This window comes from Procambarus clarkii, chromosome 63 (genome assembly GCF_040958095.1).
Source record: "Procambarus clarkii isolate CNS0578487 chromosome 63, FALCON_Pclarkii_2.0, whole genome shotgun sequence".
Lineage (NCBI taxonomy): Eukaryota > Metazoa > Arthropoda > Malacostraca > Decapoda > Cambaridae > Procambarus > Procambarus clarkii.
The window spans coordinates 28,696,289-28,768,377 of record NC_091212.1 but is presented as its reverse complement, the minus strand read 5'-3'; the positions used below and the strand labels follow the sequence as shown (position 1 = coordinate 28,768,377).

Sequence of the window (72,089 nt, the reverse complement as noted above, 5' to 3'; positions counted from 1 at the left end):
TCAACACATATCTCTCAGGCAGCTATCCAAACTCTCTTCTCCTCTCCCCAGTCAGCCCGTCAGATGTTGTGTCCATCATACACTCACTAAAAACCAAAGCTGGGAACATCAGTGAAATCCCATCCATTGTATACAAGAGCGCCTCCCATGCCCTTGCGCCACCTATAGCTCTGCTGTTCAACAAATCCCTTGAGTGTCATACCTTCCCTGATATCCTTAAAAAAACAAGAGTAACGCCAGTTCATAAAGGAGGTAATCCGTCAGACATAAACAACTATAGACCAATATCGAACCTACCCATACTATCAAAAATATTTGAAAAAATTATCTACAAACAGCTCTACTCCTATCTCGTAAAATTCGACATTCTTAGCCCCTGTCAGTTTGGCTTCCGCTCTCAAAAGAGTACCAACGATGCAATTATTAGTCTCCTTGATATAATTTACTCAGCTCTTGACAAAAATGAGTTTCCAATTGGACTCTTCATTGACCTGAGAAAGGCCTTTGATACTGTTAATCACGATTACCTCTTAAGTAAACTCCATCATTATGGAATCCGAGGCCATGCACTGGACTATATCCAATCCTATCTTAGTGATAGACACCAATGTGTAGCCATCAATAATATAATCTCTCCCATTCTACCAATAACTGTTGGAGTGCCACAGGGCAGCATCTTGGGACCTCTTCTTTTTCATATACATTAATGATCTGCCTAATGTCTCTAACATTCTGAAACCTATTTTGTTTGCTGATGATACTACCCTCATCTACTCCAACCCCAACCCACATACACTAAATGGTGTTGTTAATAATGAACTAAAAAAAGTCCACTTATGGATGTCAACCAACAAACTAACACTTAACATAGAAAAGACCTACTACATCCTATTCGGAAGCAAATCTACAAATGCAATTCAACTTCAGATTGACAATGTAAACATTAGCAATAAAAATGATGGAAAGTTTCTTGGCATATTCCTAGACAAGAGACTCAACTTCAGTACCCACATACAACACATAACTAAGAAAGTCTCTAAAACAGTTGGTATACTCTCCAAAATCAGATATTATGTTCCTAACTCTGCTCTCATCTCTCTATATTATGCACTAATCTATCCCTATCTCAACTATGGTATCTGTGCATGGGGTTCAACCACTGCAAACCACCTCAAGTCCATCATCACCCAGCAAAAATCTGCTATCAGAATAATATCAAATTCTGCTTTCAGACAACACACAGCCCCCTTGTTTAACTCCCTAAACATGCTAAACATAATCTCACTCCACAAATTCTCTTGTGTTAACTACATTTACAAAACCCTGTTCTTAAATGCAAATCCTTGTCTGAAACTCTTCTTGGACAGATGTAATAGGACCCATTATCACCACACCAGAAATAAATATCTCTTTGATATCCCTAGAGTTAAACTTAATCTGTGTAAACACTCTATGCAAATAAAGGGACCCAGTTTATGGAACTCACTCCCTACTGAATTGAAAAGCTGTCCAACTTTTACATCATTCAAAATCAATACTAAAAAGTACCTAATTTCATCTTCATAGTTTTTCACTTTTTGCCTTAAAATTGCACTGTATCAATTGCTACCCAATCTCCCAACCTTTATGTTCCCAATTTGAACATCTTTACCATTGTGATCATTGCTGTTTTCTTATATGTGCTGCCAATCTGTTGTATGGTGTTTATAAATCTTGTTTATCTGTATCTTTTGCTACCCAGTCTCCCAATCTTTATGTACCCAATCTGAACATCTTTACCATTGTGATCATTGCTGTCTTATATGTGCTGTCAATCTGCTGTATGGTGTCTATTAACCTTGTTTAAATTACTAATCAAGCTGTCAATGTAATCAGAGCTTTAATATAACAATATGCTTTAGTATACCTACTTATCTCTCTCATCTCATTTTTCTCTTGTAATGTATCTTTATCATTTATCAATTCTGATTGAAATTACCTACTTAAAATTATCTGCTAGATTAAGGACCTGCCCGAAACGCTGTGCGTACTAGTGGCTTTACAAGAATGTAAATACTGTACTATCCAATGTATTCTCACAAACCCAATGTACCTTCTTGTATATATATAAATAAATAAATAAATAATAAATAACACATAAACAAAAATAATCACACAATATGTTTGCCTCCAACCTCTATCTGTCCTCTACATACTGTGAGAGTGGACTCCCCTATTGGGCGGGTCCATGCTCCACCTCGCCCGGCGGGCCTCACTCACTCCGGGAGGGCCTCCGCCGTCGGGAGCTCTCAGTCACCTGCCAGCGTTCAGAGGGGATGGACGTCGCTCCGTGTTCCTTCCTCTCCACTCTCTTATTTTAGGCTTCCTGCCTTACCAAAACATGTCTAACTTATCAATAAACATTGCTACTGTCGCAGGGCACACGACCAACTACCAGCAATCACAAACTGGCTTAAATCGTGCTTGCCACAGATTGTCTCGTCGAGGGCGCTCCTCCCTCTGACGAAGGCTGGTCAGGGCGCCTCCAAGGCCCACATTAATGCCTCTCGGCAGTTTAATAAACACTCCTCGTCGAACAGGACTTGAGACCACACATCCCCAGCTCGTTTGTACGTATCTCCAAGTTGCTTTACTCGTTCATGTTCTTTAACAAATACGGGGTCAAGGACCCACTTGGGTGGTTGTAGGTGTTGCCCACTTCTGCTAGGCTTACGACCTGTTCCCAACACACCCATGTGTCGTAGTAGGTAGTAATCGTATCAACGAGATCTCTGGAGAAGGCTTGTACATTCGTTATTGTGTAATCTTGATACCATTTTGATATACAATTAATAAAGTGGTCATGCAAGCCATATGGAATATTCATTTTCCGTCTCTGATATCTATTAGGTATATCACACTGGACCTCATAGGAAGCAGAAACTGCATAGTGATCACTAAGTGATTTACCAACGAACATTCCATCCTGTCTTGCACAAGGTTTCTACCCATTACATAATCAAGTCTGCCTCCCTCCAAGGCAGAGGACGTGGGTGGAGACACGTATACCACTGCTCCGTCAGCCCTGGGAAGCACATGGCCTCCAGCAGGAGACGCAGGCACCACCCCTACAGCATCCCCCAAGGCCATCGGATGCGGATGCACCTCCGCAGTCATCGAACGATGAAGGTCCGAAACAGGCGCCCCCAGGTCCCCCGAGCTCACCGGCGGGGCAGACATATCCGGTCCAGACGTAGCGACATCCGGAACCGCCGCGGGATCCACACCAGGCACCTGCACAGAGCGAGAATCCGCCGGGGAGTCTACACGCACAGATAAGTTAGTTTAGTTCATTTAATATGCACCCCATACCCATCTTGTGGGCGGTAGTGGAAAGGGTTACAGAGGCACATAATGGGCTCGGACTGAACCCCACAATTCATTTAGCTAAGCAAGTTACAATCTTGATGAGCTAGTTACAAAATTCAATATAAGTCATCACATCAACAATGGGTTCGAGATCGACCTCAAGTACAGGTTCTAAATTAAGCAACTGACATATGTGGAGAGCTAGTGTCAAAATTTATATGTATGTCCTGCACACCGCCCCCCATCCAGTGAGCAGCGGTGGATAGGTTACAATCACTTAGTTACTACCTACAGTTAGCAAACTGGGGATATTTGGCTAAAATTTCTGGTAGCAGATAATTTTGAATGAAATATTGACACATCGCTGGAACATTGGTTATAGAATTGTCTCTAAATTCCCGTATCTTTTTCGCACTCCATCACATAGTGACGGAGGGGTGCGAATAATTTTGTTGACACAGTTTACATTTGGTCAGGTCTACATCAGCAGATAATGAGAATTCCCAGAGATACTTGTAACCGAGTCTAAGCCGAGCAGTAGTAACATCTAGAAGTCTGCTGATTTTGTTGGATGATCCATAGATGTGTGGGTCCTCTTGCATGATAGTATGATGATAGATGGAATTACTGGTGTCAATTTCACTTTGCCTCAGATCTACAAGATCTTGTTGAAGTTCTCGGTGTACTGCTGCTCTCAGATTGCTCATTGACAATCCAAGGTTACACTCAACGGCTCCTTTAAAGGCAGATTCTTTTGGCTAACTTATCAGCTCTATCATGCATTCGGAGGCCAACATGAGATGGAGACCACATGAAATGGACTCTGTTACCATCCTTAATAATTTTGTGTATTTGTGTCTAGCCTCGGACACGAGCATGTTACAGTTATGTCTTAAAGAGTTGAGAGCATTTAAGGATGATAAGGAGTCACTTACAATTAATGTATCAAGTTTTGAGACTTGTACACATTTCAGTGCAAGGATCAAGGCAAATAGTTCAGTCTGAAGGGTAGAGGCCCAGTTGTTTATACGGACTCCCCACTCAAAGTATAGGCCATCGCCCATTGTCAGGACAACTGCACTCCAGCTGCACCCGTGGTGCAGTGTAGGGAACCATCAGTGTATATAATTTGAGAGAGAGAATGCTCTGTGGACAGAGCATCAATATGGCTTAAGGCGTTGAGCTTTGCCTCAAGACGAAGCTTGGGCTGATCTCTAATTTGCTTCTTGGGTGGAAACGGAGGGATTAAAACTGGAAAGGGAGTAACCACGGTGCAGGAAAATGCCGTTGTTGTTTCTCTGGGTACAAATCATGAACCCCATACATTCTGAGTTGAGTTCCAGTTTTGTTATCCATTTGGAACAATGCTGATCTTCAATAAAGAATTCTGGAGGGCTTCTGTGCAAGGATTAGGATGAGTTAGCCTAAGCATTTTTATACTAATTTGACAGTTAATTTCAGTAACACGATCAACAACGCTCAGAATATTAAGTTCCTTTCTCATATTAAGTATCTTTGTGGTACGAGGGCACCCAAGGATTATCCTCAAGGCTTCGTTCTGCAATTTTTTCAAGCCCTCCAAGCTTTCTTTCAGGCATGAAGACAAGCAGAGGTGCAGCATAATCCACTAAAGATCTGATGTACTCAAAGTACATCATTTTGACAATTCTGACATTGGCACCATAGCCTGAGTGATAACCTGCAACAGCCTTGAGAGCTCGGAGCCTCTCTTTAAACTGACGACAGAGTCTGAATGCAACAGGACCATACAGTGGCACCTCAAGGCCAAGGTATTTGAATCTGTTTACATAGTCAAGCTGGGAGCCATCTGTTACAGCCCTCTCGGGTCGCAACCGGGTTCTTTCTCTGATGTAAGTAGAGGTAGGGTATCCGGCCCCAAGCTAGTAGTGGCTTTCAAGGGATGTGATCCGTAACGCAAGTAAATTAAAGGGGAAGGGAAATAAAGCCAAAAACTTAATAATATAATTATTACCGTCACCATAAATAATATATAAAAGGTTACACAGGGGGGGGGGGGGTTAAACACTATTATATACAACGTAGTCTTCCTCTGAAGACTCTGGACGTTCATGGTGCTCAACGGTGCTAAGCTCTTGGTCCTCTGTGGCCTCACGACGAATCCTTCGATTCTCATGAGTCTACCCTGGCCACAGGCCAGCCAAATCACAGTTCCACTGGGGGCACCGTCGTGGAGGCCATCAACCACAAGTCCAGCTGGTAGCTGGCAGGTTCCAATCAGCAGCGCTGGTTAGGCTACTCCACGACCGATACTAGGGTAGCGAGCCCTAGTCAGGAGCCTCGTGTGATCCCACAGACCACTCTCCTTGCCACAACACCCCAGTGGTTAAGCGTCTCCACCAGTCAGTCCCGGGTACGACAATCCCTCAACTGCCACGTCACAGGCAGGCTAACACCACAGTGTTCATCTGGGGGGGCGGCTCACAGCTGCTGCAGCAAATACTTGGAGACAAGACGGCTGCCTTGGGTAGACTGATCCAACTTCCATTACAGCAGTCCCAGGTCGACTCTGTAATCAGACATGTCATCAGTACTAGGGACACTCTAGGGCACGTCACTTACCGGCTCAGACCCAAACGCCCACCTATCCACTCATAGATGGCGTTGCTGTCTGAGCGCCACCTCACCAGAGGTCAGCAGCGGCTGTGTTATGAGCTGATCAGGACGGGAAACTAGCCCTTGTAGCCAGTATATCTCGTCCTCACTAGGTGTCGTCGTCCATTTGGAGGGGGTTTCGGGAGCTGACCCACAGATGGCGCGGTCGTCACTGCTCCGTGCTCGGACGCTGGATTCGGGTCCGTAACACCTCTCCACCAAAAAGAATTTGGTTTGGGTTTCTATAAAGAAAAACACAAACCAAATTAGTACGGCGACACAACTCCAAATGGACTCACTTATACTGAAAACTGGAATGGCGAGGCTGTCTTGTCCACAGAACTGTCCGAACGGGAAACTCTGGCACAGATGAAACTTGAAGATGGTAGGCAATGACCTGCCTGTTGCAACGTCCCACACCTCCACCGAGATGTTAATCCGGGGCATAATCTTACGTGTCCCGAGTAAGGATTGGTGTAAACACGACCTGGGGCGACTCGACACTTCCCTGTGTCGTGGCACCGATGATGGCTGGTCACAGACGGCATTTCTGGTGCCGGTCCGGTAGTCCTTCAGGGAGACGGGAACCTGGAATACAGGGGTCTGATAATTTAGAGTGACAGCGATAGTTAAATCAGTACTCACAGCATACTCTTCTACTAGGCCCACACCTAGTCCCAACAGGGCTGCTCGTACATCGAGGATGGCATTCGCTCTGCCACCGTCAGGTCGACCAACGTTCCGTATAACGCTGCATTTAGGCTCAGCGATCACCCGGGGGGTGTCAACCTGTCGGAAACAGTCACTCATAACAGCATATCTCGTACCTCCTGTATCTACCATCACCTTCCAGGTCCCTCCTTTGACTGCAACTCTCGCAGTGCAAATCTCTAATCCCTGGGATCTCTTCACGATGTTCAAGGGAGCCATCATCTGTCGGGTCATACACTGGTCCTTACTGAGAACACACACGAGAACAAAACAAATACCGCTAAGAAACATTTGGTTAACTTAGGGACAAGTTTCCTGAGCTTGAAATGTCCATAGCCAGCTATATCCATTAGCCTGGTTTGGACCGAAGAGGACACTAAAACCTTCGTACATACCTCACATACCTCCGACGTCTGGGGATTCTCTGGCCGGTTCAATGAACGCTGTACCTTGCCATACTGCAAGTACTCATCCGCCTTCGCTCCAGACTCTGGGGTATCCGTGGGTGCTTGCACACGAGACCTCTCTTCTTACTCAGTTGCTTCTGCTACCTTAACCGCATGTTCCTCGTCGGGAGAAGAATCAGGAGACTCTGCTAGGATGTTGTAGACTCTGTCGTTAATCTGTAGGCGAGAGGAAGGATAAACATGTTATCTAATTCTGGGTCTGTCTGTACCTGGATATTACCACTGCCCGCTGTTACCTCAGACCTTGCTGTTCCGGCTGACTCGTCCACAATCTTGGGATGATTGGTGCTCCAATCTGTCACCAAGTCGTTGGCTAGTATCACGTCAATCCCAGCTATAGGGAGGGTATCGACTACTGCCAATGCACATGTGCCGCTGAAGTAAGGCGAGTCGAGATGTACCGGCACTAAGGGGGCGACGTACTGCGTCCTAGGAAACCCAACCAGGACAACCTTTGGTCTCCCATCCACACTTACTCCCTCGGGTAACGAGCTTCTCACGATCAGGGACTGGGCTGCTCCACTATCTCTGAGCACTACAACTGACCTACCAGTATGATCACTCGATACATACCCGCCTGAAGTGTGAGGGGCGAACAAACTTGGTTCTTCCCGAGTAGTCGTAGACTGGCTTCCTGCTGGTGGTGTTACACAGCTCATTAACATCACCTCCCTACGTGGGCCGCTACCTCTTCTGCCTCGGCACATAGCAGCTACATGCCCTTTCTGCCCACAAGTCCAGCACACCATATTCCTCCTCGGACTCCGGTGTTTCGGACTGTTAGGACTAGTCCTTCAAGGGCTACTTGGGGGCGTCTTCTCAGCGCTTCGTGGGACGGGTCTCTCCTCTTCCTGATGAGGTTTGTCAAACCGGCGGGGGTAATTCCTCGGGACGTACTTAGCAGAAGGCCTATGCGTTAGGATGTATTCCTCAGCCATGGTGGCTGCCGCACTCAAGGTCTCCACCTGCTGCTCCTCTAAGTAGTCTTTAGATCTCCAGACAGACAGTCTTTGAAGTCCTCTAACAGTATGAGCTGCTCGAGGTCTTCTTTGGTCTCCACCTTCCGAGAGGCACACCATTCTTGAAAAAGTCGCTCCTTGATGGTCGCGAATTCGGTGAAAGTGTGCTCTGAGGTCTTCTTCAGGTTTCTAAACTTTTGCCTGTACGCCTCAGGTACCAATTGGTATGCCATGAGCACGACCTTCTTCACCTTGTCATAGTCGCCAGAGTCATCAAGGGACAACGTGGAGTAGGCGACTTGGGCCTTCCCAGTCAAGACTGACTGTATCATGATGGCCCAATTCTCCCTTGGCCACTTCAAAGAGGCTGCGACTTTCTCGAAGGCCGCGAAGAACTTCGAAACTTCCTTCTCGTTGAACTTCGGGACCATTTTGATGTTCCTCACCGGATCGAAAAGACTTGTGTCCGTCGTTTGCCTCCGACCACCGCCTAACCTAGCTCATGTTGTCTCTCTCTTTCTTTTTCTTCTCTCTCTCGCTCTTCTCTTTCTCGTTTCTCTGCTCTTTCTCGTTCTTTTTCTCGTTCTTCTCTTTCTCTTTCTTCTTTCCTTTCTTCTAATTCTAAACGCCTCATCGCCAATTCTTTATCTTTCATCTCCATTTCTTTATCTTTTAATTATCGTTCTAATTCTAACTTCTTCCATTCTATCTCGCGATTTATCTCCAAGGCACGCATTTTGACTGTAAGAAAGCTAATATTTAGCTCACCTGCATCACTGTCAATGTCACTGCCCTTATCTTCCTTTTCAGTGGAAGCTACTTCTTCACTTTCTTTTGTACCTTGTGCCTCACCTTCCTGTTTTTCCTCGGCCTTCAAATGCCGGTGAACCTTGGACAAGATCTCCACACGGGAATCACTGACACGTATCTTGATCTCCAGGTAGGCACTCACTAGTACAAGTTCCTGTTTGCCCAGATATTTCAATCTGGCAAGACAGTCCTCCCTGTTCAGAAAAGCCTGAACATCGTCCAGATCGTCGATGGTCGATTTTTCTGCCATTGTCACTGAGATGGAACACTAGCACTTAACACACCGCTTCACTTTAGCACTTAATGCACCGAGCACTGTTCTACGTCAATATTGCACTTTACCACACCAAACACTGCACTTGCCAATATTGCACGTAATTACTCCGGGCACCGCACTACACAATATTACACTTAATCACAGCGAGCACTTCGCTCTACAATATTGCACTGAATCACTCTGAGCACCGCACTACACAATATTGCACTTAATCACAGCGAGCACCGCACTGCACAATATTGCACTTAGTCACTCCGAGCACCGCACAGGACGTATAACGCCTAATAGTCACACACAGGGGGAATTATTTACAGGGATTACGCCACTTCACCACCCCTGTCAAACATACTTGACAAGGGGTCGGATCCCGCTGGGGATGCCAATTATGTTACGGCCCTCTTGGGTCGCAACCGGGTTCTTTCTCTGATGTAAGTAGAGGTAGGGTATCCGGCCCCAAGCTAGTAGTGGCTTTCAAGGGATGTGATCCATAACGCAAGTAAATTAAAGGGGAAGGGAAATAAAGGCAAAAACTTAATAATATAATTATTACCGTCACCATAAATAATATATAAAAGGTTACACAGGGGGGGGGGGGTTAAACACTATTATATACAACGTAGTCTTCCTCTGAAGACTCTGGACGTTCATGGTGCTCAACGGTGCTAAGCTCTTGGTCCTCTTGTGGCCTCACAACGAATCCTTTGATTCTCTTGAGTCTACCCTGGCCACAGGCCAGCCAAATCACAGTTCCACTGGGGGCACTGTCGTGGAGGCCATCAACCACAAGTCCAGCCGGTAACTGGCAGGTTCCAATCAGCAGCGCTGGTTAGGCCACTCCACGACCGATACTAGGGTAGCGAGCCCTAGTCAGGAGCCTCGTGTGATCCCACAGACCACTCTCCTTGCCACAACACCCCAGTGATTAAGCGTCTCCACCAGTCAGTCCCGGGTACGACAATCCCTCAACTGCCACGTCACAGGCAGGCTAACACCACAGTGTTCATCCGGGGGGGCGGCTCACAGCTGCTGCAGCAAATAGTTGGAGACGAGACGGCTGCCTTGGGTAGACTGATCCAACTTCCATTACAGCAGTCCCAGGTCGACTCTGTAATCAGACACGTCATCAGTACTAGGGACACTCTAGGGCACGTCACTTACCGGCTCAGACCCAAACGCCCACCTATCCACTCCATAGATGGCGTTGCTGTCTGAGCGCCACCTCACCAGAGGTCAGCAGCGGCTGTGTTATGAGCTGATCAGGACGGGAAACTAGCCCTTGTGGCCAGTATATCTCGTCCTCACTAGGTGTCGTCGTCCATTTGGAGGGGGTTTCGGGAGCTGACCCACAGATGGCGCGGTCGTCACTGCTCCGTGCTCGGACACTGGATTCGGGTCCGTAACACCATCAGACAGTTGCATCTTGCGAACAGGTCCTCCCTGCCTGGGTGGGCGCCGATTTAGTATCTTTGTTTTCTCTGCTGAGATAATTAAACCTAGGTCCTGACATGAGTCTAATACAGAGTTAAGAGTGTTCTGCGTGTTAGCATACCCAGTGGTGTGTATCATTATATCATCAGCATAGCTAATGATGTGGACGTTGGGTTTGCTCGGTGTAGAGTTTAACAGCGTGTTTATTAAGATAATAAATAAGGTAGGACTGAGGACACCACCCTGCGGGGTACCTAGTTCAAAGTCTCTTGTTACACTCCTATGCCTCTGGAAAAATAAAGATGACTTCCTGTTGGATAAGTAACCCCTGATCCAACAAAGAAGCCGACCACCAATATTCATTCTTGCAAGCTCACTCAAGATAACATGTCTATTTGCAATATCAAAGGCAGACTTGAGATCTAGGAAGGTGGTATATGACTTTTCAGTGTGCAGGGTAAGAAAGGTGGTGATGCAATGATGCACACTCCTTCCATGCATGAAGCCATATATCTGGGGGGATAGCATGGTTCTTATTCTATGGAGGAGACGGTTTAGGACCATTCTCTCGAATGTTTTGCAAATGCAGCTAGTAAGGGAAATTGGGCGGAAAGCATTCTCTTGATTTGGCTTGGGAATTGGAATGATTATACTGTTGGTCCAAGAGTTACGAAGCTCCCCAGTAACATAGCTCATATTATACAGCTCAAGCAGGGGATTCCCTGGTACTAAAGGGAGCAGACGCAATATGTCATAAGTGATACCATCTTCACCGGGGGATGTGGCTTTGCCTTTGTTTAGGGCCGCGAGTAATTCAAACTCAGTAAATGGCACGTTGCATTCATCTTCCTTGTGGAGCATGAAGTCAACGAGCCTTTCTCGATCTCCGTAACCAGCATTTAATCTGAACTGTATGTCTGGGGGAAGATTATTGAAGCTAGAGGTGGTTGCCCAAGCATCGACTAACTCGTTTGCTCTGTGTAGAGGGTGAGGGTGTGCTACTTGGCCGATCTTATCGCCTTTAATTCTTTTAATATACTTCCATGCCTGGCTGAGGGGGATGTGAGAGTTGAGACTGTTAACAAAAGTTTCCCAGTTATCTTGCCTGAGCTGTCATGCGCTCCCTCGCCTTGGCTAGGGCTTTCTGAAAGAGCTTGAGCATTGCTGGCGTACGTGTTTCCCTATATGCAAGCCCAACTCGTCTGGCAGTGCGTTTCAAAGTACGCAGTTTGGGGTCATTGTAATAGGCATGGCGTTTATTACCTTTCATATCGTTCCGACTATTGGATGGTGCAGGGGGCCGACCTAAAGGGTCAGCAAACATCTGAATGCTCTGTACTAGACCGTCGTTAAATGTCTGGACTGTGGAGGGATCATAAGTGCTGTACCACTCTGACACATGAGCAACAAAGTCTTCACGTCGAGCAGGAGGAACACTGAGCCGTTTGCGTTTGAAAGTCCCACCGGGCAGGATGGTATTTCCTATACATAGAGTAGTCAATCTAGGGTGATGACCTGACAACAAATCTGTTACAATAGATGATGTGCACCAGACGTGAGAGACGTTGAAACCAACACAGAGGTCTAGAATGCCTCCACAAATATGCATGGGTTCAAGGTCACCCACAATCTGCACATCTTGGTGACTATTTAGTAGCGACAGCAGTTGATTCCCATTACCGTTACTGAAGCGAGAGCCACCAATGTCCTTGTGTCTAGCATTCTAGCCACCAAAAATGATGGTTGGCTCTGCTTGAGCGCAGGCCGGAAGATCAATATAATTTAACTTTCCTGCTGGAGCATATAGATTAAATACATTGAGAACAGAGTTGCCCACATAGATCCTCACTCCATGATACTGTTGACCGGCAGTTTGTTTTTCTGGCAGAAGTTGATGGGGTAGGGATTGTTTGATGTATAGAATGCAAGAGTTACTGGATCTGAGGTTGTAAGAAACAAATGAGGGCAATTTCGGGGGTGAGGATCTTGCGGGAACTCTGCACTCCTGGAGACATACAATATCAATGTGTTCAGTTGTTACTTTGTGATGTAAATCTGAGAACCTTTTTTTGAGGGATGCAATGTTCCAGCTAAGGACGGATAACTTAGTTAATTGTGCATTTAAAGTCAGCATTATATATTGATATTATTAGTTCACTTAATATTTATTATCTATATACATATTATCTATTGCACTACGATATAAGTCCAGGAACATTTCTTAGTTTATTACCAATGTCACACATTTGCCTCCAATGGTCTAGTACAATTTGTCGGTCATTTCCAGCTATAGAGTCGTTTTGAACATACCTTAACACAGCGTTGGCTGTTAACCTGCGTGGAAGGACTCCACTATACAAGGTTTCAAGATCACTAGAAGTTTCCCCTGATGGGCAAGCGAACACATGTTTGGAAGGGGGAGTTTGGCAGTCATTGCTTACAAGTCCCCTCATACGCGTGAGCATCATCAAAATATCTCTGGTGGATTTTTTCTCATGTTGGAGTTGCTCTTGCAGCCGCTCCGTTTGCTGGCGTTCCTGCAACCGGTCACGAAGGGCAACCACTGCTTGAACAGTGGAGCAACCCAAGGGCGAGGTGGTAGGGAGGCTGAGGTTGCGATCTGTCTCATTTTGATCCAGTTCCTTATCCCCCACTTCCAGTTGACTGTAGGGTCCAGCTGTGGATGGTGGTCTCACAGTAGGTGACATTAACCCAGAACCAGGAAGTGGCCACTAAGCGAGGAAAATCATCCTCTAGGAAAACTGAAGGGGCTTCTGTATGAGGAGCGTCGCAACCGGCCACTACGTGGCCCTCAGCACCACACCGGAAACACGTTCGGGTTTGACCCTGATAGAAAGTCTTCAGAGACAGCCCACGATACAAGACCCTGGAAGGTATAGGGCTTGTGAGCCGCATGACAAGCGTGCGTGAACCCAGCCGGACCCCCTTCAGCCGGCCCGCACTCAAAGTGTTGAACCGGTTCTTCACCACCGACCCAAACCGCGTAAACAAGGACATGAGGGCCGTCTCGGGGAAGGTCAACGGCACGCCGTGAATACTTACAAACGTCAAGGGCCCCCAGGGATCCGAGATCTCTACAGACACAGCCGAAGCCGGAAGAGGAAGCGTGCGGCCATTCCAGCGAACCACAAACTCCCGGTAAGCATGTGACGTGGCGAACGACACCTCAACACAGGTGGGCGACAACTTCTCAAGGCCCAGGAGCTCAGGGACGTCAACACGGAGGACGTCTTGGAGGGCAACTTCAACAACGGGCCAGTCCACATCAGCAGAAAAGTTCAGTTGCACTGTGTCTATCCTTCGAATACAGCTAGTACCAGCCCCGTCCATACTGGCAGGTGGGGCCCCGACCAGCGGGTGCTCCACACCCCCCACAACAACCGCCACTCAGCAACGGCAGACGACAACTGACAGCCAGAGCTCGACGTCTGCACCCTCTGGTGGCGCAGCCAGGAATCTGAAAGTGATGGTACTGTGTGTGTACATTGTGTGACGGAGTCGACTGCTAGCAGCCGTGGAGTGAGGACGTTTACCGACCCTCCGTGGCTGTTGGAGTTGTTTGCTGTTTTGGTCGCCGGGTGGTGTGGGCGTCCCTACCCTACTAGTTTTGTTGCCTGCCTGGCTGCGTTGACGTGGCAGTTCTGACATGGGGGGGCCATCTTCCTCCTGTTCAGCGTGTGAACTCCGTGGGCCTGGAGTTCACTTGTAAGGCTGGTTATCCGACCATCGAGATGGTGATGTGTGACATGCTTCGTGTCCCGGTGGACGCTGTTTACGGTGTGGAGCTAGTTACGACCCATCGGGTTGTTACTAAGTTCGTGGGGGAGGACGAGTACCGGGACTTCCTCCGTCGGTACGGGGGGCGTACGTTGCCATTGCCAGACGATGCCGGCTCTGTGGCGATTTCGGACCGCAGTGGTGCCCTGACTTATGTCAGTATCCATGGTGCGCCCCTGGAATTCCCTGATGACCTCCTCCGGCGTTACTTCGGGGGTTTTAGTACTGTTGTCAGCGTGTGGGTGAACACGCTCTCCTTGGGGCGGTATGCTGGGAGGCGTACAAACATTCGCACGTTGGGGGATGTGCCTGCGGTCGGATATACCTTCTTCTGTCCGGCTTATGGGGTACTACGTCCGGGTGTATTATGCCCGGCAGCCTCGTACCTGTTTCCGGTGTGGCTTGTTGGGGCATCAGGCTGCCGGGTGCTCTGAGGCCCCTGCTGCTCCTGGCAACTTGTTCCGCGACGAGGATTTCCCGCCGCTCCCTCTGGAGGCAATCTCCGGTGATGTTGATGAGGTGGTGCGCGTCCCGTTTGCTGCTTCAGCTTCCCCGGCGGCGCCTGCCGTTCCTCCGGTTGTTGCCGTCCCTCCTCCGGTTTTTGAGGTACCGTCAGTTGGTCTGCCTGATCCTGTCGCTGTTCCATCTGCTCCCGTGGGCCTTCCTGGAGCCCCCTGTGTGACGTCGCTGTCTTTTCGTCGCTGGTGACGTAAGGGGGGATTTCGATGTGGATTTGATGTATAACTTATTTAGGAATGTTCTAAACAAAGCACAGGAACGTGGTGTACCGTGCAAATTGAATGGATCGAATGCTGGTGGCCCGGGGTGGGTGGCGGGTAATTTGAAGAACCTTATAGGTGGGGGGGGGGAGCTTGGTGCAGGGGGATTAAGAGTGGGGAGGTCGGTTTGGAGTGGGAGTTCGTGCAGCTGGTTGGAAATGTTAAGGGGGAGATTGGGAAAGCGGGGGAAGGCTGTGGGGTTCGCGTAGCAGAGCGGGCAAAGTCGGGTCCTGGTTTTTTTTCAGTTGTATCGAACTGGGACTGGGGAGGGGATGGGTCCATTGAAGTCTGAGACAGGTCAGGTAGCGGATGGTGACAGGGAGGTGAGTGGTGTTTTTGGCAAATATTTTGTATCTGTTTACTGGGGAGGAACTTGACAGTGTGCCTTCGGCCGAGCAGGTCTGTGTGGGTGGGGACGGCGACGGGTTGACTGGTTTGGTAGTTGCCGGGGAGGATGTAATTGAACTGTTAGTGGGACTGGGGCCAGGCAGGTCCCTGGGGCCGGATGGGGTGTTTGCCGGGGTGCTTGGGGAATGCGGGGGGGGGGGGGAGCTTTCCGAGCCGCTGTCTGCCATGTTTGGTAGGTCAGTGGAGTTAGGCAGAGTGCCGGAGTCGTGGAGGGTGGCTGGTGTGGTACCGGTTTTTGAGGAAGGAGATAGATCGCTTGCGTCGGGCTGTCGGCCAATTGGCCTGGCGTCTGTTGTGGGAGGGTTGCTTGAATCAATAGTTGCAGGTGCGGTTCGTCTCCATCTTGAAAAACGTGAATTGGTAGGTGAGTCGCAGCGTGGTTTTGCGGGTGGCCGTTCATGTTTGGCAGGTTTGCTAAACCTGCACTTACTTGCTAAAGTGCACTTACTTTATTGTAAGATCTGTTCACTTGAGAATGAACCATGGAGGTTCGAAACGTCGTGCAAATTATACAAATAAGTGTTCTTCTAGTATGTTCTAACTTTTTGTTCCAGCAGGTTGAGGCAGTTGATGGTGGTGGGGATTGTGGTGTTGTGTGCCTTGACTTTGGCAAGGCTTTTGATGCGGTGCCGCATGGGGGGCTGGTTGGGAAAATGGAAGCTCATGGTATTGGGGGTGCTATGTTGGAGACAGAGTTGGTGTGGGTGGGGTTGGGTCAGAGTGGGATGGTGTTGTTGGTGGAGTGCCTCAGGGCTCTGTCCTGGGACCTCTGTTGTTTGTGGTATGTATAAGTGATTTGGATTCGGGTTTGAGTGGCGACATCTGCAGGTTTGCGGATGATGCGGGGATTGGTGGGGAAGTCAACACAGAGGGGGGGGGGCTCGCTGTCATTTCAGGTTGATCTGGGTAGGGTTTTAGAGTGGTCGAGGGATTGGCGGGTGCACTTTAATGCTGATGATTGTGGAGATGCAGGATGCGAGCTGGATGGTGTTGAGGTTGCGAGGTCGGATTGCGAGGGGGATCTGGGAGTTGTGATTATTGGGAATTTGAAACAGGGGGATCAATGTGTGAATGTTCGTGGTGGGGCGAGTCGGACACTAGGATTTGTTAGTCGAGGCGTTGGTGACGGGGCGCCTGGTGTGGTTCTTCAGCTGTGTCTTGCTCTGGTTGGGCCCCATTTAGATTGTGCAGTTCAGTTTTTGGTTCCGTTTTGGTTCAGAATGGATGTGGGTTCACTTGAACGTGTCCAGCGTGGGATGACAAAGTTAGTTCCCCCAAATTGGAGGTCTTTCGTGTGAGGAGGGATTGATAGAGCTCGGGTTGCGTTCGCTGGGGGGGCGAGGGGTTGGGGGTTTCATGGTGGAGGTTTGCGGGTGGATGAGTGGACGTAACAAGGAGGATGTTGATAGGGTGTTGGAAGTGTCAACTCAGGACGGAGCACGAAACAGTGGGTGTGGATTGGATGGGGTTTGGATTTGGGAGAGACTTGGGTGGGTGTTGGTTCGGTGGCAGGGTTGTTCATTTGTGGAGCCGGTTGCCGCGTGGCGTGGTGGAGGTGGGGCCCCTCGATTGTTTCGGGCGCGGGTTGGACATGTGTATGAGTGGGATTGGGTGGTTGTGGATGGGAGCTGCCTCGTGTGGGCCGGTGGGCCTTCTGCAGTTACCTTTGTTCTTATATTCTTATGTTCTTATGAAACAATGGGTATTAATTGCATTGGTTTCGATTTGGGAGGGACTTGGGTGGGTACTGGTTCGATGGCAGGGTTGTTCATTTGTGGAGCCGGTTGCCGCGTGGCGTGGTGGAGGTAGGGTCCCTCGATTGTTTCAAGCGCGGGTTGGACACGTATATGAGTGGGATTGGGTGATTATAAATAGGAGCTGCCTCGTATGGGCCAATAGGCCTTCTGCAGTTGCCTTTGTTCTAATGTTCTTAAGAATTTAAAACAAAAGGATCAATGCATGAATGTTCGTAATAAGGCAAATAGGACACTGGGATTTATTAATCGAAGCGTTAGTAACAAGACACCTAGTGTGGTTCTTCAGCTATATCTTGCTCTGGTTAGGCCCCATTTAGATTATGCAGTTCAGTTTTGGTCGCCGTACTATAGAATGGATATAAATTCACTTAAACGTGTCCAGGGTAGGATGACTAAGTTAATTCCCCAAATTAGAAATCTTTCATATGAATAAAGATTAAGAACATAAGAACATAAGAACAAAGGTAACTGCAGAAGGCCTATTGGCCCATACGAGGCAGCTCCTATTCTATAACCACCCAATCCCACTCATATACTTGTCCAACCCGTGCTTGAAACAATCGAGGGACCCCACCTCCACAATGTTACGCGGCAATTGGTTCCACAAATCAACAACCCTGTTACTGAACCAGTATTTACCCAAGTCTTTCCTAAATCTAAACTTATCCAATTTATACCCATTGTTTCGTGTTCTGTCCTGTGTTGATACTTTTAATACACTATTAATATCCCCCCGGTTATGTCCATTCATCCACTTGTAAACCTCTATCATGTCACCCCTAACTCTTCGCCTTTCCAGTGAATGCAACTTAAGCTTTGTTAATCTTTCTTCATATGAAAGATTTCTAATTTGGGGAATTAACTTAGTCATCCTACGCTGGACACGTTCAAGTGAATTTATATCCATTCTATAATATGGCGACCAAAACTGAACTGCATAATCTAAATGGGGCCTAACTAGAGCAAGATATAGCTTGAGAACCACACCAGGTGTCTTGTTACTAACGCTGCGATTAATAAATCCAAGTGTCCGATTTGCCTTATTACGAACATTTATGCATTGATCCTTTTGTTTTAAATTCTTACTAATCATAACTCCCAGATCCCTTTCGCAATCCGACTTCGCAATCACAACACCATCTAGCTCGTATCTTGTAACTCTATCATCATTACCTAACCTCAGAACTTTACATTTATCAGCATTAAACTGCATCTGCCAATCCTTTGACCATTTCAAAACCCTATCTAGATCAACTTGAAGTGATAGTGAGTCCTCCTCCGAATTAATTTCCCTACCGATTTTCGTATCATCGGCAAATTTGCAAATGTTGCTACTCAAACCTGAATCTAAATCATTTATATATATTATAAACAACAGAGGTCCCAGGACAGAGCCTTGAGGCACTCCACTTACAACATTTTCCCACTCTGACTTGATTCCATTTATACTAACTCTCTGTTTCCTTTGGTATAGCCATGCCCTAATCCAGCTTAATATAGCACCCCCAATACCATGAGACTCTATCTTTTTAATCAGTCTTTCATGTGGCACTGTATCAAAAGCTTTGCTAAAGTCAAGGTATACAACATCGCAATCCTTACCACTATCAACTGCCTCAACAATGCTAGAATAAAAAGATAACAAATTTGTTAAACATGAACGGCCATTTATAAAACCATGTTGCGACTCAATTATTAATTTATGTTTTTCAAGATGAAGACGAATTTTATTTGCTATTATAGATTCGAGTAACTTTCCCACAATAGACGTTAGGCTAATTGGTCGATAGTTAGACGCAAGTGATCTATCTCCTTTCTTAAAAACTGGTATCACATTAGCAACTTTCCAAAACTCTGGCACTCTGCCTGACTCTATTGATTTATTAAATATGGTTGACAGTGGGTCACAAAGCTCCTCTTTGCATTCTTTAAGCACCCTGGCAAACACTTCATCCGGCCCTGGGGATTTGTTTGGTTTGAGTTTTACTATTTGTTTAAGAACATCCTCCCTGGTAACTGTTAAACTCGTCAACCTGTCCTCGTCCCCACCCACATAGACTTGTTCGGCTGAAGGCATATTGTTAAGTTCCTCTTTAGTAAATACAGATACAAAATATTTATTAAAAATACTACTCATCTCTTCATCACTATCTGTTATTTGACCTGTCTCAGTTTTTAATGGACCTATCCTTTCCCTAGTCTTAGTACGATATAACTGAAAAAACCCTTTAGGATTTGTCTTTGCTTGCCCTGCTATGCGAACTTCATAGTTTCTTTTTGCTTTCCTTATCTCTTTTTTAACATTTCTAACCATATGTATGTTAGAACTATTAACAAAGCTTAAATTGCTTTTTTAATTGCTTAAAATTTAATTAATTTTAAAATTTTAATTTAATTGCTTAAGCTTTTTTAATCTTTCTTCATATGAAAGATTTCTAATTTGGGGAATTAACTTTAGTCATCCTACGCTGGACACGTTCAAGTGAATTTATATCCATTCTATAATATGGCGACCAAAACTGAACTGCATAATCTAAATGGTGCCTAACTAGAGCAAGATATAGCTTGAGAACAAATCAAATCAAATCAAATGTTTATTTAGGTAAGGTACATACATACAAGAGATTTTACAAAGAGTGATGGATTTATAGTTAGGGCTAGTACATATAATGCCTAAAGGCACTATAACGCAAAGCGTTTCGGGCATGAAAAAATTAAATGACTAAAGCTTAATACTAATTGAGCATAAAGAGTAAAATGAAAACATGGAATGAAAACATAGCTGAAAAAGCAGCACAAATACAATTCTGTCGACAAACAGCGCTCTTTAAAAAAAACATACATTGGTTGACACTAGAGGGGTAAGGTAGGTTACAAGGAATTTATTAGGTATAGCTTCGTTTTTATCTTAAACTGGTTGAGAGAGGTACAGTCTTTAACATGGTTGGGAAGGTCATTCCACAATCTGGGTCCCTTGATTTGTAGAGCATTTCTAGTTTGATTAAGTCGTACTCTAGGAATATCAAAACTGTATTTATTTCTGGTGTGGTGCTCATGGGTTCTGTTACAACCTTCTATGAAGCTTTTGAGGTCAGGATTGGCATTACAGTTTAGCGTTTTATATATGTATAATACACATGAGAGAATGTGCAGTGAGTTAATGTCTAACATATTCAGAGATTTGAGTAGGGGTACCGAGTGATGTCTGGGGCCAGAGTTGGATATTGTCCTAATAGCAGCTTTGTGCTGAGTAATTAGAGGACGTAAATGATTTTGGGTACATAAGAACATAAGAATAAAGGCAACTGCAGAAGGCCTATTGGCCCATACGAGGCAGCTCCTATTTAATAATGGAAGGATAGTTAATGATTTGGTGAGTTTGGTTGGAGCTCTGAGAGCAGAGATGGATTCCCTGCGGGAGGAGGTACGACGGCTGACACTTCGAGAGGAAACGAAGGAGGAGACCAGTGTTGACGAGACCTCACCGTGGAGAGTAGTGAAAGACAGGGGTCTTAAAAAGACCCCTGTCTTTTGACCCCTGTCCATAGAATGGATATAAATTCACTTGAACGTGTCCAACGTAGAATGACTAAGCTAATTCCCCAAATTAGAAATCTTTCATATGAAGAAAGATTAACAAAGTTTAAGTTGCATTCACTGGAAAGGCGAAGAGTTAGGGGTGACATGAGCTGTTTACAAGTGGATGAATGGACATAACAGGGGGATATTAATAGGGTATTAAAAATATCAACACAAGACAGAACACGAAACAATGGGTATAAATTGGATAAGTTTAGATTTAGGAAAGATTTGGGTAAATACTGGTTCACTAACAGGGTTGTTGATTTGTGGAACCAATTGCCGCGTAACGTGGCGGAGGTGGTGTCCCTCGATTGTTTCAAGCGCGGGTTGGACAAGTATATGAGTGGGATTGGGTGGTTATAGAATAGGAGCTGCCTCGTATGGGCCAATAACATAAGAACATAAGAACAAAGGTAACTGCAGAAGGCCTATTGGCCCATACGAGGCAGCTCCTATTCTATAACCACCCAATCCCACTCATATACTTGTCCAACCCGTGCTTGAAACAATCGAGGGACCCCACCTCCACAATGTTACGCGGCAATTGGTTCCACAAATCAACAACCCTGTTACTGAACCAGTATTTACCCAAGTCTTTCCTAAATCTAAACTTATCCAATTTATACCCATTGTTTCGTGTTCTGTCCTGTGTTGATACTTTTAATACCCTATTAATATCCCCTTTGTTATGTCCATTCATCCACTTGTAAACCTCTATCATGTCACCCCTAACTCTTCAACTTTCCAGTGAATGCAACTTAAGCTTTGTTAATCTTTCTTCATATGAAAGATTTCTAATTTGGGGAATTAACTTAGTCATCCTACGTTGGACACGTTCAAGTGAATTTATATCCATTCTATAATACGGCGACCAAAACTGAACTGCATAATCTAAATGGGGCCTAACCAGAGCAAGATATAGCTTAAGAACCACACCGGGAGTCTTGTTACTAACGCTTCGATTAATAAATCCCAGTGTCCTATTCGCCTTATCACGAACATTCATGCATTGATCCTTTTGTTTTAAATTCTTACTAATCATAACTCCCAGATCCCTTTCGCAATCCGACTTCGCAATCTCAACACCATCTAGCTCGTATCTTGTAACTCTATCATCATTACCTATCCTCAGAACTTTATATTTATCAGCATTAAACTGCATTTGCCAATCCTTTGACCATTTCAAAACCCTATCTAGATCAACTTGAAGTGATAGTGAGTCCTCCAAATTAATTTCCCTACCGATTTTCAAGTCAGTCAAGTGCTGTCACCGTGAGAGGTTGTGTTAGCTGGAGCTCTGGAGTAACATTATTATTGCAATAATGGAAAGATTAGTGAAGGATTTGGTGAGTCTGGTTGGAGCTCTGAGAGCAGAGATGGATTCCCTGCGGGAGGAGGTACGACGGCTGAGACTTCGGGAGGAAACGAGGGAGGAGACCAGTGTTGACGAGACCTCATCGTGGAGAGTCGTGAAGGACAGGGGTCTTAAGAAGACCTTGACAAGGCCGCCTACAGACGCCCTAAGGACAGCAAATTCATTTGCCGTGTTGGAGGACGAGTGCTGTGGTGAGCCTGCAGGGAGGAAATCAGCGAGGAGCGGCGGAGCACAGGCCCCTCAGGCTGCTCAGAAAGTTAAGGAGGTGCCGAAGCGAATCTTGGTTGTGGGAGATTCCCAGGTGAGGTATTTAGACAGAACGTTTTGTGCCAGAGATAGGGGGAACAGATAAAGGGTTTGCTATCCGGGAGCTGGAATTGGTGATATTGTTGGAAACATGAATGATATTATGACGGGAAATGGGAACAAACCCATTATTTGTATTAGAGCATGGGGTAATGATGTTGGGCGAGTTAGGAGTGAGGAAGTAATACTGAGATTCAGGACAGCCATTGAATTAGTTAGGAGCAAGGGAGGAATCCCGATCATATGTGGCATTCTTCCAAGAAAGGGAGTGGGAAATGAATGGATGTCGAAGGCACTTGGTGTCAATTGCCGGCTGGAAAGATATTGCAAATCAAATGCAATATCTTTCATAGACAACTGGGAACACTTCTATGGAAGAAATGAAATGTATGCTCGTGATGGGGTGCATCTATCGAGGGCTGGGGTTGTTGCTATTGCGAACTCGTTGGAAGAAGTGGTTAGAGGTGTTTGTTTGGGTTTAAACTGTTAGTAGATAGAGGTATGGGAATTGATTTGGAGGAAGGAGGTAATAAAAGTATGTGTTTGTGGGAGAAAGGAATTGGCAAAATGATCAGGGAAAGAGAAGGGCCTCAAAATAACAATTCACTTAGGGTATATTACACTAACAGTAGAAGTCTAAGAAATAAAATTAACGAATTAAATGCTCTTGTCTGCACAGAAAAAATAGATATTATTGTACTTACCGAAACGTGGATGAATGTAGAAAATAGAGAACTATTAGCTGAATATCAAATAAATGGATTTAAACTATTTCACACAGATAGATATATTAGACGAGGAGGTGGAGTAGCCGTATATGTTAGGGACAATTTGAAATGTACTCTCAAAGAGGGAATCAAAACTGAGCCACACACAGAAACTATTTGGATAGAATTAAACGAAAAAGCTAATAATATTATAATAGGAGTTATATATAGGCCACCAAATTTAGACAGAATGGAAGCAAAGCTTTATCTATGGGGTGAAATATCTAGAGCATCTAGATCTATCAGTATTTATGTCATGGGTGACTTTAATTTTAGTGGAATAAACTGGGTGAACAAAACAGGGGATTTTCTAGAATTAATTGATGATTGCTTTCTTACGCAACACATTAAGGAACCAACGCGGGAAAATAATATTTTAGATTTAGTGTTAACTAACAGGGAAACACAAATTAATGACATCGAAATAGGGAGTAAGCTAGGGAACAGTGATCACAAAGAAATCAGATTTAGCATAAAATGGAATAGACCTGTAGGAGAAAATTCTGTTAAAGTGCCAGATTTTCGAAAAGCTGATTTTAGTAGCCTAAGAATTTTTTTGGGGGGGTCAAATTGATTGGAAAGTCTTGGGTATGGGGTGTGGGCAGGTCTTGGAGCGAGACATGAACCCAGCGATAGGTAACGTAAAGGGAGATTTCGATGTGGATTCAATATATAACTTATTTAAGAATATTCTAAACAAAGCACAGGAACGTAGTATACCATACAAATTGAATAGATCGAATACTAATGACCCAAGTGGATAACAAAGAATTTGAAGAACCTAATAGGTAAAAAGAGAGCTTGGTACAAAAGGATTAAAAATGGGGAGGTCACTTTAGAACAGGAATTATGTTAGCCTTTTTCCACACAGCTACAACTCCTGTAAACAGGGATGCCTGAAAAATCAGTTGAAGTGGATTGCTGAGCTCAGGTGCACATTTTCTCAGAACCCATGGTGAAACTCCATCTGGACCAACTGCTTTGTTCTTATTTACCTCCTTGAGCATTTTTTCCACTTCTAGAAGATCTCTAGACACCCCTATGTGCTCTATGTTTTTCTCTGGAATCTTGTTGTGTCTTGTTCCCTGAAGATTTAATTTTGTACAAGCACACTTTGGAAATTTTGTTTAATGTTTCACACATTTCCTTTTCATTTTCCATGAATCTGTTTCCCATTTTCAACCTCTGAATATTATCCTTTACCTGCAATTTGTTGTTTATGAATTTATAGAATAGGCCTGGTTCTCTTTTACATTTATCCGCTATCCTTTTTTCAAAATTTCTTTCTACCACTTTCCTCACTGCAGTGTAGTAGTTTCTCACATCTTTGTATTGCTGGTATGTTTGGGGGTTTGGCCTCTTCCTATACAGTATTTGTTCCATTTTTGCGTCTCTGGCCCTCTCGCAATTTCTATTGAACCAATCCTATTTCCTAGTTCTGCAACTCTGTTTTGGTATAAATTTTGTTGTGCCTTTATTATATATTTCACAAAACTTGACATACATCTCATTTACTTCATGTCCTAACAACAAGTCTTTCCAATCAGATTCCTCTCTTGAAATCAGGTTTTTCAACTACTTCAACCTCCTTATTTCCTTCCAGATTATAATGCATTGCATACAGTACTTTATTCCCAAAAAGACATGGTGATTTTTACCAATGGGAGAAAGGTACTGAATGTCAAATATCTCTTCCTCTTTCCTGGTAAATATCAAATCCAGCATGGAGGGAACATCCCCTTCCCTCATCCTTGTAGCATGTTTAACATGTTGAATGAGATTTACGAATCTACAAATCCAAAAATTGTTCTAGATTTATATACCTCCCAGTCTATGGATTTCAAGTTGAATAGTAACTGGAAACTTTATCTGAACGAAAAGTCAGTACCAATTTGTTTAGATGTTTTTCAACAGATCAACAGTAAGGAATCTTATTCATTATGGACAAATTAAAAAAAAACTATAATTTTCATTGAGGACCATACATTAGAGCATACTTAGTCACTTATATATTAAAAGTATTGGGTTTTTTTAACCATTGGGGTTGTAAACAAACAGAACGGCCTACCCGAAAGGTGTAACATTAATAGTTGTATATGTTTGCTAATTTATTATTTGATAAATGATTATTATTAATTTACGACGACTATAGAGGTTTCCCATTAGTTAAATTACTGTGAGCGCTGGTTATTACTGGATGATTGAGCGTGGTGAGGTTGAGTGTATGTTGGGGTTATGCGAGCTTGTTGAGGCTGAGAGTGTTCTGGATGAATGTTGACATTGTGTGTCATTTATTTATACATAACTTTAATAACTGTTAGGCTGCAGGACAAAATCGAAATTCAAGTAAGACTGGGCTCAAGACAATTTGCTTCCTGAGAAATAATAAACGTAAGTTGTAGTTGTAAGTTTGATATTACAATACAATACAATACAATACAATACAATTTTATTTAGGTAAGGTACATACATACAATAAATATTTACAAGGATTGTTTAACTTATAGGTATAGCTAGTACATACAATGCCTAAAGCCACTATTACGCAAAGCGTTTCGGGCATGATAAACTTAAATGACAAGCTTAATACTAATTGAGCATAATGAGTAGAATGAAAACAAGAAATGAAAACATAGATGAAAAAGCAGCACAAATACAATTATGTCGACAAACAGCGCTCTTTAAAGAAAAAAACAGACATTGGTTGACAATAGAAGGGTAAGGTAGGTTACAGGGAATTTATTAGGTATAGCTTCGCTTTTAACTTAAACTGGTTGAGAGAGGTACAGTCTTTAACATGGTTGGGAAGGTCATTCCACATTCTGGGCCCCTTGATTTGTAGAGCATTTCTAGTTTGATTAAGTCGTACTCTAGGAATATCAAAACTGTATTTATTTCTGGTGTGATGCTCATGGGTTCTGATACAACCTTCTATGAAGCTTTTGAGATCAGGATTGGCATTATAGTTTAGCGTTTTATATATGTATAATACACATGAGAGAATGTGCAGTGACTTAATGTCTAACATATTCAGAGATTTAAGTAGGGGTACCGAGTGATGTCTGGGGCCAGAATTGGATATTGTCCTAATAGCAGCTTTGTGTTGAGTAATTAGAGGACGTAAGTGATTTTGGGTAGTAGAGCCCCAAGCACAAATACCAAAGTTGAGATATGGATAGATAAGGGAGTAATAGAGAGTCACCAGGGCAGGGCGTGGTACATAATATCTGATCTTAGAAAGAATGCCCACAGTTTTTGAAACTTTTTTTGATATGTTTAGAATGTGTCCCTGGAAATTAAGCTTGTGGTCAATGAGAATGCCAAGGAATTTGCCATCTAATTTGTTACAAATTTGGGTATTGTTTATTTTGAGATTTATTTGATTAGAGGATTTATTGCCAAACAGAATATAAAAGGTTTTGTCAATGTTAAGGGTGAGTTTGTTGGCAGTTAGCCACAGATGGACTTTATTTAGCTCAGTATTTACTGTGGCATTTAGAGCAAGGGGATCAGGACTGGAGTAAATGAAGGTTGTGTCGTCAGCAAATAGAATTGGTTTGAGGTGTTGGGAGGCATTTGGAAGGTCAGTATATTGTTATAATTGGGTGGGAAGAGAAACAAACTGGTGATCCACATGGCTTTTATTTACCGAATTATACCACACCGGGTTATCGGTGACATTTACACTGTATTCACCTAATCTAAGTAGTAATTTACAATGAACCATTTACTAAGTACCATTTACAAAAGAGCATCCGCTCGAAATATTATTCACCTAACCTAAGTAATAATTAATCCAACAAAATAACTTAATCCTAACAGATATTAAATTATTACTCCCGAATGTGGAATTGTGTGAAAGAATTAAATTGCCTGTATTCAGGTACAAAACTACTGTTATCAGCAAATGTGAGATAATGAAGGCAAAATTGAAATGGTACCAGTTTGATATTGTAGATTCATTAAAGAGAATACAAGAACAATTTAGCATTTCGATTTGTATGGAAATCATTTCGATCTGCATGGAAAGGCTCCTAATTCGAGATTTTATAATTTCGGTATGTTCTGCATGGTCTTATTGGTTAGGTTAGTGCCTAGGACTATGGCTAGTGCTTTTGAGATCCAGAGGGTAAAGGAAGCAGTAAAGTAGAGCAAGAGGGCAGTGTCCACATCTGGGATGGCAGTAATGGATGTGGTGGAGGAGTAGGCTATCACAGCAGCACAGCGCATAGCCTCTACCATTGGCGCCCAAAACCACCCATCATACATGGCTGACATCACACCCACTGTCACGAATATGAAGATCTGGCACGTCACAACCGCCTCCAAGGATAATATCTGGGGGACACAAATAATATATATTACTACATTACCCGACACTAATTACATAAATAACTTTGATTTACGATAAATCTAAACTAATTCTGCAAATATTCTTGTAGGGCCTCATAATGTACTTACATTATGCATCCAGCATTTCTTCGCCCCATAATTTCGTTGATTATTTAAAAATATCAGAAAGCTAAAAATGGGTTGAACTTGTGGGATTAATATAATTTGCTGTAAATTCTGAATTAATTTGCTCGCCTCCCTAAGTGAAGATAGGACGGTAGTCGTATCAGACTTAGGTGCCAGGCGGATGTGTCGTGGAGTGCTCTTGAGACCACATGCTAAGCAAACTGAGTAAGATCAAATAATATCACATTGCCTGTCAGAATATGGAGAAGGCGGTTTGCCTCAGCAACAGGAGAACCTCTGGGAACTCTTCTCTTACAAAGAACATCGTATGCATAATAAAAACCAAGAAAATGGAAGAAAGCTCGTGGGGAAGCACTGTCCCGTTTTCTGATTTGGTTCCTTTGGTTAGGAGAGGACACGTTAAATTAACAGTTTTCTTGGGAAACCTTAGGAGAGGCTGCTGGGAGAACCAATGGGAGACTGCTATGCGTGCAGGCCTTTTCAGGTGAGCGAGGACCAATAAAAAGAAATTATCATACAGGTAAAAAGTGAAACCGAGAGTGGGATGAGAAACGAATTGTAATGATCAATGACGGGACCGGGTCATTTGAGGTCTCAAAAGGAAAACGTCACCAGACAGATGTAGGGTGTTCCTCGGTCATACATACATAACAGATGGAACCGACGTGGCAGTGGGAAGTATTAAATTATCAGTGGAGTAATAAATTTACTTGAACTTTATGAGCATAGTGGAACCATAGTTGAAGTAAATACACACAGAAATCACAATAACGTAATACATCAAACGAACAAATCTTCAAGGGACGTGATGAGGATTAGACCCAGCGCATGGGATGTTTCCAAATTCGCCTTAGTCAACTGAACATGGTCAAAAGAATTGCAACCGGGAGTGCTACTGCTACACTAGGATCCCAAATTGGGGTTTCACACAATTCCCCATGCCTCTATCACGGACTTTGTTCGTTTAAATGTCAATAATTAGCAAACAAGGTGCGTAATGAAGACAAAAACTCTGAATTAAGAGCAAATGGAGACAAGAAACTGTAAAGGCCTTACCTGGAAGTTGAAGCACATCAGCTGTTGAGCGATGAACGACAGCGCCATGTGAGTGGAGACATACATAAATTGCCACAGTGGCAGTTGGGGGTCGTACTTGGGCCTGGGAGCCTGGACGTCGGTGAAGGTGAGAGGGTCCCCTAGACGAGGTGTCCCCGGGGCCCAGCCGGGGCCGTAGAACACAGACCTCAGTGAGTCTCCCCAACTGCTCATGCTTCTTGCCTTCCGGTAAACTTCAGCGAAGTAGAAGAACTGTGCAGATAAATTTCTAATATGTAAAACAGATTTACAAAGGCCGCTTACCACAAAATGATGGCGAGTTCAAGAAAATATTGGGGAAACTCCAAGCACGGTATACATAAGAGCTATATTTATATCAGATGGATAAATTGTTATGAATTTCTGATCACCTAAAACAAAAGTGTACAGAAAAAATATTTAGAGTACTTATTTAAGTCCACTAGTTAAAAGATATTCCTCTATTGTACATAATTATGCATGTGTTCGGCAAAATGAGTAAAATTGTTGATAACATACTTGATGCCAGAGAACGTTATGTGTCTGGGGCTGCTGTGTCAAGCCGTAGACTATCTCCTCCTGGTCTCTCTCTCCCTCAAAGGTGCCAAAGATGCGGTCCCAGATGATTAACACACTGGCGTAGTTTTTATCCAGGCACCACTTGTTAGCTCCTGGATATAAACAATTAGTCTGTTAAAGTATTATGCTAAACATAAATCTTTCAGATAAAATGATTCTACTAATATCTCATTAGTTACAAACGAACAAAAGGTTTGGAGGCATAAAAAAGTAGACGCATTGCACCAGACCTACCATGATGGACGCGGTGATGGGAAGGTGTCATGAAAATCCAGCCTATTGGTCCGAGGCTGCCAATGTACTCTGTATGCACCCAAATCTGGAACACATAATTTAAAGCAATGTGGACAACGACAGAGGGTAGCGGAAATCCTAGTAGAGCCAGAGGTTGGTAGCAACACATATTGGCGGGTCGCTGGAACATTGATATGCGTGTCGCCGTGGCAAAGTCGAAGTCTTCAGAAGAGTGGTGGACCTGATGTATTGCCCAAAGGACATTCAGTTCTGAAAGTGGAGAAACAAATTCACACTATCTTTACATAGATATAGCATAGAAAAAGCACACTATCTTTACATAGATAATTGACCAAGATAACAGTTAACGTTTTACATACCATGGTTAGCTCTGTGGATCCAATAGTAGCAGAAGTCAACGAATATGAAGGCGCCAAACCAGGTATAAGGCGAGTCCCAGGGTAGTTCCCACAGGCGGTACTGGTAGAGCATCTGGTAGCTTGCCACACCAAACGATGCAGTCACTAATCTGAAAGCACAGACGTGAAATTAATTTTCTTCGAAGTTAAGTACTCATGTACTTAACAGTACATGTTAAACATACATATTATTATTACTATTTAGAACCTTTAAGCCTCCCTCCGAACGCAACACAGTGCGTTCCCTCCCTTACCCTGCAGACTCGTGAAGGATGCCAATTCCAAAAGACGAGAAAACTTGGTTGACTCTGGCAGGGCGGCCCATCAGGTAGCGCGCTATCACCTCCGCAAAGACAATCGTTACGACCAGTGGAACTGCCTGAAATACACAGATTTATTATAGCTGTCTTATGTTAATATACTAAATTCACATCTTAGCTGACATTTAGATGCGAACTTACATGCAGAAATATTTCCTAATTATTTAATATAATAGAGGACACGATTATGTAGTTGATTTAGTCAATATGATGCAAATGTTAACAATAAAGGTACCTCTTGAACGTATTCGGGGACTTCTTCAATATGTCTGAAGGTTGACCTGCTCGGGTGGACCAAGTACAGCATCCTAGCCATTCGCTCAATCAGGAACCACCCCATCGCTGTTGCACACAAAAGCGAAACGTTAACTCGGAAATTGTGAAACGTTATTAAATATATAATATATACATAAATAATACTAATTCTGTTAATACACATTTTTTTATAAATATATTTTTCAAAAGATAAAATGTGTTAAGCCTATACCAAGGAAAAAGTTGGATATGTTCAAGATGAAAATTGAGATAATATTAACATATAACAGTGTGTAAAAAGTGTGCATTTAAAATAAACAAATAAAAGGTCGAATAATTAATTGTGGTGCTTACTGGTGAAGTTGTGTGCCGCCATGGGCCACTGTGGAGGACACTGGTGCTTCTACACTCACCAGTTGGTCATCAACTGAGACAACGACGTTGTGTGCTGCTTTAGATTTAGCTACTCAGAACGAAGTGTCCATGTAGCACGGGCTATGGTGAGCCTTTGTGAGAGAGACGCCAGTTTCTCCCTACTTTAAACACACTTGGTCAGGTGGGTGGTGGTTTGACACCGATTTCATTGTCTGGACTAGGAAGCCTATTAAGCTTAACACAAGAATCAAGGAAAGTGCAGAGGGCCTATTAGCCCATACGTGGCAGCTCCTATATATATCTACACAAACTCATTAGAGTACTAATTTAACAATGAAAGAATGATTGAAATTTTAGGCCTATTGGTTCATTCGATGAATTGAAAGAATTTCATCAGGCAATGGGATGTAGTCATTGCGCAAATTCGCCTTGGCTATAGACACATCTGGCAGGTTAGTGAGGCTGAGCCACTACCAGAATACTCAAATTATAAACTCTGTGATAAACCTTTAATGTATTCACTGGAACACTATGTTGCTGAAAGCGAAACCGTAAAAGACTTTAGACCTCATGGCCTATTGTACCACCAACTGTGTAAATGTTTCATTGACTCAGGTGTTTTGGACGACATGCTAACATTTTATACAAAACTTGCTTATCCATTTTATAGAATGAAGAACAATTTTATATATATTACTTCTAAGCTGCATCACGTATGAACCCATCCCTGTCCTTGTGTGGCAGTGCATAATAGAAAGCTGTTTTCACATATTCATACATTAACTAAAACATTGATTGTAACCATGATATGTGCTTCAGAATACAGTTTAGATTTATTGTCTTGCGTATGACCCTCTGTCCTGCGTGACAGTGAATACCAGCATTATCCTCACTTTAATAAGAATTAATTGAAGTCCTCAGTTTAGGCAAAATTGTAATTCATTTTGTAAAATTTTTTTTTTAATAATAATCAATCCAAAATGTATGTATGTATGTATGTATGTATGTATGTATGTATGTATGTATGTATGTATGTATGTATGTATGTATGTATGTATGTATGTATGTATAAGAACTTAAGAACAAAGGTAACTGCAGAAGGCCTATTGGCCCATACGAGGCAGCTCCTATTTATAACAATCCAATCCCACTGACATACAAGTCCAACTCACGTTTAAAACAACCGAGGGACCCCACCTCCTCCATGTTACGCGATAATTGATTCCACAAATCAACAACCCTGTTACTAAATCAGTATTTACCCAAGTCTTTCCTAAATCGTTGTTGTTGTTGTTAAAGATTTTGCTATTCAGGACGAAGTGTCCATGTAGCACGGGCTATGGTGAGCCCGTAATTGAGTTTGGTTATACATGATAACCTTTTTCCTGTGATATTTAGGTCTAAGTTTAAAATGGAGGAGAGGACTTCTCCATTCTCCCTGCTTATTTGTCGCTTCTGTTTTATTGCACTGGTTTTAATCTTGTTTTATTAACATTATCTTGGTGGCGGATGTAGATGCAGATATGCTCACTAATGAGTCCCAAACCTCAACAGCTTTTCTAATCATTGTAGTCGCGGTGGAATGTGCATCTAATGCAGCTGCTGTCGTTGGATTAATGTTGAGTTTGATGCGCAGGGCTTCAGTAGCTTCACATTCCCGTAAGTAGTGTAATAGTGGCGTCTCTGCCTCAGTTTCACAGATGTGACACTCTTTAACTATTGGGTTCATTACCTCCCAGCAGCACTTGTACCCAAGTCTGAGTCTGTGTATGGCTACTGCAATGTCTCTGGATATTTTTTTGCCAAGCTTGAAAGAGGAGTAACCAGTGGCTTGTTCATACCATATCGCAGTGGATCTTCCTTCCGCTACTTTGGCTCTGTGGCGACTTTTGATATTTTTTTTTATATTTTGATAATTCCTAAATCTAAACTTATCCAATTTATACCCATTGTTTCGTGTTTTGTCTTGTGTTCATACTTTTAATACCATAAGAACAAGGCAACTGCAGAAGGCCTTTTGGCCCTTACGAGGCAGGTACTATTTATAACCAGCCAATCCCACTCATATACATGTCCAACCCAAGTTTGACACAATCGTTTTGGTCCCAATCGAGGGACCCCACCTCCACCACGTTACGTGGTAATTGGTTCCACAAATCAACAACCCTGTTACCGAACCAGTATTTACTCAAGTCTTTCCTAAATCTAAATTTATCCAATTTATACCCATTGTTTTGTGTTCTGTCTTGTGTTAATTCTTTTAATACCCTATTAATATTCCCTTTGTTATGTCCATTCATCCACTGATAAATCTCTATAATGTCACCCCTAACTCTTCGCCTTCCAAGCGAATACAATTTAAGCTTTGTTAATCTTTCCTCATATAAAAGATTTCTAAATTGGAGAATTAACTTTGTCATCGTATAACGAAGGAGGAGACCAGCAGTAAAGGGACCTCGTCTTGGAGAGTTGCGAAAGACAGGGGCCTTAAGAAGACTTTGATAAAGCCGCCTTCAAACGCCATAGCAACTTCAAATTCATTTGACGTTTTGGAGGACGAGTGCTGTGGAGAGACTGTGGATCGCGCAAAAGGGAAAGCAACGAAGAGAAAGGAAGCGCAGGCCCCTCAGAAAGTGAAGGAAGTACCTAAGCAAACATTAGTTGTGGGAGATTCCCAGATAAGGTATTTGGATAGAACGTTTTGTGCTAGAGATAGGGGGAACAGGTTAAGGGTTTGCTATCCCGGAGCTGGCATTGGTGATATTATAAACAACATGAATGATATTATGGCTGGTAATGGGAACAATCCCATTATTTGCATTAGCGTGGGAGGAAATGATGTTGGTCGAGTAAGGAGTGAGGAACTGATTCAGAGGTATAAAACAGCCATAGAGTTAGTTAGGAGCAAGGGAGGAATCCCGATCATATGTGGCATTCTTCCAAGAAAGGGAGTGGGAAATGAATGGATATCGAGGGCACTTGGTGTCAATTGCCGGCTGGAAAGATATTGCAAATCAAATGCAATATCTTTCATAGACAACTGGGAACACTTCTATGGAAGAAATGAAATGTATGCTCGTGATGGGGTGCATCTATCGAGAGCTGGGGTTGTTGCTGTTGCGAACTCGCTAGAAGAAGTGGTTAGAGGTGTTTGTTTGGGTTTAAACTGTTAGTAGATAGAGGTATGGGAATTGATTTGGAGGAAGGAGGTAATAAAAGTATGTGTTTGTGGGAGAAAGGAATTGGCAAAACGATCAGGGAAAGAGAAGGTCCGCAAAATAACAATTCACTTAGGGTATATTACACTAACAGTAGAAGTCTAAGAAATAAAATTAACGAATTAAATGCTCTTGTCTGCACAGAAAAAATAGATATTATTGCACTTACCGAAACGTGGATGAATGTAGAAAATAGAGAACTATTAGCTGAATATCAAATATATGGATTTAAACTATTTCACACAGATAGATATATTAGACGAGGAGATGGAGTAGCCATATATGTTAGGGACAATTTGAAATGTAGTCTCAAAGAGGGAATCAAAACAGAGCCACACACAGAAACTATTTGGATTGAATTAAACGAAAAAGCTAATAATATTATAATAGGAGTAATATATAGGCCACCAAATTTAGACAGAATGGAAGCAAAGCATCTATGGGATGAAATATCTAGAGCATCTAGATCTAACAGTATTTATGTCATGGGTGACTTTAATTTTAGCGGAATAAACTGGTTGAACAAAACAGGGAATAGTGAAGCAGAAGATTTTCTAGAATTAATTGACGATTGCTTTCTTACGCAACACATTAAGGAACCAACACGGGAAAATAATATTTTAGATTTAGTGTTAACTAACAGGGAAACACAAATTAATGACATCGAAATAGGGAGTGAGCTAGGGAGCAGTGATCACAAAGAAATCAGATTTAGCATAGAATGGAATAGACCAGTAGGAGAAAATTCTGTTAAAGTGCCAGATTTTCGAAAAGCTGATTTTAATAGCCTAAGAAATTTCTTGGGTCAAATTGATTGGAAAGGCTTGGGTATGGGGTGTGGGCCGGTCTTGGAGCGAGACATGAACCCAGCGATAGGTGACTTAAATGGGGATTTCGATGTGGATTCAATATATAACTTATTTAAGAATATTCTAAACAAAGCACAGGAACGTAGTATACCATACAAATTGAATAGATCGTATACTAATGACCCAAAGTGGATAACAAAGAATTTGAAGAACCTTATAGGTAAAAAGAGAGCTTGGTACAAAAGGATTAAAAATGGGGAGGTCACTTTAGAACAGGAATTCGTACAACTGGTTAGAAATGTTAAAAAAGAGATAAGGAAAGCAAAAAGAAACTATGAAGTTCGCATAGCAGGGCAAGCAAAGACAAATCCTAAAGGGTTTTTTCAGTTATATCGTACTAAGACTAGGGAAAGGATAGGTCCATTAAAAACTGAGACAGGTCAAATAACAGATAGTGATGAAGAGATGAGTAGTATTTTTAATAAATATTTTGTATCTGTATTTACTAAAGAGGAACTTAACAATATGCCTTCAGCCGAACAAGTCTATGTGGGTGGGGACGAGGACAGGTTGACGAGTTTAGCAGTTACCAGGGAGGATGTTCTTAAACAAATAGTAAAACTCAAACCAAACAAATCCCCAGGGCCGGATGAAGTGTTTGCTAGGGTGCTTAAAGAATGCAAAGAGGAGCTTTGTGACCCACTGTCAACCATATTTAATAAATCAATAGAGTCAGGCAGAGTGCCAGAGTTTTGGAAAGTTGCTAATGTGATACCAGTTTTTAAGAAAGGAGATAGATCACTTGCGTCTAACTATCGACCAATTAGCCTAACGTCTATTGTGGGAAAGTTACTCGAATCTATAATAGCAAATAAAATTCGTCTTCATCTTGAAAAACATAAATTAATAATTGAGTCGCAACATGGTTTTATAAATGGCCGTTCATGTTTAACAAATTTGTTATCTTTTTATTCTAGCATTGTTGAGGCAGTTGATAGTGGTAAGGATTGCGATGTTGTATACCTTGACTTTAGCAAAGCTTTTGATACAGTGCCACATGAAAGACTGATTAAAAAGATAGAGTCTCATGGTATTGGGGGTGCTATATTAAGCTGGATTAGGGCATGGCTATACCAAAGGAAACAGAGAGTTAGTATAAATGGAATCAAGTCAGAGTGGGAAAATGTTGTAAGTGGAGTGCCTCAAGGCTCTGTCCTGGGACCTCTGTTGTTTATAATATATATAAATGATTTAGATTCAGGTTTGAGTAGCAACATTTGCAAATTTGCCGATGATACGAAAATCGGTAGGGAAATTAATTCGGAGGAGGACTCACTATCACTTCAAGTTGATCTAGATAGGGTTTTGAAATGGTCAAAGGATTGGCAGATGCAGTTTAATGCTGATAAATGTAAAGTTCTGAGGTTAGGTAATGATGATAGAGTTACAAGATACGAGCTAGATGGTGTTGTGATTGCGAAGTCGGATTGCGAAAGGGATCTGGGAGTTATGATTAGTAAGAATTTAAAACAAAAGGATCAATGCATAAATGTTCGTAATAAGGCAAATCGGACACTTGGATTTATTAATCGCAGCGTTAGTAACAAGACACCTGGTGTGGTTCTCAAGCTATATCTTGCTCTAGTTAGGCCCCATTTAGATTATGCAGTTCAGTTTTGGTCGCCATATTATAGAATGGATATAAATTCACTTGAACGTGTCCAGCGTAGGATGACTAAGTTAATTCCCCAAATTAGAAATCTTTCATATGAAGAAAGATTAACAAAGCTTAAGTTGCATTCACTGGAAAGGCGAAGAGTTAGGGGTGACATGATAGAGGTTTACAAGTGGATGAATGGACATAACCGGGGGGATATTAATAGGGTATTAAAAGTATCAACACAGGACAGAACACGAAACAATGGATATAAATTGGATAAGTTTAGATTTAGGAAAGACTTGGGTAAATACTGGTTCAGTAACAGGGTTGTTGATTTGTGGAACCAATTGCCGCGTAACATTGTGGAGGTGGGGTCCCTCGATTGTTTCAAGCACGGGTTGGACAAGTATATGAGTGGGATTGGGTGGTTATAGAATAGGAGCTGCCTCGTATGGGCCAATAGGCCTTCTGCAGTTGCCTTTGTTCTTGTGTTCTTGTGTTGTGTGTTGGACACTTTCATAAAAGCATAAGAACATAAGAACAAAGGTAACTGCAGAAGGCCTATTGGCCCATACGAGGCAGCTCCTATCTATAACCACCCAATCCCATTCATATACTTGTCCAACCCGCGCTTGAAACAATCGAGGGACCCCACCTCCACCACGTTACGCGGTAATTGGTTCCACAAATCAACAACCCTGTTACTGAACCAGTATTTACCCAAGTCTTTCCTTAATCTAAACTTATCCAATTTATACCCATTGTTTCGTGTTCTGTCTTGTGTTGATACTTTTAATGCCCTATTAATATCCCCTTTGTTATGTCCATTCATCCACTTGTAAACCTCTATCATGTCACCCCTAACTCTTCAACTTTCCAGTGAATGCAACTTTAGCTTTGTTAATCTTTCTTCATATGAAAGATTTCTAATTTGGGGAATTAACTTAGTCATCCTACGTTGGACACGTTCAAGTGAATTTATATCCATTCTATAATACGGCGACCAAAACTGAACTGCATAATCTAAATGGGGCCTAACCAGAGCAAGATATAGCTTAAGAACCACACCGGGAGTCTTGTTACTAACGCTTCGATTAATAAATCCCAGTGTCCTATTCGCCTTATCACGAACATTCATGCATTGATCCTTTTGTTTTAAATTCTTACTAATCATAACTCCCAGATCCCTTTCGCAATCCGACTTCGCAATCTCAACACCATCTAGCTCGTATCTTGTAACTCTATCATCATTACCTATCCTCAGAACTTTATATTTATCAGCATTAAACTGCATTTGCCAATCCTTTGACCATTTCAAAACCCTATCTAGATCAACTTGAAGTGATAGTGAGTCATCCTCCAAATTAATTTCCCTACCGATTTTCAAGTCAGTCAAGTGCTGTCACCGTGAGAGGTTGTGTTAGCTGGAGCTCTGGAGTAACATTATTATTGCAATAATGGAAAGATTAGTGAAGGATTTGGTGAGTCTGGTTGGAGCTCTGAGAGCAGAGATGGATTCCCTGCGGGAGGAGGTACGACGGCTGAGACTTCGGGAGGAAACGAGGGAGGAGACCAGTGTTGACGAGACCTCATCGTGGAGAGTCGTGAAGGACAGGGGTCTTAAGAAGACCTTGACAAGGCCGCCTACAGACGCCCTAAGGACAGCAAATTCATTTGCCGTGTTGGAGGACGAGTGCTGTGGTGAGCCTGCAGGGAGGAAATCAGCGAGGAGCGGCGGAGCGCAGGCCCCTCAGGCTGCTCAGAAAGTTAAGGAGGTACCGAAGCGAATCTTGGTTGTTGGAGATTCCCAGGTGGTTTATTTAGACAGAACGTTTTGTGCCAGAGATAGGGGGAACAGATAAAGGGTTTGCTATCCGGGAGCTGGAATTGGTGATATTGTTGGAAACATGAATGATATTATGACAGGAAATGGGAACAAACCCATTATTTGTATTAGAGCAAAGGGTAATGATGTTGGGCGAGTTAGGAGTGAGGAAGTAATACTGAGATTCAGGACAGCCATTGAATTAGTTAGGAGCAAGGGAGGAATCCCGATCATATGTGGCATTCTTCCAAGAAAGGGATTGGGAAATGAATGGATGTCGAAGGCACTTGGTGTCAATTGCCGGCTGGAAAGATATTGCAAATCAAATGCAATATCTTTCATAGACAACTGGGAACACTTCTATTGAAGAAATGAAATGTATGCTCGTGATGGGGTGCATCTATCGAGGGCTGGGGTTGTTGCTGTTGCGAACTCGTTGGAACCAGTGGTTAGAGGCGTTTGTTTGGGTTTAAACAGTTAGTAGATAGTGGTATGGGAATTGATTTGGAGGAAGGAGGTAATAAAAGTATGTGTTCGTGGGAGAAAAGAATTGGTAAAATGATCAGGGAAAGAAAAGGGCCTCAAAATAACAATTCACTTAGAATATATTACACTAACAGTAAAAGTCTAAGAAATAAAATTAATGAATTAAATGCTCTTGTCTGCACAGAAAAAAATAGATATTATTGCACTTACCGAAACGTGGATGAATGTAGAAAATAGAGAACTATTAGCTGAATATCAGATAAATGGATTTAAACTATTTCACACAGATAGATATATTAGACGAGAAGGGGGAGTAGCCATATATGTTTGGGACAATTTGAAATGTAGTCTCAAAGAGGGAATCAAAACTGAGCCACACACAGAAACTATTTGGATAGAATTAAACGAAAAAGCAAATAATATTATAATAGGAGTTATATATAGGCCACCAAATTTAGACAGAATGGAAGCAAAGCATCTATGGGATGAAATATCTAGAGCATCTAGATCTAACAGTGTTTATGTCATGGGTGACTTTAATTTTAGTGGAATAAACTGGGTGAATAAAACAGGGAATAGTGAAGCAGAAGATTTTCTAAAATTAATTGACGATTGATTTCTTACGTAACACATTAAGGAACCAACGCGGGAAAATAATATTTTAGATTTAGTGTTAACTAACAGGGAAACACAAATTAATGACATCGAAATAGGGAGTGAGCTAGGGAACAAAGTAATCAGATTTAGCATAGAATGGAATAGACCTGTAGGAGAAAATTCTGTTAAAGTGCCAGATTTTCGAAAAGCTGATTTTAATAGCCAAAGAAATTTTTTGGGTCAAATTGATTGGAAAGTCTTGGGTATGGGGTGTGGGCCGGTCTTAGAGCGAGACATGAACCCAGCGATAGTTGACGTAAAAGGGGATTTCGATGTGGATTTAATATATAACTTATTTAAAAATATTCTAAACAAAGCACAGGAACGTAGTATACCATACAAATTGAATAGATCGAATACTAATGACCCAAAGTGGATAACAGATAATTTAAAGAACCTTATAGGTAATATGGCTTCAACCCCCCCCCCCCCCAAAAAAGCACTAACGATGCACTTATTAGTATGCTTAACTCGATTCACACAGCTCTTGATAAAAATGAGTTCCCTGTTGGGTTATTTGTGGACCTGCGTAAGGCTTTTGACACTGTCAACCACCAAAACCTTCTTCTTAAATTACATCATTATGGAGTCAGAGGACACTCCCTGCAATACCTCAAATCCTACCTTACTGACAGGCTCCAGAATGTTTCTGTGAATAATTCAATTTCTCCCACCCTACCCATCAACATTGGTGTTCCTCAGGGCAGCATACTTGGCCCTCTCCTCTTTCTCATCTACATTAATGACCTTCCAAATGCCTCCCAACACCTCAAACCAATTCTATTTGCTGACGACACAACCTTCATTTACTAGAGTCCTGACCCTCTTGCTCTAAATGCCACAGTAAACACTGAGCTAAATAAAGTCCATCTTTGGCTAACTGCCAACAAACTCACCCTTAACATTGACAAAACTTTCTATATTCTGTTTGGCAATAAATCCTCTAATCAAATAAATCTCAAAATAAACAATACCCAAATTTGTAACAAATTAGATGGCAAATTCCTTGGCATTCTCATTGACCACAAGCTGAATTTCCAGGGACACATTCTAAATATATCAAAAAAAGTTTCAAAAACTGTTGGCATTCTTTCTAAGATCAGATATTATGTACCCCGCCCTGCCCTGGTGACTCTCTATTACTCCCTCATCTATCCATATCTCAACTATGGTATTTGTGTTTGGGGTTCTACTACCCCAAGGTGCTATATTAAGCTGGATTAGGGCATGGCTATACCAAAAAAAACAGAGAGTTAGTATAAATGGAGTCAAGTCAGAGTGGGAAAATGTTGTAAGTGGAGTGCCTCAAGGCTCTGTCCTGGGACCTCTGTTGTTTATAATATATATAAATGATTTAGATTCAGGTTTGAGTAGCAACATTTGCAAATTTGCCGATGATACGAAAATCGGTAGTGAAATTAATTCGGAGGAGGACTCACTATCACTTCAAGTTGATCAAGATAGGGTTTTGAAATGGTCAAAGGATTGGCAGATGCAGTTTAATGCTGATAAATGTAAAGTTCTGAGGTTAGGTAATGATGATAGAGTTACAAGATACGAGCTAGATGGTGTTGAGATTGCGAAGTCGGATTGCGAAAGGGATCTGGGAGTTATAAGAACATAAGAACAAAGGTAACTGCAGAAGGCCTATTGGCCCATACGAGGCAGCTCCTATTCTATAACCACCCAATCCCACTCATATACTTGTCCAACCCGCGCTTGAAACAATCGAGGGACACCACCTCCGCCACGTTACGCGGCAATTGGTTCCACAAATCAACAACCCTGTTAGTGAACCAGTATTTACCCAAATCTTTCCTAAATCTAAACTTATCCAATTTATACCCATTGTTTCGTGTTCTGTCTTGTGTTGATATTTTTAATACCCTATTAATATCCCCCTGTTATGTCCATTCATCCACTTGTAAACATCTCATGTCACCCCTAACTCTTCGCCTTTCCAGTGAATGCAACTTAAACTTTGTTAATCTTTCTTCATATGAAAGATTTCTAATTTGGGGAATTAGCTTAGTCATTCTACGTTGGACACGTTCAAGTGAATTTATATCCATTCTATGGACAGGGGTCAAAAGACAGGGGTCTTTTTAAGACCCCTGTCTTTCACTACTCTCCACGGTGAGGTCTCGTCAACACTGGTCTCCTCCTTCGTTTCCTCTCGAAGTCTCAGCCGTCGTACCTCCTCCCGCAGGGAATCCATCTCTGCTCTCAGAGCTCCAACCAAACTCACCAAATCATTAACTATCCTTCCATTATTAAATAGGAGCTGCCTCGTATGGGCCTATAGGTCTTCTGCAGTTGCCTTTGTTCTTATGTTCTTATGTACCCAAAATCATTTACGTCCTCTAATTACCCAACACAAAGCTGCTATTAGGACAATATCCAACTCTGGCCCCAGACATCACTCGGTACCCCTACTCAAATCTCTGAATATGTTAGACATTAACTCACTGCACATTCTCTCATGTGTATTATACATATATAAAACGCTAAACTGTAATGCCAATCCTGACCTCAAAAGCTTCATAGAAGGTTGTAACAGAACCCATGAGCACCACACCAGAAATAAATACAGTTTTGATATTCCTAGAGTACGACTTAATCAAACTAGAAATGCTCTACAAATCAAGGGACCCAGATTGTGGAATGACCTTCCCAACCATGTTAAAGACTGTACCTCTCTCAACCAGTTTAAGATAAAAACGAAGCTATACCTAATAAATTCCTTGTAACCTACCTTACCCCTCTAGTGTCAACCAATGTATGTTTTTTTTAAAGAGCGCTGTTTGTCGACAGAATTGTATTTGTGCTGCTTTTTCAGCTATGTTTTCATTCCATGTTTTCATTTTACTCTTTATGCTCAATTAGTATTAAGCTTTAGTCATTTAATTTTTTCATGCCCGAAACGCTTTGCGTAATAGTGGCTTTAGGCATTATATGTACTAGCCCTAACTATAAATCCATCACTCTTTGTAAAATCTCTTGTATGTATGTACCTTACCTAAATAAACATTTGATTTGATTTGATTTGTTCTCAAGCTATATCTTGCTCTAGTTAGGCACCATTTAGATTATGCAGTTCAGTTTTGGTCGCCATATTATAGAATGGATATAAATTCACTTGAACGTGTCCAGCGTAGGATGACTAAGTTAATTCCCCAAATTAGAAATCTTTCATATGAAGAAAGATTAAAAAAGCTTAAGCAATTAAATTAAAATTTTAAAATTAATTAAATTTTAAGCAATTAAAAAAGCAATTTAAGCTTTGTTAATCTTTATTCATATGAAAGATTTCTAATTTGGGGAATTAACTTAGTCATCCTACCCTGGACACGTTTAAGTGAATTTATATCCATTCTATAGTACGGCGACCAAAACTGAACTGCATAATCTAAATGGGGCCTAACCAGAGCAAGATATAGCTGAAGAACCACACCAGGTGTCTTGTTACTAACGCTTCGATTAATAAATCCCAGTGTCCTATTTGCCTTATTACGAACATTCATGCATTGATCCTTTTGTTTTAAATTCTTAAGAACATTAGAACAAAGGTAACTGCAGAAGGCCTATTGGCCCATACGAGGCAGCTCCTATTTATAATCACCCAATCCCACTCATATACGTGTCCAACCCGCGCTTGAAACAATCGAGGGACCCTACCTCCACCACGCCACGCGGCAACCGGCTCCACAAATGAACAACCCTGCCATCGAACCAGTACCCACCCAAGTCCCTCCCAAATCGAAACCAATGCAATTAATACCCATTGTTTCATAAGAACATAAGAATATAAGAACAAAGGTAACTGCAGAAGGCCCACCGGCCCACACGAGGCAGCTCCCATCCACAACCACCCAATCCCACTCATACACATGTCCAACCCGCGCCCGAAACAATCGAGGGGCCCCACCTCCACCACGCCACGCGGCAACCGGCTCCACAAATGAACAACCCTGCCACCGAACCAACACCCACCCAAGTCTCTCCCAAATCCAAACCCCATCCAATCCACACCCACTGTTTCGTGCTCCGTCCTGAGTTGACACTTCCAACACCCTATCAACATCCTCCTTGTTACGTCCACTCATCCACCCGCAAACCTCCACCATGAAACCCCCAACCCCTCGCCCCCCCAGCGAACGCAACCCGAGCTCTATCAATCCCTCCTCACACGAAAGACCTCCAATTTGGGGGAACTAACTTTGTCATCCCACGCTGGACACGTTCAAGTGAACCCACATCCATTCTGAACCAAAACGGAACCAAAAACTGAACTGCACAATCTAAATGGGGCCCAACCAGAGCAAGACACAGCTGAAGAACCACACCAGGCGCCCCGTCACCAACGCCTCGACTAACAAATCCTAGTGTCCGACTCGCCCCACCACGAACATTCACACATTGATCCCCCTGTTTCAAATTCCCAATAATCACAACTCCCAGATCCCCCTCGCAATCCGACCTCGCAACCTCAACACCATCCAGCTCGCATCCTGCAACTCCACAATCATCAGCATTAAAGTGCACCCGCCAATCCCTCGACCACTCTAAAACCCTACCCAGATCAACCTGAAATGACAGCGAGCCCCCCCCCCCTCCGTGTTGACTTCCCCACCAATCCCCGCATCATCTGCAAACCTGCAGATGTCGCCACTCAAACCCGAATCCAAATCACTTATACATACCACAAACAACAGAGGTCCCAGGACAGAGCCCTGAGGCACTCCACCAACAACACCATCCCACTCTGACCCAACCCCACCCACACCAACTCTCTGTCTCCAACATAGCACCCCCAATACCATGAGCTTCCATTTTCCCAACCAGCGCCCCATGCGGCACCGCATCAAAAGCCTTGCCAAAGTCAAGGCACACAACACCACAATCCCCACCACCATCAACTGCCTCAACCACGCTGGAACAAAAAGTTAGCAAACCTGCCAAACATGAACGGCCACCCGCAAAACCACGCTGCGACTCACCTACCAATTCACGTTTTTCAAGATGGAGACGAACCGCACCTGCAACTATTGATTCAAGCAACCCTCCCACAACAGACGCCAGGCCAATTGGCCGACAGCCCGACGCAAGCGATCTATCTCCTTCCTCAAAAACCGGTACCACACCAGCCACCCTCCACGACTCCGGCACTCTGCCTAACTCCACTGACCTACCAAACATGGCAGACAGCGGCTCGGAAAGCTCCCCCCCCCCCCGCATTCCCCAAGCACCCCGGCAAACACCCCATCCGGCCCCAGGGACCTGCCTGGCCCCAGTCCCACTAACAGTTCAATTACATCCTCCCCGGCAACTACCAAACCAGTCAACCCGTCGCCGTCCCCACCCACACAGACCTGCTCGGCCGAAGGCACACTGTCAAGTTCCTCCCCAGTAAACAGATACAAAATATTTGCCAAAAACACCACTCACCTCCCTGTCACCATCCGCTACCTGACCTGTCTCAGACTTCAATGGACCCATCCCCTCCCCAGTCCCAGTTCGATACAACTGAAAAAAACCAGGACCCGACTTTGCCCGCTCTGCTACGCGAACCCCACAGCCTTCCCCCGCTTTCCCAATCTCCCCCTTAACATTTCCAACCAGCTGCACGAACTCCCACTCCAAACCGACCTCCCCACTCTTAATCCCCCTGCACCAAGCTCCCCCCCCCCACCTATAAGGTTCTTCAAATTACCCGCCACCCACCCCGGGCCACCAGCATTCGATCCATTCAATTTGCACGGTACACCACGTTCCTGTGCTTTGTTTAGAACATTCCTAAATAAGTTATACATCAAATCCACATCGAAATCCCCCCTTACGTCACCAGCGACGAAAAGACAGCGACGTCACACAGGGGGCTCCAGGAAGGCCCACGGGAGCAGATGGAACAGCGACAGGATCAGGCAGACCAACTGACGGTACCTCAAAAACCGGAGGAGGGACGGCAACAACCGGAGGAACGGCAGGCGCCGCCGGGGAAGCTGCAGCAGCAAACGGGACGCGCACCACCTCATCAACATCACCGGAGATTGCCTCCAGAGGGAGCGGCGGGAAATCCTCGTCGCGGAACAAGTTGCCAGGAGCAGCAGGGGCCTCAGAGCACTCGGCAGCCTGATGCCCCAACAAGCCACACCGGAAACAGGTACGAGGCTGCCGGGCATAATACACCCGGACGTAGTACCCCATAAGCCGGACAGAAGAAGGTATATCCGACCGCAGGCACATCCCCCAACGTGCGAATGTTTGTACGCCTCCCAGCATACCGCCCCAAGGAGAGCGTGTTCACCCACACGCTGACAACAGTACTAAAACCCCCGAAGTAACGCCGGAGGAGGTCATCAGGGAATTCCAGGGGCGCACCATGGATACTGACATAAGTCAGGGCACCACTGCGGTCCGAAATCGCCACAGAGCCGGCATCGTCTGGCAATGGCAACGTACGCCCCCCGTACCGACGGAGGAAGTCCCGGTACTCGTCCTCCCCCACGAACTTAGTAACAACCCGATGGGTCGTAACTAGCTCCACACCGTAAACAGCGTCCACCGGGACACGAAGCATGTCACACATCACCATCTCGATGGTCGGATAACCAGCCTTACAAGTGAACTCCAGGCCCACGGAGTTCACACGCTGAACAGGAGGAAGATGGCCCCCCCATGTCAGAACTGCCACGTCAACGCAGCCAGGCAGGCAACAAAACTAGTAGGGTAGGGACGCCCACACCACCCGGCGACCAAAACAGCAAACAACTCCAACAGCCACGGAGGGTCGGTAAACGTCCTCACTCCACGGCTGCTAGCAGTCGACTCCGTCACACAATGTACACACACAGTACCATCACTTTCAGATTCCTGGCTGCGCCACCAGAGGGTGCAGACGTCGAGCTCTGGCTGTCAGTTGTCGTCTGCCGTTGCTGAGTGGCGGTTGTTGTGGGGGGTGTGGAGCACCCGCTGGTCGGGGCCCCACCTGCCAGTATGGACGGGGCTGGTACTAGCTGTATTCGAAGGATAGACACAGTGCAACTGAACTTTTCTGCTGATGTGGACTGGCCCGTTGTTGAAGTTGCCCTCCAAGACGTCCACCTGTGTTGCGGTGTCGTTCGCCACGTCACATGCTTACCGGGAGTTTGTGGTTCGCTGGAATGGCCGCACGCTTCCTCTTCCGGCTTCGGCTGTGTCTGTAGAGATCTCGGATCCCTGGGGGCCCTTGACGTTTGTAAGTATTCACGGCGTGCCGTTGACCTTCCCCGAGACGGCCCTCATGTCCTTGTTTACGCGGTTTGGGTCGGTGGTGAAGCACCGGTTCAACACTTTGAGTGCGGGCCGGCTGGGTTCACGCACGCTTGTCATGCGGCTCACAAGCCCTATACCTTCCAGGGTCTCGTATCGTGGGCTGTCTCTGAGGACTTTCTATCAGGGTCAAACCCGAACGTGTTTCCGGTGTGATGCTGAGGGCCACGTAGTGGCCGGTTGCGACGCTCCTCATACAGAAGCCCCTTCAGTTTTCCTAGAGGATGATTTTCCTCGCTTAGTGGCCACTTCCTGGTTCTGGGTTAATGTCACCTACTGTGAGACCACCATCCACAGCTGGACCCTACAGTCAACTGGAAGTGGGGGATAAGGAACTGGATCAAAATGAGACAGATCGCAACCTCAGCCTCCCTACCACCTCGCCCTTGGGTTGCTCCACTGTTCAAGCAGTGGTTGCCCTTCGTGACCGGTTGCAGGAACGCCAGCAAACGGAGCGGCTGCAAGAGCAACTCCAACATGAGAAAAAATCCACCAGAGATATTTTGATGATGCTCACGCGTATGAGGGGACTTGTAAGCAATGACTGCCAACTCCCCCTTCCAAACATGTGTTCGCTTGCCCATCAGGGGAAACTTCTAGTGATCTTGAAACCTTGTGTAGTGGAGTCCTTCCACGCAGGTTAACAGCCAACGCTGTGTTAAGGTATGTTCAAAACGACTCTATAGCTGGAAATGACCGACAAATTGTACTAGACCATTGGAGGCAAATGTGTGACATTGGTAATAAACTAAGAAATGTTCCTGGACTTATATCGTAGTGCAATAGATAATATGTATATAGATAATAAATATTAAGTGAACTAATAATATCAATATATAATGCTGACTTTAAATGCACAATTAACTAAGTTATCCGTCCTTAGCTGGAACATTGCATCCCTCAAAAAAAGGTTCTCAGATTTACATCACAAAGTAACAACTGAACACATTGATATTGTATGTCTCCAGGAGTGCAGAGTTCCCGCAAGATCCTCACCCCCGAAATTGCCCTCATTTGTTTCTTACAACCTCAGATCCAGTAACTCTTGCATTCTATACATCAAACAATCCCTACCCCATCAACTTCTGCCAGAAAAACAAACTGCCGGTCAACAGTATCATGGAGTGAGGATCTATGTGGGCAACTCTGTTCTCAATGTATTTAATCTATATGCTCCAGCAGGAAAGTTAAATTATATTGATCTTCCGGCCTGCGCTCAAGCAGAGCCAACCATCATTTTTGGTGGCTAGAATGCTAGACACAAGGACATTGGTGGCTCTCGCTTCAGTAACGGTAATGGGAATCAACTGCTGTCGCTACTAAATAGTCACCAAGATGTGTAGATTGTGGGTGACCTTGAACCCATGCATATTTGTGGAGGCATTCTAGACCTCTGTGTTGGTTTCAACGTCTCTCACGTCTGGTGCACATCATCTATTGTAACAGATTTGTTGTCAGGTCATCACCCTAGATTGACTACTCTATGTATAGGAAATACCATCCTGCCCGGTGGGACTTTCAAACGCAAACGGCTCAGTGTTCCTCCTGCTCGACGTGAAGACTTTGTTGCTCATGTGTCAGAGTGGTACAGCACTTATGATCCCTCCACAGTCCAGACATTTAACGACGGTCTAGTACAGAGCATTCAGATGTTTGCTGACCCTTTAGGTCGGCCCCCTGCACCATCCAATAGTCGGAACGATATGAAAGGTAATAAACGCCATGCCTATTACAATGACCCCAAACTGCGTACTTTGAAACGCACTGCCAGACGAGTTGGGCTTGCATATAGGGAAACACGTACGCCAGCAATGCTCAAGCTCTTTCAGAAAGCCCTAGCCAAGGCGAGGGAGCGCATGACAGCTCAGGCAAGATAACTGGGAAACTTTTGTTAACAGTCTCAACTCTCACATCCCCCTCAGCCAGGCATGGAAGTATATTAAAAGAATTAAAGGCGATAAGATCGGCCAAGTAGCACACCCTCACCCTCTACACAGAGCAAACGAGTTAGTCGATGCTTGGGCAACCACCTCTAGCTTCAATAATCTTCCCCCAGACATACAGTTCAGATTAAATGCTGGTTACGGAGATCGAGAAAGGCTCGTTGACTTCATGCTCCACAAGGAAGATGAATGCAACGTGCCATTTGCTGAGTTTGAATTACTCGCGGCCCTAAACAAAGGCAAAGCCACATCCCCCGGTGAAGATGGTATCACTTATGACATATTGCGTCTGCTCCCTTTAGTACCAGGGAATCCCCTGCTTGAGCTGTATAATATGAGCTATGTTACTGGGGAGCTTCGTAACTCTTGGACCAACAGTATAATCATTCCAATTCCCAAGCCAAATCAAGAGAATGCTTTCCGCCCAATTTCCCTTACTAGCTGCATTTGCAAAACATTCGAGAGAATGGTCCTAAACCGTCTCCTCCATAGAATAAGAACCATGCTATCCCCCCAGATATATGGCTTCATGCATGGAAGGAGTGTGCATCATTGCATCACCACCTTTCTTACCCTGCACACTGAAAAGTCATATACCACCTTCCTAGATCTCAAGTCTGCCTTTGATATTGCAAATAGACATGTTATCTTGAGTGAGCTTGCAAGAATGAATATTGGTGGTCGGCTTCTTTGTTGGATCAGGGGTTACTTATCCAACAGGAAGTCATCTTTATTTTTCCAGAGGCATAGGAGTGTAACAAGAGACTTTGAACTAGGTACCCCGCAGGGTGGTGTCCTCAGTCCTACCTTATTTATTATCTTAATAAACACGCTGTTAAACTCTACACCGAGCAAACCCAACGTCCACATCATTAGCTATGCTGATGATATAATGATACACACCACTGGGTATGCTAACACGCAGAACACTCTTAACTCTGTATTAGACTCATGTCAGGACCTAGGTTTAATTATCTCAGCAGAGAAAACAAAGATACTAAATCGGTGCCCACCCAGGCAGGGAGGACCTGTTCGCAAGATGCAACTGTCTGATGGTGTTACGGACCCGAATCCAGTGTCCGAGCACGGAGCAGTGACGACCGCGCCATCTGTGGGTCAGCTCCCGAAACCCCCTCCAAATGGACGACGACACCTAGTGAGGACGAGATATACTGGCCACAAGGGCTAGTTTCCCGTCCTGATCAGCTCATAACACAGCCGCTGCTGACCTCTGGTGAGGTGGCGCTCAGACAGCAACGCCATCTATGGAGTGGATAGGTGGGCGTTTGGGTCTGAGCCGGTAAGTGACGTGCCCTAGAGTGTCCCTAGTACTGATGACGTGTCTGATTACAGAGTCGACCTGGGACTGCTGTAATGGAAGTTGGATCAGTCTACCCAAGGCAGCCGTCTCGTCTCCAACTATTTGCTGCAGCAGCTGTGAGCCGCCCCCCCGGATGAACACTGTGGTGTTAGCCTGCCTGTGACGTGGCAGTTGAGGGATTGTCGTACCCGGGACTGACTGGTGGAGACGCTTAATCACTGGGGTGTTGTGGCAAGGAGAGTGGTCTGTGGGATCACACGAGGCTCCTGACTAGGGCTCGCTACCCTAGTATCGGTCGTGGAGTGGCCTAACCAGCGCTGCTGATTGGAACCTGCCAGCTACCGGCTGGACTTGTGGTTGATGGCCTCCACGACAGTGCCCCCAGTGGAACTGTGATTGGCTGGCCTGTGGCCAGGGTAGACTCAAGAGAATCGAAGGATTCGTTGTGAGGCCACAAGAGGACCAAGAGCTTAGCACCGTTGAGCACCATGAACGTCCAGAGTCTTCAGAGGAAGACTACGTTGTATATAATAGTGTTTAACCCCCCCCCCTGTGTAACCTTTTATATATTATTTATGGTGACGGTAATAATTATATTATTAAGTTTTTGCCTTTATTTCCCTTCCCCTTTAATTTACTTGCGTTATGGATCACATCCCTTGAAAGCCACTACTAGCTTGGGGCCGGATACCCTACCTCTACTTACATCAGAGAAAGAACCCGGTTGCGACCCAAGAGGGCCGTAACATAATTGGCATCCCCAGCGGGATCCGACCCCTTGTCAAGTATGTTTGACAGGGGTGGTGAAGTGGCGTAATCCCTGTAAATAATTCCCCCTGTGTGTGACTATTAGGCGTTATACGTCCTGTGCGGTGCTCGGAGTGACTAAGTGCAATATTGTGCAGTGCGGTGCTCGCTGTGATTAAGTGCAATATTGTGTAGTGCGGTGCTCAGAGTGATTCAGTGCAATATTGTAGAGCGAAGTGCTCGCTGTGATTAAGTGTAATATTGTGTAGTGCGGTGCCCGGAGTAATTACGTGCAATATTGGCAAGTGCAGTGTTTGGTGTGGTAAAGTGCAATATTGACGTAGAACAGTGCTCGGTGCGTTAAGTGCTAAAGTGAAGCGGTGTGTTAAGTGCTAGTGTTCCATCTCAGTGACAATGGCAGAAAAATCGACCATCGACGATCTGGACGATGTTCAGGCTTTTCTGAACAGGGAGGACTGTCTTGCCAGATTGAAATATCTGGGCAAACAGGAACTTGTACTAGTGAGTGCCTACCTGGAGATCAAGATACGTGTCAGTGATTCCCGTGTGGAGATCTTGTCCAAGGTTCACCGGCATTTGAAGGCCGAGGAAAAACAGGAAGGTGAGGCACAAGGTACAAAAGAAAGTGAAGAAGTAGCTTCCACTGAAAAGGAAGATAAGGGCAGTGACATTGACAGTGATGCAGGTGAGCTAAGTATTAGCTTTCTTACAGTCAAAATGCGTGCCTTGGAGATAAATTGCGAGATAGAATGGAAGAAGTTAGAATTAGAACGATAATTAAAAGATAAAGAAATGGAGATGAAAGATAAAGAATTGGCGATGAGGCGTTTAGAATTAGAAGAAAGGAAAGAAGAAAGAGAAAGAGAAGAACGAGAAAAAGAACGAGAAAGAGCAGAGAAACGAGAAAGAGAAGAGCGAGAGAGAGAAGAAAAAGAAAGAGAGAGACAACATGAGCTAGGTTAGGCGGTGGTCGGAGGCAAACGACGGACACAAGTCTTTTCGATCCGGTGAGGAACATCAAAATGGTCCCGAAGTTCAACGAGAAGGAAGTTTCGAAGTTCTTCGCGGCCTTCGAGAAAGTCGCAGCCTCTTTGGAGTGGCCAAGGGAGAATTGGGCCATCATGATACAGTCAGTCTTGACTGGGAAGGCCCAAGTCGCCTACTCCACGTTGTCCCTTGATGACTCTGGCGACTATGACAAGGTGAAGAAGGTCGTGCTCATGGCATACCAATTGGTATCTGAGGCCTGAGGCGTACAGGCAAAAGTTTAGAAACCTGAAGAAGACCTCAGAGCACACTTTCACCGAATTCGCGACCATCAAGGAGCGACTTTTTCAAGAATGGTGTGCCTCTCGGAAGGTGGAGACCAAAGAAGACCTCGAGCAGCTCATACTGTTAGAGGACTTCAAAGACTGTCTGTCTGGAGATCTAAAGACTACTTAGAAGAGCAGCAGGTGGAGACCTTGAGTGCGGCAGCCACCATGGCTGAGGAATACATCCTAACGCATAGGCCTTCTGCTAAGTACGTCCCGAGGAATTACCCCCGCCGGTTTGACAAACCTCATCAGGAAGAGGAGAGACCCGTCCCACGAAGCGCTGAGAAGACGCCCCCAAGTAGCCCTTGAAGGACTAGTCCTAACAGTCCGAAACACCGGAGTCCGAGGAGGAATATGGTGTGCTGGACTTGAGGGCAGAAAGGGCATGTAGCTGCTATGTGCCGAGGCAGAAGAGGTAGCGGCCCACGTAGGGAGGTGATGTTAATGAGCTGTGTAACACCACCAGCAGGAAGCCAGTCTACGACTACTCGGGAAGAACCAAGTTTGTTCGCCCCTCACACTTCAGGCGGGTATGTATCGAGTGATCATACTGGTAGGTCAGTTGTAGTGCTCAGAGATAGTGGAGCAGCCTAGTCCCTGATCGTGAGAAGCTCGTTACCCGAGGGAGTAAGTGTGGATGGGAGACCAAAGGTTGTCCTGGTTGGGTTTCCTAGGACGCAGTACGTCGCCCCCTTAGTGCCGGTACATCTCGACTCGCCTTACTTCAGCGGCACATGTGCGTTGGCAGTAGTCGATACCCTCCCTATAGCTGGGATTGACGTGATACTAGCCAACGACTTGGTGACAGATTGGAGCACCAATCATCCCAAGATTGTGGACGAGTCAGCCGGAACAGCAAGGTCTGAGGTAACAGCGGGCAGTGGTAATATCCAGGTACAGACAGACCCAGAATTAGATAACATGTTTAATCCTTCCTCTCGCCTACAGATTAACGACAGAGTCTACAACATCCTAGCAGAGTCTCCTGATTCTTCTCCCGACGAGGAACATGCGGTTAAGGTAGCAGAAGCAACTGAGTAAGAAGAGAGGTCTCGTGTGGAAGCACCCACGGATACCCCAGAGTCTGGAGCGAAGGCGGATGAGTACTTGCAGTATGGCAAGGTACAGCGTTCATTGAACCGGCCAGAGAATCCCCAGACGTCGGAGGTATGTGAGGTATGTACGAAGGTTTTAGTGCCCTCTTCGGTCCAAACCAGGCTAATGGATATAGCTGGCTATGGACATTTCAAGCTCAGGAAACTTGTCCCTAAGTTAACCAAATGTTTCTTAGCGGTATTTTGTTTTGTTCTCGTGTGTGTTCTCAGTAAGGACCAGTGTATGACCCGACAGATGATGGCTCCCTTGAACATCGTGAAGAGATCCCAGGGATTAGAGATTTGCACTGCGAGAGTTGCAGTCAAAGGAGGGACCTGGAAGGTGATGGTAGATACAGGAGGTACGAGATATGCTGTTATGAGTGACTGTTTCCGACAGGTTGACACCCCCCGGGTGATAGCTGAGCCTAAATGCAGCGTTATACGGAACGTTGGTCGACCTGACGGTGGCAGAGCGAATGCCATCCTCGATGTACGAGCAGCCCTGTTGGGACTAGGTGTGGGCCTAGTAGAAGAGTATGCTGTGAGTACTGATTTAACTATCGCTGTCACTCTAAATTATCAGACCCCTGTATTCCAGGTTCCCGTCTCCCTGAAGGACTACCGGACCGGCACCAGAAATGCCGTCTGTGACCAGCCATCATCGGTGCCACGACACAGGGAAGTGTCGAGTCGCCCCAGGTCGTGTTTACACCAATCCATACTCGGGACACGTAAGATTATGCCCCGGATTAACATCTTGGTGGAGGTGTGGGACGTTGCAACAGGCAGGTCATTGCCTACCATCTTCAAGTTTCATCTGTGCCAGAGTTTCCCGTTCGGACAGTTCTGTGGACAAGACATCCTCGCCATTCCAGTTCTTAGAGTACGTGAGTTCGTGTGGAGTTGTATCCACGTACTAATTTGGTTTGTGTTTTTCTTTATAGAAACCCAAACCAAATTCTTTTTGGTGGAGAGGTGTTACGGACCCGAATCCAGCGTCCGAGCACGGAGCAGTGACGACCGCGCCATCTGTGGGTCAGCTCCCGAAACCCCCTCCAAATGGACGACGACACCTAGTGAGGACGAGATATACTGGCTACAAGGGCTAGTTTCCCGTCCTGATCACAGGACGGGAAACTAGCACAGCCGCTCACATAACACATAAATCACATAACACAGCCGCTCCTGACCTCTGGTGAGGTGGCGCTCAGACAGCAACGCCATCTATGGAGTGGATAGGTGGGTGTTTGGGTCTGAGCCGGTAAGTGACGTGCCCTAGAGTGTCCCTAGTACTGATGACGTGTCTGATTACAGAGTCGACCTGGGACTGCTGTAATGGAAGTTGGATCAGTCTACCAAGGCAGCCGTCTTGTCTCCAAGTATTTGCTGCAGCAGCTGTGAGCCGCCCCCCCAGATGAACACTGTGGTGTTAGCCTGCCTGTGACGTGGCAGTTGAGGGATTGTCGTACCCGGGACTGACTGGTGGAGACGCTTAACCACTGGGGTGTTGTGGCAAGGAGAGTGGTCTGTGGGATCACACGAGGCTCCTGACTAGGGCTCGCTACCCTAGTATCGGTCGTGGAGTGGCCTAACCAGCGCTGCTGATTGGAACCTGCCAGCTACCGGCTGGACTTGTGGTTGATGGCCTCCACGACGGTGCCCCCAGTGGAACTGTGATTTGGCTGGCCTGTGGCCAGGGTAGACTCATGAGAATCGAAGGATTCGTCGTGAGGCCACAAGAGGACCAAGAGCTTAGCACCGTTGAGCACCATGAACGTCCAGAGTCTTCAGAGGAAGACTACGTTGTATATAATAGTGTTTAACCCCCCCCCCTGTGTAACCTTTTATATATTATTTATGGTGACGGTAATAATTATATTATTAAGTTTTTGGCTTTATTTCCCTTCCCCTTTAATTTACTTGCGTTACGGATCACATCCCTTGAAAGCCACTACTAGCTTGGGGCCGGATACCCTACCTCTACTTACATCAGAGAAAGAACCCGGTTGCGACCCGAGAGGGCTGTAACAGATGGCTCCCAGCTTGACTATGTAAACAGATTCAAATACCTTGGCCTTGAGGTGCCACTGTATGGTCCTGTTGTATTCAGACTCTGTCGTCAGTTTAAAGAGAGGCTCCGAGCTCTCAAGGCTGTTGCAGGTTATCACTCAGGCTATGGTGCCAATGTCAGAATTGTCAAAATGATGTACTTTGAGTACATCAGATCTTTAGTGGATTATGCTGCACCTCTGCTTGTCTTCATGCCTGAAAGAAAGCTTGGAGGGCTTGAAAAATTGCAGAACGAAGCCTTGAGGATAATCCTTGGGTGCCCTCGTACCACAAAGATACTTAATATGAGAAAGGAACTTAATATTCTGAGCGTTGTTGATCGTGTTACTGAAATTAACTGTCAAATTGGTATAAAAATGCTTAGGCTAACTCATCCTAATCCTTGCACAGAAGCCCTCCAGAATTTCTTTATTGAAGATCAGCATTGTTCCAAATGGATAACAAAAACTGGAACTCAACTCAGAATGTATGGGGTTCATGATTTGTACCAAGAGAAACAACAACGGCACTTTCCTGCACCGTGGGTTACACCCTTTCCAGTTTTAATCCCTCCCTTTCCACCCAAGAAGCAAATTAGAGATCAGCCCAAGCTTCGTCTTGAGGCAAAGCTCAACGCCTTAAGCCATATTGATGCTCTGTCCACAGAGCATTCTCTCTCTCAAATTATATACACTGATGGTTCCCTACACTGCACCACGGGTGCAGCTGGAAGTGCAGTTGTCCTGACAATGGGCGATGGCCTATACTTTGAGTGGGGAGTCCGTATAAACAACTGGGCCTCTACCCTTCAGACTGAACTATTTGCCTTGATCCTTGCACTGAAATGTGTACAAGTCTCAAAACTTGATACATTAATTGTAAGTGACTCCTTATCATCCTTAAATGCTCTCAACTCTTTAAGACATAACTGTAACATGCTCGTGTCCGAGGCTAGACACAAATACAACAAAATTATTAAGGATGGTAACAGAGTCCATTTCATGTGGTCTCCATCTCATGTTGGCCTCCGAATGCATGATAGAGCTGATAAGTTAGCCAAAGAATCTGCCTTTAAAGGAGCCGTTGAGTGTAACCTTGGATTGTCAATGAGCAATCTGAGAGCAGCAGTACACCGAGAACTTCAACAAGATCTTGTAGATCTGAGGCAAAGTGAAATTGACACCAGTAATTCCATCTATCATCATACTATCATGCAAGAGGAGCCACACATCTATGGATCATCCAATAAAATCAGCAGACTTCTAGATGTTACTACTGCTCGGCTTAGACTCGGTTACAAGTATCTCTGGGAATTCTCATTATCTGATGATGTAGACCTGACCAAATGTAAACTGTGTCAACAAAATTATTCGCACACCCTCCGTCACTATGTGATGGAGTGCGAAAAGATACGGGAATTTAGAGACAATTCTATAACCAATGTTCCAGCGATGTGTCAATATTTCATTCAAAATTATCTGCTACCAGAAATTTTAGCCAAATATCCCCAGTTTGCTAACTGTAGGTAGTAACTAAGTGATTGTAACCTATCCACCGCTGCTCACTGGATGGGGGGCGGTGTGCAGGACAAACATATAAATTTTGACACTAGCTCTCCACATATGTCAGTTGCTTAATTTAGAACCTTTACTTGAGGTCGATCTCGAACCCATTGTTGATGTGATGACTTATATTGAATTTTGTAACTAGCTCATCAAGATTGTAACTTGCTTAGCTAAATGAATTGTGGGGTTCAGTCCCTGAGCCCATTATGTACCTCTGTAACCCTTTCCACTACCGCCCACAAGATGGGTATGGGGTGCATATTAAATGAACTAAACTAACTTATCTGTGCGTGTAGACTCCCCGGCGGATTCTCGCTCTGTGCAGGTGCCTGGTGTGGATCCCGCGGCGGTTCCGGATGTCGCTACGTCTGGACCGGATATGTCTGCCCCGCCGGTGAGCTCGGGGGACCTGGGGGCGCCTGTTTCGGACCTTCATCGTTCGATGACTGCGGAGGTGCATCCGCATCCGATGGCCTTGGGGGATGCTGTAGGGGTGGTGCCTGCGTCTCCTGCTGGAGGCCATGTGCTTCCCAGGGCTGACGGAGCAGTGGTATACGTGTCTCCACCCACGTCCTCTGCCTTGGAGGGAGGCAGACTTGATTATGCAATGGGTAGAAACCTTGTGCAAGACAGGATGGAATGTTCGTTGGTAAATCACTTAGTGATCACTATGCAGTTTCTGCTTCCTATGAGGTACAGTGTGATATACCTAATAGATATCAGAGACGGAAAATGAATATTCCATATGGCTTGCATGACCACTTTATTAATTGTATATCAAAATGGTATCAAGATTACACAATAACGAATGTACAAGCCTTCTCCAGAGATCTCGTTGATACGATTACTACCTACTACGACACATGGGTGTGTTGGGAACAGGTCGTAAGCCTAGCAGAAGTGGGCAACACCTACAACCACCCAAGTGGGTCCTTGACCCCGTATTTGTTAAAGAACATGAACGAGTAAAGCAACTTGGAGATACGTACAAACGAGCTGGGGATGTGTGGTCTCAAGTCCTGTTCGACGAGGAGTGTTTATTAAACTGCCGAGAGGCATTAATGTGGGCCTTGGAGGCGCCCTGACCAGCCTTCGTCAGAGGGAGGAGCGCCCTCGACGAGACAATCTGTGGCAAGCACGATTTAACCCAGTTTGTGATTGCTGGTAGTTGGTCGTGTGCCCTGCGACAGTAGCAATGTTTATTGATAAGTTAGACATGTTTTGGTAAGGCAGGAAGCCTAAAATAAGAGAGTGGAGAGGAAGGAACACGGAGCGACGTCCATCCCCTCTGAACGCTGGCAGGTGACTGAGAGCTCCCGACGGCGGAGGCCCTCCCGGAGTGAGTGAGGCCCGCCAGGCGAGGTGGAGCATGGACCCGCCCAATAGGGGAGTCCACTCTCACAGTATGTAGAGGACAGATAGAGGTTGGAGGCAAACATATTGTGTGATTATTTTTGTTTATGTGTTATTTATTATTTATTTATTTATTTATATATATACAAGAAGGTACATTGGGTTTGTGAGAATACATTGGATAGTACAGTATTTACATTCTTGTAAAGCCACTAGTACGCACAGCGTTTCGGGCAGGTCCTTAATCTAGCAGATAATTTTAAGTAGGTAATTTCAATCAGAATTGATAAATGATAAAGATACATTACAAGAGAAAAATGAGATGAGAGAGATAAGTAGGTATATTAAAGCATATTGTTATATTAAAGCTCTGATTACATTGACAGCTTGATTAGTAATTTAAACAAGGTTAATAGACACCATACAGCAGATTGACAGCACATATAAGACAGCAATGATCACAATGGTAAAGATGTTCAGATTGGGTACATAAAGATTGGGAGACTGGGTAGCAAAAGATACAGATAAACAAGATTTATAAACACCATACAACAGATTGGCAGCACATATAAGAAAACAGCAATGATCACAATGGTAAAGATGTTCAAATTGGGAACATAAAGGTTGGGAGATTGGGTAGCAATTGATACAGTGCAATTTTAAGGCAAAAAGTGAAAAACTATGAAGATGAAATTAGGTACTTTTTAGTATTGATTTTGAATGATGTAAAAGTTGGACAGCTTTTCAATTCAGTAGGGAGTGAGTTCCATAAACTGGGTCCCTTTATTTGCATAGAGTGTTTACACAGATTAAGTTTAACTCTGGGGATATCAAAGAGATATTTATTTCTGGTGTGGTGATAATGGGTCCTATTACATCTGTCCAAGAAGAGTTTCAGACAAGGATTTGCATTTAAGAACAGGGTTTTGTAAATGTAGTTAACACAAGAGAATTTGTGGAGTGAGATTATGTTTAGCATGTTTAGGGAGTTAAACAAGGGGGCTGTGTGTTGTCTGAAAGCAGAATTTGATATTATTCTGATAGCAGTTTTTGCTGGGTGATGATGGACTTGAGGTGGTTTGCAGTGGTTGAACCCCATGCACAGATACCATAGTTGAGATAGGGATAGATTAGTGCATAATATAGAGAGATGAGAGCAGAGTTAGGAACATAATATCTGATTTTGGAGAGTATACCAACTGTTTTAGAGACTTTCTTAGTTATGTGTTGTATGTGGGTACTGAAGTTGAGTCTCTTGTCTAGGAATATGCCAAGAAACTTTCCATCATTTTTATTGCTAATGTTTACATTGTCAATCTGAAGTTGAATTGCATTTGTAGATTTGCTTCCGAATAGGATGTAGTAGGTCTTTTCTATGTTAAGTGTTAGTTTGTTGGTTGACATCCATAAGTGGACTTTTTTTAGTTCATTATTAACAACACCATTTAGTGTATGTGGGTTGGGGTTGGAGTAGATGAGGGTAGTATCATCAGCAAACAAAATAGGTTTCAGAATGTTAGAGACATTAGGCAGATCATTAATGTATATAAGAAAAAGAAGAGGTCCCAAGATGCTGCCCTGTGGCACTCCAACAGTTATTGGTAGAATGGGAGAGATTATATTATTGATGGCTACACATTGGTGTCTATCACTAAGATAGGATTGGATATAGTCCAGTGCATGGCCTCGGATTCCATAATGATGGAGTTTACTTAAGAGGTAATCGTGATTAACAGTATCAAAGGCCTTTCTCAGGTCAATGAAGAGTCCAATTGGAAACTCATTTTTGTCAAGAGCTGAGTAAATTATATCAAGGAGACTAATAATTGCATCGTTGGTACTCTTTTGAGAGCGGAAGCCAAACTGACAGGGGCTAAGAATGTCGAATTTTACGAGATAGGAGTAGAGCTGTTTGTAGATAATTTTTTCAAATATTTTTTATAGTATGGGTAGGTTCGATATTGGTCTATAGTTGTTTATTACCTCCTTTATGAACTGGCGTTACTCTTGTTTTTTAAGGATATCAGGGAAGGTATGACACTCAAGGGATTTGTTGAACAGCAGAGCTATAGGTGGCGCAAGGGCATGGGAGGCGCTCTTGTATACAATGGATGGGATTTCACTGATGTTCCCAGCTTTGGTTTTTAGTGAGTGTATGATGGACACAACATCTGACGGGCTGACTGGGGAGAGGAGAAGAGAGTTTGGATAGCTGCCTGAGAGATATGTGTTGATATGTGTCTGAGTCTGTGGGATTTTACTTGCAAGGTTAGCACCAATCGATGAAAAGAAGCTATTAAATTCATTCGCCATTTCTAAGTCAGATGACAGTGTAAGGCCATCCTTAGAGAGTGTTATCTGGTTGTGGGAGTGTTGTTTAGTTCCCAGGACGTTAGAGATGGTATTCCATGTGCTTTTCATGTTGCCTTTTGCTTCTTTGAATCTAGTCTCATAATATGAAAGTTTTGCTTTTCTTATGATACTGGTAAGCACTGACGAGTACCTTTTAACTACTTCCATTGAAACTAGGCCACTCCTAAATTTCTTTTCGTATTCATGTTTTTTGTTGATTGATTTAATTATGCCACTTGTGAGCCATGGGTTATTTTTTCTTTTATCAGTTACTTGTTTGGTAAGGAGGGGACAGTGAGTGTTGTAGAGGCTTAGAGTTTTGGAGAGAAAGAGGTTAGTTGATGAGTTTATATCCTGTGAATTATTAAATTCAGATTCCCAGTTAATATTGTGGAGTGCATTAGAGAGATTGCCTAAAGCTGATTCACTATGTAGCCTGAATGAAAGTTTTTTGGTTTCTGGTGGTGATGTGTCAATGTGGGAAAGTAGAAACTATGAGGAAAGTAGGATAGTGGTCAGTTGTTCTGTCATAAATTACCCCAGATGTAAGGGGAGCTGTTATATTAGTCCATAGGTGATCCAGGGTAGTGGCAGATGTTTGAGTGACTCGGGTGGGCTTGGTGATTGTGGGGATTAACATATCTGTAACAGCGCATGGGTTCTGGGTTGTACAGTCTCAGCCTGAATTGACCATAGATCCTGAGAGTCCTGTAACCACACCTGACTTACTATTATAACTCCTTTACGGACAACCCAACCCACAACTCCATAGAGTGCTTATACCTCAATAGGAGATCACACTAGGCGCTTCTGGCTCTTGGAGAGGGGCTCGACGTCATACGTTTAGGGGATGCGGCTCCAACACTTAGCCTCGTTGTCACGTGCACACACCCACTCGAGCCGCTGTGACTCCCCACTCTCTCCTTATGTGATATGATCTCTTCAATCCCCTTTGACTTATTAGTATTACCTTCTACCCTGTCCACAGCAGTAACGCCAGTTCATAAAGGAGGTAATCCGTCAGACATAAACAACTATAGACCAATATCGAACCTACCCATACTATCAAAAATATTTGAAAAAATTATCTACAAACAGCTCTACTCCTATCTCGTAAAATTCGACATTCTTAGCCCCTGTCAGTTTGGCTTCCGCTCTCAAAAGAGTACCAACTATGCAATTATTAGTCTCCTTGATATAATTTACTCAGCTCTTGACAAAAATGAGTTTCCAATTGGACTCTTCATTGACCTGAGAAAGGCCTTTGATACTGTTAATCACGATTACCTCTTAAGTAAACTCCATCATTATGGAATCCGAGGCCATGCACTGGACTATATCCAATCCTATCTTAGTGATAGACACCAATGTGTAGCCATCAATAATATAATCTCTCCCATTCTACCAATAACTGTTGAAGTGCCACAGGGCAGCATCTTGGGACCTCTTCTTTTTCTTATATACATTAATGATCTGCCTAATATCTCTAACATTCTGAAACCTATTTTGTTTGCTGATGATACTACCCTCATCTACTCCAACCCCAACCCACATACACTAAATGGTGTTGTTAATAATGAACTAAAAAAAGTCCACTTATGGATGTCAACCAACAAACTAACACTTAACATAGAAAAGACCTACTACATCCTATTCGGAAGCAAATCTACAAATGCAATTCAACTTCAGATTGACAATGTAAACATTAGCAATAAAAATGATGGAAAGTTCCTTGGCATATTCCTAGACAAGAGACTCAACTTCAGTACCCACATACAACACATAACTAAGAAAGTCTCTAAAACAGTTGGTATACTCTCCAAAATCAGAAATTATGTTCCTAACTCTGCTCTCATCTCTCTATATTATGCACTAATCTATCAATATCTCAACTATGGTATCTGTGTATGGGGTTCAACCACTGCAAACCACCTCAAGTCCATCATCACCCAGCAAAAATCTGCTATCAGAATAATATCAAATTCTGCTTTCAGACAACACACAGCCCCCTTGTTTAACTCCCTAAACATGCTAAACATAATCTCACTCCACAAATTCTCTTGTGTTAACTACATTTACAAAACCCTGTTCTTAAATGCAAATCCTTGTCTGAAACTCTTCTTGGACAGATGTAATAGGACCCATTATCACCACACCAGAAATAAATATCTCTTTGATATCCCCAGAGTTAAACTTAATCTGTGTAAACACTCTATGCAAATAAAGGGACCCAGTTTATGGAACTCACTCCCTACTGAATTGAAAAGCTGTTTTTGAATGATGTAAACTTTTACATCATTCAAAATCAATACTAAAAAGTACCTAATTTCATCTTCATAGTTTTTCACTTTTTGCCTTAAAATTGCACTGTATCAATTGCTACCCAATCTCCCAACCTTTATGTTCCCAATTTGAACATCTTTACCATTGTGATCATTGCTGTTTTCTTATATGTGCTGCCAATCTGCTGCCAATAAATCTTGTTTATCTGTATCTTTTGCTACCCAGTCTCCCAATCTTTATGTACCCAATCTGAACATCTTTACCATTGTGATCATTGCTGTCTCATATGTGCTGGTAATCTGCTGTATGGTGTCTATTAACCTTGTTTAAATTACTAATCAAGTTGTCAATGTAATCAATCAGAGCTTTAATATAACAATGTGCTTTAATATACCTACTTATCTCTCTCATCTCATTTTTCTCTTGTAATGTATCTTTATCATTTATCAATTCTGATTGAAATTACCTACTTAAAATTATCTGCTAGATTAAGGACCTGCCCGAAACGCTGTGCGTACTAGTGGCTTTACAAGAATGTAAATACTGTACTATCCAATGTATTCTCACAAACCCAATGTACCTTCTTGTATATATATAAATAAATAAATAAATGTCAGTGCTTCGGCCACCACAAAGATGGCTGCAGAGGCCCGGAACGATGTGGTGTATGTAGCGAGCTCCACAAGGCAAACAAACGAAAGCAAAATGCCCGAACACATCACGCCTGGAACAAACGATGTCCGGAAAGGGTAAAAAGAATACTAGCTTTCGGATCAACCCAGCAACCCAAAGTAACAACTTCTAGACCCCAATCGACCAGACCCTCGGTAAAAAGCCAGTGGTACACCCCTCGGAAAGTCCGAATAAATGAAGATCAGCAACAGTCTGACGCACCAAATCCTTCTAGTCTGAGCAAGGACTAGAACATGCTTGAACATGGAACATGTTTTTGAGATGTTATGTTACTGGGTACAGACCAGCAACCATCAGGGGTGAAGAACACATATTAAATGGATTTCGGGGGTTGAGACACCATCAGTGGTGAAGAACACCACCAGCTGCCGGGTACAGACCACCAACCATCAGTACAGACACCATCAGTGGTGAAGAACACCACCAGCTGCCGGGTACAGACCACCAATCATCAGTACAGACACCATCAGTGGTGAAGAACACCACCAACCATCAGTGGTGAAGAACACCACCAGCTGCCGGGTACAGACCACCAACCATCAGGGATGAAGAACACCACCAGCTGCCGGGTACAGACCACCAACCATCAGTATAGACACCATCAGGTATGAAGAACACCACCAGCTGCCGGGTGCAGACCACCAACCATCAGTACAGACACCATCAGGGATGAAGAACACCACCAACCATCAGTACAGACACCATCAGGGATGAAGAACACCACCAGCTGCCGGGTACAGACCACCAACCATCAGTACAGACACCATCAGGGATGAAGAACACCACCAACTGCCGGCTACAGACAACTAACCATCAGGGATGAAGACCACCAGCTGCCGGGTACAGACAACCAACCATCAGTACAGACACCATCAGGGTTAAAGAACGGATGATATACAAGCGAGGTAGAACACAACAGAAGCCATAAGTGCAAATATTATGGACGACCAGAACATCATTACCTTAAGTAACTTAAGGTAATGTTGACTTACAACTTAACTTACAACTTAAGTAATAATTTAATATAGCTAGGAAATCACTTTAAAAAATGCCTTACATAATACTCATTCAATTGCATAATACTATACAATGAGTATTGTACTATAGTATACACCTAGTATTGCATTGTACTGTACTATACTATAGTATTGTACTATTGTACTTTTGCATCCTTTAAGTCTTGGGATCTGCACCAATGCCTCTTGCCCCTCAGCAGGCTGAGGAGCCGGGAGCGATCCTCTGGTTACTACACACAATGTTTCCCAAGCTAGTTATTCTTTAGCTTTGTCTTCCTAGTCTTACGTCCCATATACACTATGCAGTTACATTTTTGTAGCCATGATATAGGAACACAAAGACAATAATTAGGAAAACTTTATTTTATTATCCATATAAATTTATTACAAATCATGCAGGGATCAGGATCATGCATGGTAGATTCGTCAGGTGTATGTACAGGACTCTGAAGGTCATGCACGGTAGATAAATCAGGTGTATGCACAGGACTCAGAGAGTCATACATATTAGATAAGCCAGGTGTGTATACAGGACTCCCAGGGCCATGCATGGTAGATAGGCCAGGTGTATATACAGGACTCACAGGGCCATGCATAGCAGATCTCAACGTGTGTGTACAGGATCAGGTGTCAGGTGTGTGTACAGGATCTTTCTTGGTAGATAAGTCAGGTGTGGTTACAGGACTCTCAGGGTCATGCATGGTAGATTGATCTTCAAGTTGATCTTGAAGTCGTTAGCAAGTACTGAGTTTAGCTTCAGGAGAATGTCGTCAAGGGGCGCTGGCTCACACATATCTGTCCATGTCATTGCAATTATCTCCTTTATAGAATCAAATCTTATCTCTATTATGTCAAAGATATTTAGCAGCATCCGCCCCAGAAACTTCACATCACGGGAATATGTCAGGTTTTTCTTTAGCTCCAGTTCACTTCGGGTCTCTTGGCTTAATGTCGACAGGGCATCTTGGCTGAGGCTTGACAGTCCAAAGTCAATTAGGAATACTTGAGGTAGCTTCCAAGGAGAGAGGGTCACTCTTACATTGCGGGCATGAATATCATTATGAATAACTCCACGCTAGTGGAGCTCGCGCAGGCACTGACCAACCTTCAAAACAATGTAGATGAGATGCCAGTCTGGAAGATTTTCCTCCATGGCGTCGGAAAGTGTTAACTCGCCCCGGGAAGACATCACTATGGCTCTTGGCTCGTAACACACTGCGAGGAGTCGCGGAGCTCCACCTGCGCCATTAAGTCTTTCCATGATAAACAGCTCTGTTCTGAAAGCTTTTGCAGAGATCGCCTTCATTGTCTTCAAAATTGCATGTCCTTTCCCCCAGGGAACGCGCCACACAATACCAAAAGCGCCCTCGTCTAAATATTGACCCTGAGAGAGGAGTTCATCAAGATGTGCACTGCTCATTTGAGCCTGATCCTGAATAGTGAGCATGTTGAATAATGTAATTTGACTAACGATTAAGCAACTCACTTGTCTGAGTGTATTTGACTGACCTGTATTTGGTCGACTTTTATATACCACCGGCGTTAAGGTGAGGTGTAAAGCAAATTGAATGAAGGAAATATGAACATAAGAATGAAGGCAACTGCAGAAGGCTATGAGCCCATACGAAGTATCTTATATTTATACCCATCCAAACTCATTCATATATATATAAATATATATATATATATGTCCAACCTACATTTAAAACAGTTAAGGGATCCAAGAATAAGAATAAAGGTAACTGCAGAAGGCCTATTGGCCCATTCGAGGCAGCTCCTAGAATACGAGCTAGATGATGTTGAGATTGCGAAAGGGATCTGGGTGTTATGTTTAGTAAGAATTTAAAACCAAAGGATAAATGTATGAATGTTCGAAATAAGGCAAATATGACTCTGGGATTTATTAATCGAAGCGTTAGTAACAAGACACCTGGTGTTGTTCTTCAGCTATATCTTGCTCTGGTTAGGCCCCATTTAGATTAAGCAGTTCAGTTTTGGTCGCCGTACTAGAGAATGGGTATAAATTCACTTGAACGTGTCCAGCATAGTATGACAAAGTTAATTCCTCAAATCAGAAATCTTTTATATAAAGAAAGATTAACAAAGCTTAAATTACATTCACTGGAAAGGCGAAGAGTTAGGGGTGACATGATAGAGGTTTACAAGTGGATGAATGGACATAATAAAGAGGATATTAATAAGATATTAAAAGTATCAACACAAGACAGAACACGAAACAATGGGTTTTAAAATAGATAAGTTTAGATTTAGGAAAGACTTGGGTAAATACTAGTTCGGTAACAAAGTTGTCACCGATACTGTTAATTCCCCAAATTAGAAATCTTTCATATGAAGAGAAAGATTAACAAAGCTTAAGTTGCATTCACTGGAAAGGCGAAGAGTTAGGGGTGACATGATAGAGGTTTACAAGTGGATGAATGGACATAACAGGGGGGATATTAATAGGGTATTAAAAATATCAACACAAGACAGAACACGAAACAATGGGTATAAATTGGATAAGTTTAGATTTAGGAAAGACTTGGGTAAATATTGGTTCAGTAACAGGGTTGTTGATTTGTGGAACCAATTACCGCGTAACGTGGTGGAGGTGGGGTTCCTCAATTGTTTCAAGCGCGGGTTGGACAAGTATATGAGTGGGATCGGGTGATTATATATAGGAGCTGCCTTGTATGGGCCAATAGGCCTTCTGCAGTTACCTTTCTAATCATTGTAGTCGCGGTGGAATGTGCATCTAATGCAGCTGCTGTCGTTGGATTAATGTTGAGCTTGATGCGCAGTGGTTCAGTACCTTCACATTCCAGTAAGTAGTGCAATAGTGGCGCCTCTGCTTCAGTTTCACAGATGTGACACTCTTTAACTATTGGGTTCATTACCTCCCAGCAGCACTTGTAACCAAGTCTGAGTCTGTGTATGGCTACTGCAATGTCTCTGGACATCTTTTTGCCAGGCTTAAAAGAGGAGTAACCAGTGGCTTGTTCGTACCATATCGCAGTGGATCTTCCTTCCGCTACATTGGCTCTGTGGCGACTTTTGATAGTTGAGAATATTTTCTTCTTGATTTGCTCCTTTATCTGTGAGAAACTTGGAGGTATTTGAACCTGTATAACAGGTAGAGCAGTGGCAGTTTTTGCTAGTGAGTCTGCCTTTTCATTACCATCTATGCCAATGTGACTTGGTATCCAATTTAGAGTGATTGACAACCCTCGATTATGGGCTTCTTTTCCTATATGTTGAATTTCTGTGAGGAGTTGTATATTATCTCTGTGCTGACTGGATAACATAAGAACAGAAGAACAAAGGTAACTGCAAAAGGCCTATTGGCCCACACGAGGCAGCTCCTATCTATAACCACCCAATCCCACTCATATACTTGTCCAACCCGCGCTTGAAACAATTGAGGAACCCCACCTCCACCACGTTACGCGGTAATTGGTTCCACAAATCAACAACCCTGTTACCGAACCAGTATTTACCCAAGTCTTTCCTAAATCTAAACTTATCCAATTTATACCCATTGCTTCGTGTTCTGTCTCCAGATCCAGTGGAGACCAGTGTTGACGGGACCTCGTCGTGGAGAGTCGTTAAGGACAGGGGTCTTAAGAAGACCTTAACAAGGCCGCCTACAGACGCCCTAAGGACAGCAAATTCATTTGCCGTGTTGGGGGACGAGTGCTGTGGTAAGCCTGCAGTTCACTCGGAACGGAAATCAGCGAGGAGCGGCGGAGCGCAGGCCCCTCAGGCTGCTCAGAAAGTTAAAGAGATACCGAAGCGAATTATGGTTGTTGGAGATTCCCAGGTGAGGTATTTAGACAGAACGTTTTGTGCCAGAGATAGGGGGAGCAGATTAAGGGTTTGCTATCCGGGAGCTGGAATTGGTGATATTGTTGGAAACATGAATGATATTATGACGGGAAATGGAAACAAACCCATTATTTGTATTAGTGCAAAGGGTAATGATATTGGGCGAGTTAGGAGTGAGGAACTAATACAGAGATTCAGGGCAGCCATTGAATTAGTTAGGAGCAAGGGAGGAATCCCGATCATATGTGGCATTCTTCCAAGATAAGGAGTGGGAAATGAATGGATGTCGAGGGCACTTGGTGTCAATTGCTGGCTGGAAAGATATTGCAAATCAAATGCAATATCTTTCATAGACAACTGGGAACACTTCTATAGAAGAAATGAAATGTATGCTCGTGATGGGGTGCATCTATCGAGGGCTGGGGTTGTTGCTATTGCGAACTCGTTGGAAGAAGTGGTTAGAGGTGTTTGTTTGGGTTTAAACTGTTAGTAGATAGAGGTATGGGAATTGATTTGGAGGAAGGAGGTAATAAAAGTATGTGTTTGTGGGAAAAAGGAATTGGCAAAATGATCAGGGAAAGAGAAGGGCCTCAAAATAACAATTCACTTAGGGTATATTACACTAACAGTAGAAGTCTAAGAAATAAAATTAACGAATTAAATGCTCTTGTCTGCACAGAAAAAATAGATATTATTGTACTTACCGAAACGTGGATGAATGTAGAAAATAGAGAACTATTAGCTGAATATCAAATCAATGGATTTAAACTATTTCACACAGATAGATATATTAGACGAGGAGGTGGAGTAGCCATATATGTTAGGGACAATTTGAAATGTACTCTCAAAGAGGGAATCAAAACTGAGCCACACACAGAAACTATTTGGATAGAATTAAACGAAAAAGCTAATAATATTATAATAGGAGTTATATATAGGCCACCAAATTTAGACAGAATGGAAGCAAAGCTTTATCTATGGGGTGAAATATCTAGAGCATCTAGATCTATCAGTATTTATGTCATGGGTGACTTTAATTTTAGTGGAATAAACTGGGTGAACAAAACAGGGGATTTTCTAGAATTAATTGATGATTGCTTTCTTACGCAACACATTAAGGAACCAACGCGGGAAAATAATATTTTAGATTTAGTGTTAACTAACAGGGAAACACAAATTAATGACATCGAAATAGGGAGTAAGCTAGGGAACAGTGATCACAAAGAAATCAGATTTAGCATAAAATGGAATAGACCTGTAGGAGAAAATTCTGTTAAAGTGCCAGATTTTCGAAAAGCTGATTTTAGTAGCCTAAGAATTTTTTTGGGGGGGTCAAATTGATTGGAAAGCCTTGGGTATGGGGTGTGGGCAGGTCTTGGAGCGAGACATGAACCGAGCGATAGGTAACGTAAAGGGAGATTTCGATGTGGATTCAATATATAACTTATTTAAGAATATTCTAAACAAAGCACAGGAACGTAGTATACCATACAAATTGAATAGATCGAATACTAATGACCCAAAGTGGATAACAAAGAATTTGAAGAACCTTATAGGTAAAAAGAGAGCTTGGTACAAAAGGATTAAAAATGGGGAGGTCACTTTAGAACAGGAATTCGTACAACTGGATAGAAATGTTAAAAAGGAGATAAGGAAAGCAAAAAGAAACTATGAAGTTCGCATAGCAGGGCAAGCAAAGACAAATCCTAAAGGGTTTTTTTCAGTTATATCGTACTAAGACAAGGGAAAGGATAGGTCCATTAAAAACTGAGACAGGTCAAATAACTGATAATGATGAAGAGATGAGTAGTATTTTTAATAAATATTTTGTATCTGTATTTACTAGGGAGGAACTTGACAATGTGCCTTCAGCCGAACAAGTCTATGTGGGTGGGGACGAGGACAGGTTGATGAGTTTAGCAGTTACCAGGGAGGATGTTCTTAAACAAATAGTAAAACTCAAACCAAACAAATCCCCAGGGCCGGATGAAGTGTTTGCCAGGGTGCTTAAAGAATACAAAGAGGAGCTTTGTGACCCACTGTCAACCATATTTAATAAATCAATAGAGTCACGCAGAGTGTCAGAGTTTTGGAAAGTTGCTAATGGGCCAATAGGCCTTCTGCAGTTGCCTTTGTTCTTATGTTCTTAATAGCCTAAGAAATTTTTTGGGTCAAATAGATTGGAAAGTCTTGGGTATGGGGTGTAGGCCGGTCCTAGAGCGAGACATGAACCCAGCGATAGGTGACGTAAAAGGGGATTTCGATGTGGATTTAATATATAACTTATTTAAGAATATTGTAAACAAAGCACAGGACCGTAGTAAGTACATAAGAACAAAGGTAACCGCAGAAGGCCTATTGGCCCATACGAGGCAGCTCCTATCTATAACCACCCAATCCCACTCATATACTTGTCCATCCCGCGCTTGAAACAATCGAGGGATCCTACCTCCACCACGTTACGCGGCAATTGGTTCCACAAATCAACAACCCTGTTACTGAACCAGTATTTACCCAAGTCTTTCCTAAATCTAAACTTATCCAATTTATACACATTGTTTCGTGTTCTGTCTTGTGTTGAAATTTTTAATACCCTATTAATATCTCCCCTGTTATGTCCATTCATCCACTTGTAAACCTCTATCATGTCACCCCTAACTCTTTGCCTTTCCAATGAATGCAACTTAAGCTTTGATAATCTTTCTTCATATGAAAGATTTCTAATTTGGGGAATTAACTTAGTCATCCTACGTTGGACACGTTCAAGTGAATTTATATCCATTCTATAATACGGCGACCAAAACTGAACTGCATAATCTAAATGGGGCCTAACCAGAGCAAGATATAGCTTAAGAACCACACCAGGTGTCTTGTTACTAACGCTTCGATTAATAAATCCCAGTGTCCTATTCGCCTTATTACGAACATTCATGCATTGATCCTTTTGTTTTAAATAGGGTATTAAAAATATCAACACAAGACAGAACACGAAACAATGGGTATAAATTGGATAAGTTTAGATTTAGGGAAGACTTGGGTAAATACTGGTTCAGTAACAGGGTTGTTGATTTGTGGAACCAATTGCCGCGTAACGTGGTGGAGGTGGTGTCCCTCGATTGTTTTAAGCGCGGGTTGGACAAGTATGAGTGGGATTGGGTGGTTATAGAATAGGAGCTGCCTCGTATGGGCCAATAGGCCTTCTGCAATTTCCTTTGTTCTTATGTCCTCCGTGTTGACGTCCCTGAGCTCCTGGGCCTTGAGAAGTTGTCGCCCACCTGTGTTGCGGTGTCGTTCGCCACGTCACATGCTTACCGGGAGTTTGTGGTTCGCTGGAATGGCCGCACGCTTCCTCTTCCGGCTTCGGCTGTGTCTGTAGAGATCTCGGATCCCTGGGGGCCCTT

At 43.7% G+C, this 72,089-nt stretch overlaps 1 protein-coding gene across 1 annotated transcript; it reads right to left on the bottom strand.

Moving 5' to 3' along the window:
- Positions 1-27,105: 27,105 nt before the first annotated feature.
- On the bottom strand, positions 27,106-46,391 carry LOC123769653 (alkylglycerol monooxygenase-like). The gene is made up of 8 exons (XM_069308958.1): positions 46,270-46,391; positions 44,567-44,729; positions 30,446-30,570; positions 30,153-30,301; positions 29,773-30,042; positions 29,479-29,630; positions 28,942-29,193; positions 27,106-27,744 (listed from the first exon to the last, which is right to left on the bottom strand). Exons 1-8 carry the CDS (start codon positions 46,389-46,391, stop codon positions 27,454-27,456), a joined length of 1,524 nt encoding a protein of 507 aa, XP_069165059.1. The 3' UTR covers positions 27,106-27,453.
- Positions 46,392-72,089: the final 25,698 nt, after the last annotated feature.

Excerpts from the sequence above, each read along its gene's own strand:
- LOC123769653 (XM_069308958.1), bottom strand. The coding sequence starts at position 46,391 with ATGGTGATGTGTGACATGCTTCGTGTCCCGGTGGACGCTGTTTACGGT. Across the intron at positions 44,730-46,269 it reads TACCGGGACTTCCTCCGTCG|CGTGGTTGAGGCAGTTGATG; the intron begins GTACGGGGGGCG and ends TTTTTGTTCCAG. Across the intron at positions 29,194-29,478 it reads ATAACGTTCTCTGGCATCAA|TTCTTCTACTTCGCTGAAGT; the intron begins GTATGTTATCAA and ends TTATCTGCACAG.